Source organism: Mobula hypostoma, chromosome 16 (genome assembly GCF_963921235.1).
Source record: "Mobula hypostoma chromosome 16, sMobHyp1.1, whole genome shotgun sequence".
In the NCBI taxonomy this organism is placed as follows: Eukaryota; Metazoa; Chordata; class Chondrichthyes; order Myliobatiformes; family Myliobatidae; genus Mobula; species Mobula hypostoma.
In genome coordinates, this window is record NC_086112.1 from 4,107,967 (window position 1) to 4,180,055 (window position 72,089).

Sequence of the window (72,089 nt, forward strand, 5' to 3'; positions counted from 1 at the left end):
ACATTGCTGCTACGCAGTCCGAAGATGGGAATATAAATGAGGACCAAATCTCTAATAACATTTTAAATAAAATTGCAAGCAACTCTTTTGTTCAAGTCAGGCCTTCCTGTCTCACATTGAAAGTTACCTCAGCAAAGACAATTTGCATTTCACAAGACAGCAATGAGATATGTCAATTCACATCAGATCTAAGTATAATGCTTAATGAGAAAATGATACAGTATTTAATTATATGTTGTACCAATGTCAATATTACCAGCAGATTTGAGTTTGTTCTGTGAAAATGTGTTTCATTATGTCTCCAGCAACAACAATTATGGACTAAGAAACAAAAACATACAAAGGTGAGGTGTACAAGATTCAAGATTGTTTAATGTCATTTTGGCACACAAGTATAAAGAAGAACAAAAACATTGTTACTCCAGATCCGATGCAGGAAAAATATAATACGATATAGAACACAATAATAATAAAACAGCATAAATATAAATGGATAAGTTAGCTTATATAAGATAGCCTATAAATAATAGAAAAAATTCAAGTAGGTTTTAGAGAATACCACAGCATGGAGACAAGCCCTAAACAAAATTTTCAGTGACCTCAGGCTTAGCACCAATGCCAACAGAGTTTCAGTTCTAATGCTCCTAGATCTTCGACACAATTGACCACAACATTTTCCTAGGTTGCCTTGAGAACTGGCTTGGCCTCTCTGGTAGTGCCCTTAATTGGTTATTAATTAATGAATTATCTTGGAGAGGAATTTTTTGTCTGCAATAGACACTGATTTTCTAGAGATGCAATGTACCTTTTGGTGTTGCCTGGGGAAGCTGGCTTGGTTCCCTGCTCTTCTTGTTATACATACTCCCCTTAGGAGACATCATTAGAGAGCATAAACTCCATTTCCATCGTTATGCAGATGACACACAGTTGTACATCTCGGTTGAGCCTGATGATGATAACACCCTATCTTCTCTGACTTCTAGTCTGGTTGCAATAAACAAAGTGAGCAATAATTTCCTAAAAGTAATTAGGGGAGGGGGTAACATCGACCTAGACCATGAGAGGCCTGCATCGGGCATTTTCATGCCTTACAAGGCGCAGATTAGAAGCCTGTGTGGGGCGTCACTCCTTGCACAGACCTAGAGCAATGTGTGGTTAAGTGCCTTGCTCAAGGACACAAACATGCTGCTACAGCTGAGGCTTGAACTAGCGACCTTCAGATCACTAGACGGACACCTTAACCACTTGCCCAACACTAAAAGTAATTAAAGATAAAACAAGTATTTTTGTTGGTCCCAAAACCAAAAGAGATAAACTTTTTGTTAAACTTGGGTACTTGTCTACATTTGTAAATTCAGAAGTAACAAGTCTGATGATATCATTGATTCAGATTTGAATTTTAAATTCTACATAAAGAAAGTCACTAGAGCAGCATTTCTACACGAGAAATATTGAAGAGGTATGTCCATTTCTGTCACGTAATGATGCTGAAAAACTAATTCACACCTTTATATCAAATAGACTCAATTACTACAATGTACATTTTACTGGCCTTCCAAAGCAATCTAGTGACAAACTTCAACTCATTCAGAACACCACACTAGACTTTTAACTAAAATCAGGATGAGGAAACATTCCACTTCTGTAGCACCTCCTCTACATTGGTTTCCTGTATCTTTTAGAATTGATTTTAAAATCCTCTTGTTTTTAAAGTTCTCTATGGTCTGGGACCAGAGTACATTATAGAATCATTTTTGTTTTATAATCCTGCTCAAGCTCTCAGGACTTCTTCCGCCAGTCTCTGAAATTTAAACAATCTCCCTCAAAAGATAATTTGGTCAGCTTTTTTAAAATACACTCCAAAACTGTGGAATTCAATACCTAAAACTATAAGGGATTCAGACTCAGTTGACACTTTTAAACACCAACTCAAAACCTGTTTATTTAAACTCGCTTTTAACTAACATTTTTTTGCCTTTTATTTTCATGTTTAATTTTATTTCTTCTTTTAAATTTTATTTTCATGTTTGCATTTTTCCCAGTGCAAAGCACTTTGAATGACATCATCTGTATGACAAGTGCTCTCTAAGTTAAGATATTATTATTATTTTGATTGATGATAGGTACATAGAGCGACGCTCTGTACAGGAGTGTCTGTATATGAGATGACTCCGACAAGAAATGATAAAGTAGTGGTGGTTAGGAATGTGGAAGGGTCATTTAGGAGGTGGAGGTGTTGATCAGTCTTGCTGCTTGGGTAAAGTACCTGTTTTTGAGTCTGATGGTCCTGGTGTGGATGCTATGTAGCCTCGTCTATGGTGGGAGTGGACAAGCAGTCCATGAGGAGGGCAGGTGGGATTCTTCATGATGTTACTGGCCCTTTACCGGCACATTTTTGAATTTATGTCCTTGATGGCGGACAGGCTGGTGCTGCTGATGCGTTGAGCAGTTTTCACTACCCAGTGTGGAGTCTTTCTGTCTGCCACAGTGCAATTTCTGTACCATGCTATGATGCAGCATGTTAGGATGTTCTCTACAGTGCATCCATAGAATGATGTGAGTATGGATGTGCAAATTCCAGCTCTCTTCAGCCTCCTCAGAAAGTAGAGGCATTGGTGAGCTTTCCTGATTGTGTTGGGTGTTTTCTGAGACCATGTGAGCTTGTACACGGTGTGCACTCTCAGGAGTTTGAAACTGCTCAGTTTCCACTGCTGTGCCACCGATGTAAAGAGGGGTGTGAGCGGTGTGAGTTCTCCTGAAGTCAATAACCATCTCCTTTGTCATGTTGACATTGAGGAAAAGCTTACTTGCCTGGCACCAGACCTGGAGTAGTAGGATATTCCTCATCCTGCTGCATGTTTTTCTTGAAGCTAGATATTCTCTGCTTGGGATGTGCTGCAAATCAACTTTCAGAATATTTCCCAACAAAGTTTTCTCTCAGAACCAAAATACATTTGAACTCCACAACGCCAAATGTTCAAAGTAAAAGTATTATCAAACTAGGCTTATGTCACCATTTGCAGCCCTGAGAATCATTGTCTTGTGGGCATTCACAGTAAATACAAAAAACACAGTAGGATCAATGAAAGACTGCACCCAATAGGACAGACAAACAAGCAATGGGCAAAAGATAACAATTGCACAAATAGAAAAAGAATTAATTAATAACTTAAAATAAATAAACAATAAGTAGCAAGAATGTAAGATGAAGAATTCTTGAAAAAGAGTCTAGTTCATAGTTGGGATGAGTGAAGTTATTCTCTCTGTTTCATGAGCCTGATAATTCAGTGGTAATAACTGTTACTGAACCTCATGGTGTGGGTCATGAGGCTCCTATGCCATCTTCCTGATGGCAGCAGTGAGAAGAGATCATGGCCTGATGTATTATACAAGAAAATAAAATAACAGACAGGTAAATGACGTAGAATGGCTTGAATTCTGTTTCAATGAAACAATTTCTGTCAATTAGCAGATTTGAAATTAAGGTATTTTAATAGTTGGAGCAGACAGAGGTAAAACAGATGCCTACCTATGGTCAAATGGAATCAGGCCGCCATCTTGTTATTGCCAGAAAGAGATTTGATGACCACTATAAAGCAGAAAAAGACATCAACTGAGTTGTCATGTGAAATTCTCAAGCTACATTGGATAAGCCTCTTAAAATTGGACTATACATCCAGTGGCCACTTTATTAGATACACCTCTACACCTGCTCTTTAATGCAAATATCAAATTGGATAATCATGTGGCAGCAACTCAATGCATAGAAGCATGCCGACATGGTCAAGAGGTTCAGTTATTGTTTAGATAAAATATCAGAATGGGGAAGACCTGTGATCTAAGTGACTTTGACTGCGGAATGATTGTTGGTGCCAGGCGGGGTGGTTTGAGGATTTCAGAAATTGCTGATCTCCTGGGATTTTCATGCACAACAATCTCTAGCATTTACAAGGAATAGAGCATCCAATGAGCAGCATTCTATGCATGAAAACATCTTGTTAAAGAGAGAGGTGAGAGAAAGGCCAGACTAGTTTAAGCTGACAGGAAGATGACAGTAACTCAGATAGCCACACATTACAACAGTGGTGTGCGGAAGAGCATCTCTGAACACACAACACATTGAACCTTGAAGTGGATGGGCTACGTGGCAGAAGGTCACGAACATATACTCGATGGCCACTTTATTCGGTACCTAATAAATTGGCTGCTGAGTGCATTAATTCATGTTGATGGGAAACATAATCATTGTACCGAAGATGGATGGAAAGATTTTTTTTATCTGCTTAGAGCAGAATTTGTGACTCTGTGCAAGCAGGACAGAAACCAGATAAGCATTTATGTTCTGCTCTCTACCTCATTCAATCCTGTGACAAACTCTCTCTCACCCACACTCATCCACAGGGAAAATACTGCTTTTTCTCATCCATCCCCAGTGCTCAGTTTTCATGCACTTCACCCTTTGAGCTGCCTCTACGGATGCCATACTTTCATAGGATCTGAGTGATCATGTCATCTTCAATCAATTACTTCTAATACTCCATCTACACTCAATGGGCACTTTATTATGTTCGTGGTCTTCTCCTGCTGTAGCCTATCTACTTCAAGGTTTGTCATGTTGTGCATTCAGAGATGCTCTTCTTCATTGTAATGTGTGGTTATTTGAGTTACTGTCACCTTCCTGTCAGCTTGAACCAGTTCGGCCATTCTCCTCTGACCTCTCTCATTAACGAGGTGTTTTCACCCACAGAAAACTCTAGAGACAGTTGTGCATGACAATCCCAGGAGGTCAACAGTTTCTGAGATACTCAAACCACCCTGTCTGGCACCAACAATTATTCCACAGTCAAAATCACTTAGGTCACATTTCTTTCCCATTCTAAACAACAACTGAACCTCCTGACCATGTCTGCATGTTTTTATGCATTCAGTTGTTGTCACATGATTGGCTGATTAGACATTTGCATTAAAGAGCAGGTGTACAGGCGTACCTAATAAAGTGGCCACTGAGTGTTGATGAAGGTAGATTGATTATTGTAATTCTGTTCTGTTGATATCCATTGCAAGTCTGACCCCACTGTGATGCTGTACAACTGATTGTAGTGTTCAAAGTATGTATACATTTATTATTGACGTATGAATACTATATACAACATTGCATTCCTGCCTGTGGCCATCAAACTTTACAACTCCTCCCTTGGAGGGTCAGACACCCTGAGCCAATAGGCTGGTCCTGGACTTATTTCATAATTTACTGGCATAATTTACATATTACTATTTAACTAATTATGGTTTTATTACTATTTATTATTTATGGTGCAACTGTAACGAAAACCAGTTTCCCCCGGGATCAATAAAGTATGACTATGACTATGACTATGACTATTGAGATCTCTCTTCATGTAGGCAGCCACAAAACAAAGAAACAAAGAAACACAATAGAACCCATTAAAGAAAACCCACATAACAAAGACCGTCAAACACCCAACGTGTGAAAAGAGAAATTAAACTGTGCAAACGATAAAAAAACGTAAATAACACACAGAACATGAACCACAAAAGTGAGTCCACAGCCTTGGAGCCGGTTCAGTGCTGAGGCGAGTAAAACCACTCCAGGAGTCCGATGGCTACAGTCCACAGTCATAGAGCTAGATGATTGCAGAATCAGTTCGAATAAACCTTATGGAGTAGTGAGCTGAACACTGGTTCGTCCTTCACCCTTAGTCTTGATACTTTTATATTTTTAATCCAGCTCAGCACTTAAATTGGACAAACCAGTTTGATTTCGCTCTTGGGTCTAGGCTCTGCCACTTTGTTCCAGCCCTAATTCCACTCCAACAATGGGCAAGCAAATCAAAGAAGCAAGACTTTTCAAAGAGCAAACCCTCTTAACCATATGATAGTTAGAATGAAACAGCTTTTCTTATCAATGTGGAAGAACAGGTGTCCACATCTATAGATCCCTCAAAGTTGCCGTGCAAATTGATAGGGTGGTTAAGAAGGTGTATGGTGTGCTGGCCTTCATTAGTCAGGAGAATGAGTACAACAACCGTGAGGTAATATTGCAACTCTATAAAACCCTTTTTAGACCACACTATGTTCAGTTCTAGGAAGGATGTAGAAGCTTTAGTGATAGTGCAGGATGCTACCTGCATTAGAGAGCATGTCTTGTCAGGGTAGATTGAATCAGCTGGGGCTTTTCTCTCTAGAGTGAAAGAGGATGAGAGGTGATTTTATAGAGGTGTACAAGATGATAAAAGGCAGAAATCCAATGGACAACAACAGATTATTTCCTACAGTGGAAATGACTAATGCAGAGGCTGTATATTTAAGGTGATTGGAGGAAAGTATAGTGGGGATGTCAGAAGTAAGTTTTTTTACAGAGAGCCATGAATGTGTGGAATTCCTTGCTGGGGCAGTGACAGAAGCATATAAATTGGGGGCATTTAAAAAACTTTGAAATAGGCCATGGATGATTGAAAAATTTAGGGCTACAGTAGGTGTGATGGAAGTGTTAGATTGATCTTAGAGCAAGTTAACATGTCAGCACAACATTGTGACTGAAGGGACGAGACTACGCTGTATTGTTTTCTACGTTCTCTGAAGCACACTGCACAAGATTTATCTCCGAATTACACCATTAAGTTACTGATTTTTCTAGTTTAAATCACCTAAAACTGGTAAACACGATTTTGACATTAAAAACTTCGAAGTACATTTATTATCAAGGTACGTATGCAGTGTACAACCCTGAGATCTTCCTACAGACAGTCAGAGAACAAAGAAAAACCATGCAATAAGCTGGCCAAGCAAAATGTCAAACATTAAAATGTGAAAATATAGAATATAAAATAGATGTGATCCAGGAAGGAACAATCGTTTCTGAATCAATTGATTTGTACTGTTTAGGAATAAGTTGACGTCTGAATAAGTGATTGCAATGTTTTATAAATCTTGATGTTGGCTACAGGAATTTGATCATACCTCATGACCAGAGATGTTTCAAATTGCCACTCTTTCATGTATACCATAGATGGACAGTGGAGAGCATTCTAACTGGTTACATCACCATCTGGTATGGAGAGGCCTCTGCACAGGATCGGAAAACTCAGTCAGCTCCATCATGGGCACCAGCCTCCCCAGCATCCAGGACATCTACAGAAAGCGATGTCTCAGAAAAGCGGCATCCACAATTAAGAACTCCCATCACCCCAGGTATGCCCTCTTGTCTTGCCACCATCAAGGAAGAGATACAGGAGCCTGTAAACACATGGTCAACATTTCAGAACAACTTGTTCCCCACTGCCATCAGATTTCTGAATAGACATCGAACCCATGAACACTACCTCACTATTTTTTCCTCTCTTTTTGCACTATCTATTTATTGTAATTTGCAGTTTTTATTATTATGTACAGCAATGTACTGCTGCCACATAACAACAAATTTCACAACATATCCCAGTGACACTAACACTGAGTCTGATTGTGAAGGTTCAGATTTTGGAGTACTATGTCTGGCAGGTAAGATGAAGGCCATTGTGCCATTTTTCTTGGCCCCAGACGATGTTTCCTCACTACCATGACATCACGACAGAAGGAGAAAACATCTCCCTTTTGTGCCAGGCTAATTTAATTTGTACCTTCCACCCAGGGGTAAATATGTTTGACTGCCCATCGAAGCTCACTTTCCCCACTTCTGTTCTCACGGGAAACCCAGCTGATAAAAGTCAAACGGGCAGGATATTACTTAGTGCATCTCTTAACTTTATTTAAAAGTAATTTAATTTCGAGCAACTCACACCCAGTCTAATTTGAACAAACCATACACAAAATCCCCTGGGATGAAACTAATGATCTTTGCATGTCTGCTGTACATCAGGATGTTGGTTGCTATGGAGTTACTTGCTTTCTACTGTAAATATTTCCAGATATTATTTAACATTTCCTCTTTGGCAACTCAAAGATGAAAAATACATGATCCAACTTTGTCTAAACCTATTTGTTTCTTTTGTAAATCTAGAATTTTCATTATTATTTCACAACTGACAGGGGTGAACAATGACCTACGACCTTTAACACACAGTGTTGGAAGCCATTGACCTCTACTCCCACAGATCTGGTTTGCCTATTTATGGTTTGACCTTGTTTTGTCTGGAAACTTGGTCATGAGATACAGAACAAACAACCAACACACAGGCAACCCCTTAAGTGGGAATTAAAGTGAAATATGATGCAAACTCTGTATTCTTCAGAAAATCTACATCTGTCACGTCTGCATTTCCCCATTAAATTTGCCCACTTATTAAATTGATTATATTGTTATTTTCCATCACTTAATTCAAAGGACAAAACATATGGATTACGTATTTAACTTAAAAGAGAAGAAAAAAGGCACTAATTTGTTCAGTCTGAGCACTTTAATTCTCAAGCACACATCTCCTTACCAAAAGCTTCAATGAACGGACATATTTGAATACTTAGCACCAAAGATGTAATTAGATACACATTTTAAAAAGAGAGGAATAGTAAATGCATATAAATTAAGCTGGAATATGGGGTTTGAGCACAGCTGGCCTATGTGAAGAAAGTAATGATATAAATTTGATTAACTAAAAAAAAAAACTCTCTGCAAAAACATAGCATGAAATGTGGGTCGTTTTATTGTAAACAAGGTTATGGATTAAATTGCCACTAAGGTGCAAAGAGCCTTCGTTCAGACTGAAAGCAGGAAAAAAAAGAAACATTAGCTTTATCTGTCAAATGTACATCAAAACATACAGTGAAATGCGTTGTTTGTGTTAAATCAAATCAGTGAGGATTGTACTGGGGCAGCCTGCAAGTGTTGCCACAATTCCAGCACCAGCATCGAATGCCCACAACTCACTAACCCTAAGCCATTTGTCTTTGGAGTGTGGGAGGAAAATGAAACATGCAAAGGGTACCCACGTGATTATGGACAGAATGTAGAAACTCCTTACAAACAGTGGTGGAATTGCACCCCAGTCTGTGGTCGATGGCACTGTGAAGCAGTGTGCTAACAATGCAGCCCTGTAACTGAATGTTTTCTGTAATAGGCAGCTGACCTACAAAGCCAATCCGATGTTCAGTGTGAGAATCAGAATCAGGTTGAATATCACTGACGTGAAATTTGTGGTTTTGTGGCAACAGTACATTGCAATACATAATAATAAAATCTATAAAAACTTATAAGCTACAATAAGGAATATATATATACAAAATTAACTTAAATAAACACTGCCAAAAGAGAGGGAAAATAGTGAGGTAGCATTCACAGGTTCATTGCCCATTCAGAAATCTGATGCCAGAGGGGAAGAAGCTGTTCCTGAAAAGTTGAGTGTGTGTTTTCAGGCTCCTGTACCTCCTCCCTGATGGTAACAATGAGAAGAGGGCACGTCCTGGGTGATGGGGGTCCTTAATTATTGGTGCCACCTTCTTGACATAGCACAAAGTTTTTTCAGGCTCCAAATTAAAAATCTGCTTCCATGTTCTTGCCCGACTTTCACTTCTGTGGTGTCCCTGTGTCAGTCTCCATAAGTAGCACAGTGATCTGATGTTTTTCCACAGCTCATGCTGATGGATGCTGTGGAGGGAAATGAGCATTGCTTCAAATTACACGAATGTCAATTCTTCCTCTGCAGAGTCACACTTTGGGAACTCACTAAATAAAAACCCAGAACCTACTGTTTTGAATGCCAAGCCTTGTACTGCATGACAACTCTATCCAAATCATTGTATGATGTTACTGAAACAGAAATATCCTTTGGTTTCTAAAAAAATCTTAATGCATTGTTTTTACGTGACAGAAATAAAAATCTTCTTCTTAAAAATGAATGCTCAATCTAGATTATTGCCCATAAACTTATGCTCCTTTGTTTACCGGCAAATTTATATTGCTTCCTCGCTCTCAATGATACTTGCCAGTAACAATGTGGTGAATTAAATTTCAGACACACTTTATTATCTTTTCAGCAAATTACATGGTTTGAAGAAACAACATCATGAGAAATATTTAAGGAATATTTAAATATTTATTCAAGTATTAAATAGAGATCATTTGGAACGTGTTATTTCAAGGCTCTTGTTAAAGTTAATCTTCAAGAAGAACTGCCTGAAAAGGGCAGTGTCCATCATTAAGGACCCCCACCACTCAGGACATGCCCTCTTCTCATTATCACCGTCAGGAAGGAGGTACAGAAGCCTGAAGGCACACACTCAGTGATTCAAGAACAGTTTCTTCCCCTCTGCCATCAGATATCTGAATGGACGTTGAACACATGAACACTACCTCACAAAACTTTTTAATTTCTGATTTTGCACTACTTATTTAATTTAACTATTTAATATATATACACTTATTGTAATTCAGTTTTTCCCTATGTTATCATGTACTGCATTGTACTGCTGCCACAAATTTAACAAATTTCTCAATATACCATCGTCGGTGATAGTGAACCTGTTTCTGATTCTGAGTTAAGAAGTTTTAGCTTGTAACTTACCATTTCACATTCCAGAAGAATTTCCTCAATTCCAACAGGCAAAGGAATTCCATTTAAACTTCCAGGCAGCCTCTGTTAGTTCTGGGGAGCCACGGTAATCATGGGCGTAGATGATTTTAGCCAACCTGGCATTTTCAAGAACTAACAATCATCCCTCAACACGATGATTGTTTTTTGGACCGTTCTCTAATGTAGCTGTTTACTGTAGTGACTCTTCAGGAGTTATCCTGTCAACAGAATGGATCACAGCAGGGTAGGAAAACGCCAGCGAAAACCTGTCAGCCTAAAGCTGTATTGATCATACTCTGCCATTTGAAAGTCTGAAAATTATCAAGATGACATAATCTTTTTTTCAACATGTTAGCTGCTCTGCAGAGCAACAGAACAACTTGCTTTCTGAAAGCATTGAGAAGTCTTTTTTTAAATATCATTTTGAAACAAGTTTTGACAAAATTTGATCTATCTTCTTGTAAAAAGTAATGAACATTACCATGGATTTTAATTGATACCCACAAATAAAAAGGGGGTTGGTAGAATAGTGGTTAGCACAGAGCTTTACAGTACCAGCAACCCTGGTTCAAATCCCGCTGCTGCCTGTAAGGAGTTTGTATGATCTTCCCGTGACAATGTGGGTTTCCTCCGGGTGCTCTGGTTTTCTCACACAGTCCAAAGACGTCCCAGTTGGTAGGTTAATTGGTCATTGTAAATTGTCCTGTGATTAGGCTAGGGGTAAACCAGGGGACTGCCACATGGCACGGCTTGAAAGGCTGGGAGGGCCTATTCCGTGCTGTATCTCAGTAAGTAAGGAAATAAATAAATGATCTATCTTCTTGTAAAAATAACTAATATTACCATGGATTTTAATTGATATCCACAAGTAAAGCTCTATCATGATAGCACTGCACTTTACTGAATAACAAATTGCTGTTTTAGTCTGACCTTCAAGATTTGCTTTATTTCATGCAACCATTACGTTTTCTAAAATATCAATCTAATTATCATTTGGTGTGAAGCTCTTTGAAGAAAGGGAAACTGGGCCACCATTTGTCTGTGATAAGTAATAACATTTCTGAACCCACAGACAAACCAATAAGCAGACACAAGAGGGCTGTTTGTTACACCACTTAGTATGGATCATGGCTGCTGAAAGATGCTGATTTAGGAGATGGGCGACTGTTCCTATTGCTCAAATTATAAACAGCGAACAAGAACAAGGAGGCAGGTCAAACCTTTTAGATGTATTGATTGAGAAGAACACACTGGGGTGAGGCCCTTCTAGACAGCCAACTGAAAAGCATTGAATGTTATGGCATTAAATTTATTAAAAGTCAAAAATCTCTATCAGCCGTCATTTAAAAATCACCATAATTTCAGAAAAAACTGTTCAGCTTTTGACAGGATTCCCATTCATAATGGCAATAGCAGGGAGAAAAAGTCTGGAAATGTATGGCATTCCCAGGAAATGTGCAGATATCGGGGATGATAAAGGAATCTTGTAAAAGCCTGCGAAGCCAGAGAAGAAATTCTCATTACATTATGGCCCATAAAGTGGTCACTAATGCTTACCTGTCAGTAGATTATTATCTGTGGGGTTATAAAAAAGGCATTTCAGCCACATTCATGGATTTGTGTAAATAAAGTCCACCCCTAGTCCATTAGATTCTAAGCTCTTAAGGCCTACATGGACAGAGGCCTAGATTGTTTATATAACAACAACATCTGCTTACACTCAGTCTTGTTGTCAGAGAGACTACTCAACTGAAAGCCTTGGAATCTTTTTTTTCATCCACTTCATGCTGTATTGTGTTTCATGAGGGAATTTTTTTCCCTTGTCTCAAAGACCAGACCAAACCTTTAATCCACAAGAACTTGTACGCTTAGCTGCTCTGATGAGAATGAATGCTTCACTTGTTGATCACTCTGACAGGCTAGAACAAAGACCAGCTAACTAATTAATCAAAATTACAGACACTCAACACTTTTTGACACGCTACTTTAGGTTGCCTTTTAAACTGCAAACTGGCATAATTGAAAATACTAGAAAGCACTTTAAGCACTGAGTAATGTTTTAGTTCAATTAAACTTTACCAATTTAAAATGTGTTGAGCTATTTATTATTAATGTCAAATGAATATGTGTCCAGTAAAAATCTCTAAACTGTGGATTTCCTAGGCTATATCTTATGATTTTTTTCCCCAGTAAAACTGACACATGATATCCTTCCATTATTACTCCTTTAGAAGGCAGTGGGCAGCCTGTGAATTACAGAGCAGCTACAATACCCTTGGGTAAGAAATACTGTACATGGATGGTATTCACTGAAAACAAAAGAAAAACAATATGCCACCCAGTGGTCTCTTACTCTGTACCTCTTGTACCTAATAAAGTGGCCACTGAGTGTAGGTTTGTGGCCTTCTGCTGCTCTAGCCCATCCACATGAAGGTTCAAAGTGTTGTTGTGCATTCAGAGATGTTCTTTTGCACAGCACTGGTGTAACACGTGGTTATCTGAGTTACTTTTGCCCTCCTGTCAGCTTGAACCAGTCTGGCCATTCTCCTCTGACCTCTCTCATTAACAAGGTGCTTTTGCCACAAGGCATGATGGGTTCCAGGGAGAAGGCAGCAGACTGGGGCTGAGAGGGAATTGGATCAGCCATGATGAAATGGTGGAGCAGACTCAATGCGCCAAATAGCCTAATCCTGCTCCTATATCTTATGGTCTTATGGTCCAACTGACACTCACTGGATGTTTTTTGTTTCTTGCACCATTCTCTGTAAGCTCTAGAGACTGTTGTGTGTGGAAATCCCAGGAGATCAGCAGTTTCTGAGATACTTAAGCTACCCCGTCTGGCACCAACAATCATTGCACAATCAAAGTCACTTAGATCACATTTCTTCCCCATTCTGATGTTTGACCTGAACAACAACTAAACCTCTGGACCATATGCTTTTATGCTTTGAATTGCTGCCACATGATTGGCTGATTAGATATTTGTATTAACAATCAGGTGTCCAGGTGTACCCATATGATACAGAGAAGAGAGGAACTGGCTAGTAATAGAGTCCCCAGTGTCCATAAACTCTGCGTTATAAACATTTGGGACAAAGTGCTGAGAACACATGGCAAGTGCAGAATGCGTTCTGTGGATGTGGATTGTGTGTGGAGACTGGTTATTAGGTAAGGAGGATTAGTGTTTAAGCAAAAGGTGGTGAATCTGTGGAATGCTCTGCGTCAGACTGTGGTGGAGGCAACTCCGTGGGTTTATTTAAGGCGGAAGTTGATAGTTTTCTGATCAGTCAGAGCATCAAAGGATATGGTGAGAAGGCAGGTGTATGGGATTGAGTGGGATCCGGGATCAGCCATGACAGAATAGTGGAACGGACTCAGTGGGCTGAATGGCCTAATTCTTCGCCAATGTCTTATGGTCTTATACCGAGAAAAAAATCTGATTTGCTTTATTTAGTAGGTAAACCGGCATATGGAGCAGTCTGTTTAATCATTATACAGTTCAAAATCCAATTTAAATTTATTAGCAAAGTACATATATGTCACTATATATACAACTCTGAGATTCATCTTCTTGCAGGCATTCATTGTAGATTCAAGAAACACAACGGAAATGAAAGACCACACCCAATAGAATGGACAAACAAGCAGTGTGCAAAAGACAACAAACTGTGCAAGTAGAAAAAGAAAGAAAAATGAAATAATAATAGTAATGAATTGATAACCAATGAATATCGAGAAGATGAGACGAGGAGTCCTTGAAAGTGAGTCCATAGGCTGTGGGAACGTTTCAGTGATGGGGGCCAAGTGAAGTTGATTGAAGTTATCCTCTCAAGAGCACGATGTTTGAGGGATAATAACTGTTCCTGAACCTGGAGGTGTGAGTCTTGAGGGTCCTGTATCCACTATGTTTTGTAGGTGGTGTTTCCATACCAGACCATGATGCAACCAGTCAACATAGTTGGCATAGTTACCAATAATATGCCCGCTTGATCCATTCAGCACTTACAGTAGAGTTTTCTGCAAATTCACATTGTACTCTGACCTTTTCTTAAAACCATTTATATGCTCGGTCCACTTCAATTTTTTTTCAGTTTTATTTCTTCGGTTTTACTGCAAGATTCTCCACTTTCAAGACCATAAGACCTTAGGAGCAGAATTAGGCCACTTGGCCGATTAAGACTGCTCTGCCATTCCATCATGGCTGATTTATTATCCCTTTCAATCCTATTCTCCTGCCTTCTCCCCAGCTAAAGAAATTCCACCTTATCTCTGATCTGTTGGGTTGTCCCCCTGTCTGTGAGGGTTCTGAGGCTGTGCCCTCTGGTCCTAGACTCTCCCATTATAGGAAACATCCACTCCACATCCATTCTATCAAAGCCTATCAATATTCGATAAGTTTCAAGGAGATCCCCCTCATCCCATAGGATCACCCACAACGTTGATGGTTATGGTGCATCACTGTCAGGACTTACAGGGATCCTTCTTCCACAGGCAAGAGCAGTTTTTCAGAAAATAACCAATCAAAATGGTAAAGAGGAATTTGCAGCAGAATTACATTGTAAGCTCTTAGTTCCACCCAACATTCAGTGCTGTTTTTCAGGCAGGGGTCATAAAGCCAGTGAAACCATGGTAATTAATAACACTAAACAAAGGTAAAGGTTATGTTGTCACTAACACAAAAGTATGTTCCATAATAATGAAACCCGAAGCTTCAAATGATAATTTCAGAATGCTTTAGGAAATTGAGTAGCAGACATCACAATTATTAAGGTAAACATGACAATTATATTGCAGCTCCTAGTGCATTAATATCTGTACGTAGTACACCAGAGATCCTATAATGTTAGAAACCGAAGGAGATGTAGGCTATCCAATCCCATAAAGCTTTCAACAAGGTCATAGCTGAGCCTTTATAGTGCATGTTTCCTCCCAGTCTGATTCCTTCGGTTCTACCATTCACAGCTTTGAATACACTTAGTGACTGAGAAGCCACATGGTTTGATGTCGAAGTTACAAGAAAAGTTCAAAGCAAATTTATTATCAAAGTACATATATGTCACTATATGCTACCCCGAGATTCATTTTCCTCCAGGCATGCACAATAGAACAAGGAAATACAAAAGAATCAGTGAAAAACTACACACATAGACGGACAAGCAAGCAATGGGCAGAAGACAAACAACAAATACAAAAAAAGCCAATAACAAATACTGTAATTAAATGAATAAATAAACAAATAAACAAACAAGTAAATAATACTGAGAACATGAGTTCTAGAGGCCTTGAAAGTGAGTCTATAGGTTATGGAATCAGTTCAGTGTTGAGGTGATTGATGATATCCACACTGGTTCAGGAGCCTGATGCTTGAAGGGTAATAACTGCTCCTGGACCTGGTGGTGTGGGATGTATGGCTCCTGGGCAAAGCCAGTTTGGACAAGGTTGGTAATGTGATGAAGTGTGCAGGATGGTCTCCTGATCCCACCTTTCACATAGTCTGCAGTTTCTTCCATTGCAATGCAGTTGGAAGTCAGGTGAAAGATAATGTGTGGTAAGACAAAACAGAATTAGCAATGTTCCTGTAGCAACAGGTACGAAATGGCTGAATATGTTGACAAGTCTGCTGACTCAAATTTTAGGCTCTAGTTAGATAGATAGGCCTGTCTGGGAGGGATTTATAGGAACCCATGTGGTAGTTTACAGTAAATCGCATATCAGGGGCGTTGCCTTATATGGAGTTGCTCTTCACTTCCTGGGGAGATGAGGGAGATCACAAACGGTATAACAGTAAGGTTGTCTAAAGGGATTTTTGAAGCTTCTCCATAGGCCGGATCACAACTAATGCCTGGAGATCATGATGTCCCTTTATATCTCATCAAAGTGTTGAGGCTTCCCAGAGGCTAAAGACTGAGGAGTTCTGAATACAGAAGCAATGCTACTAATTGTTAATTGCTGATCAGTATTACTATGAACTGCATGCAACCTTGAGCTCAATTTATTAGTGGAAATTCAAGTAAAGAAATTTGAGTTTTGTTCTTTTAGTTAAATTAGATTTGATTTGTAGCTGTAGTTAACAGTGAAATGATATTACTTGATTCTTTGTTCCTTTAGATAAGTTGTTACTTAATAAATTATACTCAGTGGCCACTTCTTAGGTACACCTGATTGTTAATGCAGATATCTAATGAGCCAATCACATGGCAGGAACTCAATACTTAAAAGCATGCAGACATGGTTAAGAGGTTCAGAATGGGGAAGAAATGTAAACTAAGTGATTTGATCGTGGAACAATTGTTGGTGCCAGATGGGATGGTTTGAGTATCTCAGAAACAGCTGATCTCCTGGGATTTTCATGTACAACAAAGTTTTTGAGTGAAGAACAATAAAAAAATCTAGTGAGTGGCATTTCTGTGAGTAAAACTGCCTTGTTAATGACAGAGCTCAAAGGAGACTGGCTATACTGGTTCAAGCTGACGGGAAGCTGACAGGAACTCAGATAGCCATGGGTTACAACAGTGGTATGCAGAAGAGCATCTCTGAATGCACAGCACAACAAACCTTGAAGTGGATGGGCTAGAGGAACAGAAAACCACAAACATACACTCATTGGCCGCTTTTTTAAACTCACGGAATCCATGTGGACTCCTTACAGAGGATATCAGGATTGAATATAGTGCCTAATATAGTGGTCACTGAGTATATCTGTGAAGTTGTTTTTCATTGCTGACTTGGTCATTAGTTAGAGCTAAGTCTAAAGAAACTTGAGCTATGTTCTGAGACAGGATGGAAGACGAGTATTAGGGATGTGGAAGCACGATTCAATGACTTCTGTGTGACACAGAAAATGAACGAATTACTAAATTAGTTTGAAACTTGCAGACAAGCAAAGGAAGGTGAGGTTTGGAAACTTTAGTGAATGGGGAATTTGAAATCTGATCACTAGCACCTTCGAGGTTAGCCTGGGTCAGCGAGTTGTCAGTGAGTCCCAGAATTTGAATTTCATGTGGGCAGGAGCGATGCAGGCCAGTGACAACTAAGGCCATTGTTGGGTTCCGTCGTCGCTGACGGTAGCACAGCTCTTAGCACCACACTATTACAGCTTGAGGTGCCGGAGATTGGAATTCAATCCTGATACCCTCTGTAAGGAGTCCACATGGATTCTGTGAGTTTTCTCAGGGTTTTCTCCCACAGTCTAAAGACATTCCGGTTAGGAGATCAATTGGTCATTGTAAATTGTCCTGTGATGAGATCAGGGTTAAATCAGGGGGTTGCTGGGTAGCATAGCTTGAAGGGCCAGAAGGGCCTATTCTGTACCATGTCTGTAAATAAAATAAATGAAGTCTGGCGTTTGAGGCCTGGAGTTTGGGTCCTTATCCGGAGTCCTCATTCATTATTATCAGCGAGTCCAGGATTGACACTGAAGATTGAAGCCCAAAGGTTGGTTGGAAATCCAAAACTTGAACCCCATGGCTGAAGCTCCAAGTTTGCAAATTCCTGAGAGTCTGCTGGGGAAGGCAAAGGCCCAATGTGCCTGGCTCTGAGAGTCTGCTGGGGAAGGCAAAGGCCCAATGTGCCTGGCTCTGAGAGTCTGCTGGGGAAGGCAAAGGCCCAATGTGCCTGGCTCTGAGAGTCTGCTGGGGAAGGCAAAGGCCCAATGTGCCTGGCTCTGAGAGTCTGCTGGGGAAGGCAAAGGCCCAATGGCCTGGCTCTGAGAGTCTGCTGGGGAAGGCAAAGGCCCAATGTGCCTGGCTCTGTGAGTCTGCTGGGGAAGGCAAAGGCCCAATGGCCTGGCTCTGAGTCCACTCGAGGCTGGAGGCTGAGAGGATGGTGTTCTGTGTTGTTCTGCTGAGTACTGTGGACATGCTCTACTGGCACAGGATGTAAATTACAAATGTCACCCCACTCTTCAAGAAGAGAAAGAGGCAGAAGAAAGGAAAGTTCAGTTCAGATGTTCTGACCTCAATGGCTGGGAAGATGTTGGCTTCGATCGTTATGGATGTGGTTTTGGGGTACTTGGAGACACATGATAAAATAGGGCAATGTTAGCTAAGGGGAAATCTTAACTGACAAATCTGTTGGAACTCTTTGAGGAAATAACAAGTAGGATAGACAAAGGAGAATCGGTGGATGTTGTGTACTTGGATTTTCAGAAGGCCTTTGACAAGGTGCTACACATGAGGGTGCTTAGCAAGATAAGAGCCTATGGTATTACAGGAAAGATACTATCATGAATAGACCAATGGCTGATTGGCAGGAGACAGACTGGGAGTAAATGCAGTATTTTTGGTTGGCTTATGGTGACCAGTGGTGTTCCATAAAGGTCTGTGTTGGGACCGCTTCTTTTTACATTATATGTCAATGATTTTGATGATGGAATTGATGGCTTTGTGCCCAGGTTTATGGACAATACAAAGAGAGATGGAGGGGCAGGTAGTATTGAGGAAGCAGAAAGGCTGCAGAAGGACTCAAACAGATTAGGAGAATTTGCAAAGAAGTGGCAGATGGAATACGATGTCATGACATGTATGGTCATGCACTTTGGTAGAAAGATATATGTAACAAGCTTAGCCCTTTCTGATCCTTCGGTCACAATCACAATTAGAATCACCTTACTGTCAGTGTGTGAAATATATCAGAGTTGACAGTGGTTCAGTGCCAAGCATGATACATAGGACAATACCATAACAGACAACACAATAGCAAACAACAGCTTACAAGACGATAATGAAAACAGCCATGAGCAATCAGCAATTCGCAGAATGGACACGTGTGAACTGTCAATAATCAAACTGAAATAAAATAAGATAACATAAATAAATGTGAACATCTGAACACTCTCTGCTCCTCAGTAGGTTATCATTCATGATGCTGTACTGGCGTGAGAACATAATTATTCTTCCTCTGGAATACATGTTTGCCAAAAGATGAGCTAGTCTGTGTTAATCTACATCCTAAACCGGGAAAAGGGCCAGTAACATCGTGAAGGATCCCACCCACCCTGCTCATGGATTGTTGTCCCACTCCCATCAGGAAAGAGATAATGTAGCATCCACTCCAATATCACCAGACTCAAAAACATTCACTTTCCCCAAACAGTGAGGCTGATCCACACCTCCACCCACTAACCCACCACTACTTTATTATTTCCTGTCAGCCTCCTTACGTACAGTCTAGTGTCACTTTATAGACATAAAATCAATATTTATAATTAATCCACTTTATGTATTTATGTTTATTGTGTCCTGTCTTTTATTATTGTATCTTTTGTGCTTTCTTTCTGTGTAGTACCTTGCAAAGTAGCTTACCAGAGGCCAGCTTCAGACAAACATGACTGTCACAGGAAGGTTGTTAACTGAACAAATGATGCCACTTGTCTGATCCATGTTATACCCCTCAGAATAATTGCTCAAGGAACATCCTAAAAAGGAAATTACACTCATGTCCGTTGAGTGGGAGGGCACAGGAAAAATGAGTTACTGCGTGGTTGCAAATTTTAGTCTTGTTTTTAAAAAGAAACAATTCTCATTCCCGTCCTACCTTTCCTTTCCTCCTCCCACATTAAAACCACTCTCCTCTTTCCTCCTCCCACACTGGTGGCCAGTGCGATCATGTTTGCTGTTGTGTGCTGGGGCAGCAGGCTGAGGGTAGCAGACACCAACAGAATCAACAAACTCATTCGTAAGGCCAGTGATGTTGTGGGGATGGAACTGGACTCTCTGACGGTGGTGTCTGAAAAGAGGATGCTGTCCAAGTTGCATGCCATCTTGGACAATGTCTCCCATCCACTACATAATGTACTGGGTGGGCACAGGAGTACATTCAGCCAGAGACTCATTCCACCGAGATGCAACACAGAGCGTCATAGGAAGTCATTCCTGCCTGTGGCCTTCAAACTTTACAACTCCTCCCTTGGAGGGTCAGACACCCTGAGCCAATAGGCTGGTCCTGGACTTAGTTCCTGGCATAATTTACATATTACTATTTAATTATTTATGGTTTTTTACTATTTAATTATTTATGGTGCAACTGTAACGAAAACCAATTTCCCTTGGGATCAATAAAGTATGACTTTACTCCTCCCACAATAAAGCTATACTGTTCTTTTACTCTGAGCTTTTATATGGCATTGGTCAGATCGCATTTCAGCAGTTTGGACTCGTTATCTGAGAAGAGTTGTGCTGACATTAGAGGGGTCCAGAGGATGTTCATGGGAAAGGTGCTGGGAATGAAAGGGTTAACTTATGAGTGGTGTTTGACGGCTCTGGGCCTGTACTCGCTTGTGTTTAGAAGAATGAGTGTGTTGCGGCGGGAGGGAGGGTCTCATTGAAACCCATGGAATATTGAAAGGCCTAGTTAGAGTGGATGTGAAGACAATGATTCCTAGAGTGGAGAGTCTAGCACCAGAAGCCACAGCTTCAAAATAGAAGAACATTGCTTTTGATTAGGGACGTCCTAAAGTTCTAAGGTTTAGAACAAAGATGAGGAATTTCTTTTGCCAGAGGATGGTGAATCTGTGAAATTCATTGCCACAGACACTGTGGAGGGCAAGTCATTGGGTATATTTAAAGTGGAGGTTGATAGGTACTTGGTAAGGGTATCAAATGTTACGGGGAGAAGTTTCTTTAGCCAGAGGGTGGTGAATCTGCGGAATTCTTTGCCATAGATGGCTATGGAGAGCAAGTCATTTGGGTATATTTAAAGCAGAGAGTGATAGTTTCTTGATTAGTCAGCATGCCAAAGGTTACAGGGAGAAGACAGGAGAATGGAGTTGAGAGGGATAATAAATCAGCCATGATGGAATGGTGAAGCAAACTCGATGGTCCAAGTAGCCTAATTCTGTTCCTATGTCTTATCGTGTTATGGTCTTATTAACTAGACATCATCTTGACCATAAGACCATCTTGGCCTTGTCTTTGCCACAGTTCCCCTTGATTTCTAACCCCACTCCCCTTCCAAATGTGATTATTACTCCAACTCTGTTGTCTTTGTTCAACATTAAAAGTCAGAATCAGAATCAGGTTTTATCAGCAGCATGGGATATGAACAACCCCTTCCTACCATTGTGTGTAGCTAATCCTTCCCACAACATCAAATGTAACTTCAACCCTCTTGACAATCACCCACTGCCCCTCCATTAACGTTAAAGTATTGGAGCTGAACAAGGAAAGCCCCTTTTTGGCTTGGGCCTTGTAACAGAATTTGAATGTGCATGAAAAATATTTGGTTGTCCGTGCACTAATGATTTAACATGTTCTTTGAGCTGTGGAGCTGGCTATCTCTAGGTCACAGTTTATATAAAGTTACTTTGTGACATACTTGCTTTGATGTTGTTGTTAATGGTCTTTATGAGCACACTGTTGACAGGTACTGTAATATAAAAAGCAGGTGATAATATGCCATTGAAAGTGTTTGTATTCCCTTTTGGGTTAGTTGTCTCTGGAAACTTCAAACGCCTTTCACATTTCCTTCCACGGAAGAGGTCTCTGGAGCACAGTCTGACATTTTACCTTTAGTTACCTGACCATGCAGAGCAATTCTGATTGAATCCAGACGTTTTTCACCACTTCACTATTTTGCAAATTACGTTCTCTAGACGACTTCTTTTAACTCAGACACAAGAACATGTGCAAGTGCTCTTAGCTTCTCGTTCTCTTCCCTCCGATGGGAATTATATCCATAATCAACCACTGCTTGCTAAGCTTCCTTAAAAATCAAGAATTCACCATATCAACATCATAGATCAGATTGTATACATATTGCACCTTCTGAGTAAATAATCAGTGAAAGCTTATTTTTATCTTTGTTTATTTAGAGATCAGTATGGAATAGGCCCTTCTGGACATTCTGGTCCTTTGAACTGTGCTGCCTACCAATACCCGACAACCCCGTTCTAATCACGGGACAATTCACAGTGACCAGTTAGCATACTAACTGGTATGTCTTCGGACTGTGGGAGGAAACCAGAGCACATGAAGAAAACCCACAAATTCCACGGGGAGGACATACAAACTCTTTACAGAGAATGCCGGGATTGAAATCCAAACTCCAGCACAACCAGCTGTAATAACCACTCACTCCACTACCATGGCGGTGCTTAAAATAATTAACACATTTTACAGAATACATTTATTATGGTATGAGTGCTTGATCTGAGAAGTAGATTTTAACTAAATATTACAAGTACCTGCAGTGTAAAGAGCAGGTCAGTATAACATTTGTTCGGGATGTATAACAAAAACGTAAATACATCGGTCTTCTCTTCCACTTCAGTATCATGGAAATTACATGCCAGGAATGTGTTGGGTTAGGATGTAGAATTGTTATTTTTCTTGTAGCTTAGCTTTCAATGCCTGCTTGTACTTTTATAGGTGGCAGCGTGACGCAGCGCGCGCAGCTCTCCGGTGAAATGATATTATATCTGTTAAATAGGGGCCGTGGACAATTCTGATTTGATGGAAACAGAGGTGAAAGCACAGAGGAACATCTGGAGAAATTTCTGAAATGCCAGTTCGCTGCTGCTGCTACTGTGCGATCGAGAATCTCCGGAGGGAAGGCCCCAAAATCCCCAGCTTTGCCTGCTGCTGGCGACCGAGGTTGAAGTCGAAGTGTTCGGATAGAGATGGTGCTCGGTACTCAGTGTTGGAGGGCTGATCAGAGCTCGAAGTTTTCGGACGACTCAGAGTCGGACTGTGGTTGGGCATGGCAGGGAGAGTTTTCTTCCTTCTCCCGTCTGCGTGAGATCTGGGACTTTCGAGAGACTTTGAACTTTTTTACTGTGCCCATGGCCTGTTCTTCATCAAGTTATGGTATTGTTGCACTGTTGTAACTATATGTTATATTTATGTGGTTTTTGTTAGTTTTTCTGACTTGGTCTGTCCTGTGTTTCTGTGATGTCACACCGGAGGAATATTGTATCATTTCTTAATGCATGCATTACTAAATGACAATAAAAGAGGACTGCGTGTCCTCATAATCTCATCTAATCTAATATAATCACCTACATACAAAGTTAAAGTTTAAAGTGCATTTATTATCAAAGTATTTATACGGTACACAGCCTTGAGATTTGTCTTCTTGCAGGCAGTCACAAAACAAAGAAACACAATAGAACATGTTTAAAAAACACCCCACTCAACAAAACCATCAAACGTCCCATGTAAGAAAAAGAACAAATCACACAAACAATAAAAACTAAATAAATAACACACAGGACATCGACCGTTGATTATTGTGCAATTGTTCTGTGAATTTTTCAGTAATTAGGGAACAGTTGTTCCTTTATTTTTCGAGAAGCTTCTTAGTTTTTCAGCAGCCAGTGTCACACCCCTTCAATCAGGCTAGTTTATTAGTTAATTGTTATCACTAGGATTTTTCTTTACCTCTGGTATGAGAGGACAACAACTACTTTTTCCTTTGTCTTTTCTCTCAGCTTTCGTTTTCTTTGTTCTTCATTCTTGTAACATTTAATAAAATGGCCATTAGTTACAAATTTTGTGCCTCATTCTTGACTTCCAAAGATCTCTTGGGTTACAAAAGCTTCAGGATGCAACAGTTGTGCAACAAACTGTTGACTGACCAATACAAGAGTTTTGATCTCAGTGTAATTGTAATCAAACTGCAAGATTTATCTAAGCAAGGCACATAGCAATTTTTATGTGTGTTGCTTGAAATTCCAGCATCTGCAGATTTCCTCGTGTTTGCAGATTTATCTAAGCACTGTTTATGATTGTGTTGTTTATCTTTGACAATGATGTTACTGATTACCTTCATTTCAAATCAAATCAAGTTTAATTATCATTCAAACCATACATGGATACAACTGAACCAGACAGTGTTCCTCTGGGGCCAAGGTGTAAAACATTCAAAACAACAGGCAAGCATTCAAAATAGTGAGTAACATAATTCAAAATAGCAAGCATAGAAGCATATTCATTCAAAAGAAACATAAATATTCTCAAAGACTCTGAGCGACAATATCCGGCAATTGATGATATAGTCTCCCAGTAGTGTGCTGAGAGTATTTGCACAATCTCATTTCATTTTGGATATCCTTTTCACATTTTGTACCGCAGAGCCTCATTTTATAAGTGACACAAATATGCATCAAAATCAGCACAAAGAATCATTGCAGGCACTACTCACTCAACAAACTGCCTTTTCCAAAAGCTCCCTTCTGGATAGCGCTATAAGGCTATTCAAACAAAAACATAACACCGTCTTAAACAGTTCTTCTCCCAGTCAGCGTATCTGATCAACCAACCATTCTAGTTTTCATCCACATTCACCTCTATCTATTACCTCAGTAAGCACTTCAGACCACTTTTCATAATATTGTTTACCTTGTAAATACGTGTTGGTATTTATGGACATGCATATCCTACTCCATATCTGTGCTTCTAACTTTGTTTTTATATAATTCTTTATTCTGTATTATAGTTGAATGTTGTCTATTGGTGCATGTCATGCCCTGACAAAACACACCACAGCAAATTCCAGATGAATGTGAATGTATATGGTGAATTAAGTTGATCCTTGATCCTTTATAACAGTGGCACAAATATGCATCAAAATCCAATTTGGAACAGGTCCGACGTTTGTCGAGCACGTCTGCTTCATCTCCAAAAATGGAATTTCCCAGTGGCCAACCATTTAAATTCCTGTCCTGCTTCCCAATCCGATACATTGGTCCATGGCCTCCTATTTTGCCGGCATACCTGTCTGGTTAGCCTCCAAACTGATGTCATGGACATTGATGTCTCCTTCTGATAATTTTTTGCCTGTCCCTTCCATATTCTTCTATTCCGCACTCTGGCCTCTCACCTGTTGTCCTCACCTGCCTATCACCTCCCCCAGTGCCCCTCCTCCTTCTCTTTCTCCCATGATCCACTCTCCTTTCCTATCAGATTCCCATCCACCTTGCTTCACCCATCACCTTGCTTGCCTTCCACTCCCCCTCCCCACCTTGTTAGTCTGGCATCTTCCCCCTTCCTTTCCAGTCATGAAGAAGTGTCTTGGCCCAAAATGATGCAGTCTGACCTGCTGCGTTCCTCCAGCATTTTGTTCAAGTTCAAGTTTATTGTCATCTGACTGTTGATATATGCAATCAAACCAAACATTTGTCCTCCTGATCACAGTGCACTGGCAAAACAGATATCAAACACAGCACATAAAACAAAATATTACCACAAATAAGTTAATAAAATAGGCTTCAGCTATCACCTTCTAACTCATGCCCCTTTCCCTCCACCACATTTTTATTCTAGTCCTGAAGAAGGGTCTCGGCCTGAAATTTCAATTGCTTATTTAATTCCGTAGATGCTACATGTTACAGCGGGGTTGCTGGTTGTTATAGCCGGGGCTGGTATTGGGGGTAAGCTTCCACTACCTATGAAATGCTCCCAATGGCGTGTGTCTCAAATAGCCTCTGACAACCAAGTCCAGCTCCTGGCCTTCATGTCTGGCTTAGCGACCAAGCCTGGCTGTGCCATTTCTACTGATAGGAGAAGGAGCAAAGGCAGGTTACTGGCAGCTTAAAACCAGTTGCTTTGGGCATATGGAACACATCAGCCATGGTTAGCAGCTTATCCAGGAGAAGGAAATCTTGGATCTCAAACCTCCGCTGCCTTGCAGCTATAGCCACTCATGGGGATAGCTTCGGGAGTAAACGCTGAGGAAAAATCCAGTGTTGCAGTCCCTAAGGCAGTCCTGCGTTGAGTTCAAAACTGACTGGCAATTTCTGCGATGTTGCTGGTACCAAACTGTATGGGTCTCTGCCATTCCTTTGTATTCATCAGCTTCACGGAGAGGGAAGCCTGCAGCATGGACGACAGCTTGCTCTCCACATCATACAGCCCTGACTTGAGTATCCCATAGACTGCAGAGATATAACGTCCACGGTCGACCTTGATCAACAGGTCAAGATGCTGCCTGACCTGTTGAGTTTGTCTGTGGCTCTGAATTTCCAGCATCTGCAGAATCTCCTCTGTTTCTGATTTTAAGAGTTGCCGGTATTTTGCTTCAGCATCTGTCACTCTGAATAACTCAGCGTGAAGAGTATTTAAACAGATATTGATAACCTTTTACAGTTATTGTCACTCAGCTGAAGCCATTGACAAAACCTAACTCATTTTAAAGAGTATTTTACCAGGTATTGACATTCAACCTTATCTACTCCAATATATTTGTAAAGCTCCTGGCAGTTTGCAATTGATGACTATTTACACTTTATGTTAATTGACACCTATTTTATTCAGTATCTGTTCTGAAGTCTATGATAGAACTAAGCAATAAATACAATAAACACAAGAGATTCAGCAGATACTGGAAATCCAGTGCAACACACAAGAAATACTGGAGGATCTCAGCAGGCGAGGCAGCATCTATAGAAATTAATAAACAATCAACGTTTTGGGCCAAGACTCTTTGTCAGGACAATAACTTAGAATTGATGGATTACTGTTATATTATTTCACAATTTTTAATGCCAGTCAATGGACTTGAAAACAGGTAGGCTGAGGACTAACAAAGGCCATAAGACCATAAGATATAGGAGCAGAATTTGGCTATTTGGCCCATTGTGTGTGCTCCGACATTTCATCATGGCTGATCCATTTTCCCCTCAGCCCCAGTCTCCTGCCTTCTCCCTACATCTCTTCATGCCCTGACTAATCAAGAGTCTATCAACCTCTCCTTTAAAGATACCCAATGACTTGGCCTCCACAGACACCTGTGGTGATGAATTCCACAGATTCATCACTCTCTGGCTAAGAAATTCCTCCTTATCTCCATTCTAAAAGGACGTTGCTCTGTTTTGAGACTGTGTCCTCTGGTCTAAGACTTCCCCACCATAGGAAACATCCTCTCCATATCCACTCTATAAATCCTTCTCAACATCCGATAGGTTTCAATGAGATCCCTCCTCATTCTTCTGAATTCTAGTGAATAGAGGCCCAGAGCCAGCAAACACTCCTCATATGATAAGCCTTTGAATGCCGGCATTATTTAAGTGACACTATAAATGATATCCTCATTTATTTCCCTTACATTGAAATACAAGTCTAATCCATAGATCATAAGACATAGGAGCAGAATTAGGCCATCTGGCCCATCGATACAATGTCTGATATGTATGTATGTGGCTACCCTATTCGGCACACCTGTACATCTAGTGCAAATATCAAATCAGCCAATCATGTGGCTGCAACTCAATGTATCAAAGTATGCAGGTATGGTCAATGGTTCAGTTGATGTCCAGACCAAACATCAGAATGGAAAAGAAATTTAATCTAAGTGACTTTGACTGTGGAATGGTTGTTGGTGCCAAACATGGTGGTTTGAGTATCTCAGACACTGCTGACCGCCTGGGATTTTCATGCACTGTAGTCTCTAGAGTTTATAGAGAATGGTGCAAAAAACCCCCCCAAAAAAAAATCCAGCGGGCGGCAGTTCTGTAGGCAAAAACACCTTGGTCATAGGAGAATGGCTATAATAGTTCAAGCTGACAGGATGGTGACAGTAACTCAAATAACCATGCATTACCACAGTGGTGTGCAGGACAGCATCTCTGAATACACAACATGTCACACCCTGCACAGCAAAAGACCACGAATATACATTGAATGGCCACTGAAGAGATTCTGCAGATGCTGAAAATCTACAGCAACACACACAAAAGGCTGGAGGAATTCCACAAGTCAGGCAGCATCTTTGGAAATAAATAGATAGTCTGCATTTCAGGCCAAGACCCTTCTTCAAGACTGGAAATGAAGGGGAAAGAAACCAGAATAAAAAGGTGGGAGGAGGGGAAGGAGGCTAGCTGGAAGGAGATTGGTGAAGCTAGGTGAGTGGGAAAGATAAAGGGCTGGAGAAACAGGAGACTGATAGGAGAGGAGAGAGCACCACAGGAGAAAGGAAATCCAGGGGGATGTAATAGCCAGATGAAGAGAAATAAGAGGTCAGAGTGGGAAATAGAGCAAAGGGGAATTTGTTGACCGAAAGGAGAAATCAATATTCATGCCATCAGATAGAATATAAGGTGTTGTTCCTCCACCCAGACGGTTGCCTCATCTTGGCACAAGACCAACAGATTGGAATGGGAATGGGGATAGGAATTAAAATGTTTGGCCACGGAGAAGTCCTGCTTGTGGCGAATGGTGCAGAGGAGCTCAATGAAGCTGTCTCCCAGTTTGCAATGGGTCTCATTAATGTAGAGGAGGCCATATCGGGAGCACTGGATACACTAGATGACCGCAGCAGATTCACAGGTGAACTGTTGCTGAATGTATGTTTTAACTTTACAATGGGAATCCCATTTTGCAGCCTTGTATGTGTGCACAGAGGATTGAGGGTTCCCATCCCATTGAACACCTAGTTTCAGATGATGCTTTAGCGTTACATGGATAAGAATGGTGACTCTTAATGATGTTTTGAGGTCATCTTGCAAGCCTGTGTGAGCTACAAAGAATTGCCAGTGCAAGTCCTTGTGAACTATTCTGATGATTTATTGCAGCTGTTTACTTGGATTTTCACCATACGCTTTCTGTGCCATAATGGAAGATTTTCACAGCCCAGTTCTAACACTTCTTCTACACGTCAGCAGAGAGTCTTGGGCCTGAGATGTAACTGAATGCTAGAAAATATGAGCCTTGGCTTCTGTGATGCTCTGTCTTAATCAAGTATTTCGTGGATCTCTTGTAAGGAATGTGCTCGCTGGTGAAAATACTGGAAAATCCATTCAAATCTTTAAAAAAATTTACAGTCTTGGGAAGTTAATGAAATAGCATGAGCTCCCATATATCCGATAAAAAATGTCAAGCCTAATTTGAAAGCTAATTATTGTCATTGTTTTTGTTTCATGTGCTGCTAATTGTCAGATGTTGACATAGAGTCCCTCGTGGTCTGACGTTCGTTGACATTGTATGCAGTACTCTCCGGCATGAAGAATACATGGCATTAATTGGCTAATCCAGACTCCAGATCCTAACTGTCTATATTGGAATATTGGATGATAATATAAGCAAAACAAAAGATGTGAGCCTTAATTTTTGTTGCTATGCATTATTGTTCTCTTCTCGCTACCACCATCAGGAAGAAGGTAGAGGAACCTCGGGTCCCACATCTCCAGGTTCAGGCACAGTTACTACCCTCAACCATCAGGCTCTTGAACCAGAGGGAGTAAGTTCATTTGTCCCATCACTGAACTGTTCCCACAAACTATGGACTCACTTTCTAGGATTCCTCATTTCATGTTCTCAACACTTACTGACTATTTAATTATTATTATTATTTTCCTCTTTTGTATTGAAGTTTGATGCCTTTTGCAGATTGGCTGGTTTGTCCACCTTGTTGGGTACAGTCTTTCACTGATTCTGTTGTGTTTCTTGTATTTACTGTGAATGTCTGCAAGAATGTGAATCTTAGGGTTGTATATGGTTGTACTGTATATCATCTAATACATTTGATAATCAAGTTATTTTGAACTTCGAGTGTTATCAATGGCTTCTTGGATAAGAGGAAAAAGCAGTAGCACCTCATAAACACAGGAGATTCTGCAGATTCTGGAAATCCAGAGCAGCATACACAAAATGCTGGAGGAACTCAGCAGATTAGGCAGCATCTGTGGAAATAAATAAACAGTTGGCACTTTGGGCTGAGACCCTTCTTCAGGACTTCATATAGTATTTTAGTCAGCACTGCTAAATATTTACTTTTTGCATGGTGGCAAATCCAAGTTAGATCCAGAAACTATGAATGAATGTGAATGAGAGTGGGAAATTAAGAAGTTAGTGTAGACAATCCAACAAATTTGACATCTTAATTGTTAGTCTGTAATCCCAAAGTATGAAATAAGTATTCCATTTTAATAGATGTTCCAATTTAGAGCTCTATAATATAGGACAGCAAGAACAGAATTTTTCGGATGTTTCAAGGGGACCTGAGGGAAAACTGCTTCACTCGGAGAGTGTGAAATGAGCTGCCAGCACAAGTTGTGGATGCAGGTTTGATTCAGGATTCAAAATTCAAGTTTCTTTGTCTTGTGCACATCAGCACATACAGTGAGAGGGTATCAAGGCAGCAGGGCCCAGTTCCGACAGTGAGGAGTGACCCAATGTGTAAATACAACAGACAACAAACAGTGGAAATACATAAAGAAAGAAAAGAGAATTAATGATAATAATAATAATAATGACTAAATAAGTAATAAATATTGAAAACATGAGATGAAAAGCCCTTGAAAGTGAGTCCATAGGTTGTGGAAACAGCTCAATGATGGGTTAAGTGAAGTTATCCCCTCTGGTTCAGGAACTTGATGGTTGAGGGGTAATAACAGTTCCTGAACGTGGTGATGAGGTCCTGAGGCTCTGGTACCTCCTTCCTGAGGGTAGCAGTGAGAAGAGACCATGGACTGGATGGTGGGGGTCCTTAATAATGGATGCTGCTTTCCTGTCACAGGAATCTGTCGATATGCTCAATGATTTACCTGTGGTGGAATGGGCCATATCCACTACCTTAGCTCAGTATTCTGTTAGTTTTTAAAGCCTCCCAATCCACTAAATTTTTGCTTAATTATTTGCCTGCTCTTTTGCTGTTATGTTGTCTTTGACTTCCCTTGTCACCCACGGTTGCTTTATCCTTCCCCTTAGAATATTTCATCTTTGGGATGTATCTTTCCTGCACCTTCCAAATTGATCCCGGATATGCCATCCATTGCTATTCTGCCAATATCTCTGCCAGCCTCCCTTGCCAATTAACTTTGGCTAGCTCCTCTCTCCTGCTTCTGTTATTCCCTTTACTCCACTGTAATAATGTTACATCTGACTTTATCTTCTCCCTCTCAAACTGCAGGGTGAATTCCATCATTTGAAACAAACTACTATTCTCCTTACTTGCATAATTTTAAGACTGCCTCATAGGTAGATAGAGTCATAAAGAAAGCTTTTGGCACATTGAGCTTCATAAATCATTGTATAGAGTACAGGAGTTGGGATGTTATATTGAAATTGTATAAGATACTGGTGAGGCCTAATTAGTCCAGTTTTGGTCACCTGCCTATGGTAAAGATGTAAATAAGATTGAAAAAGTGCAGGGAAAATATACAAAGATATTACTGAGACTTGATGACCTGAGATATGGGGAAAGATTGAACAAGTTAGGACTTTATTCCCTAGAACGAAGAAGATTACACAAAATTATGAGGAATATAGAGTGGGTAAATGCAGGCAGGCTTCTTCCACAGAGATTGGGTGGACTATAATTAGAGGTCATGGGTTAAGGGTGAAATGTGAAAGGTTTAAAGGGAATTTCTTCACTCAGAGAGTGTATAATGAGCTTCTAGTGCGAGTGGTGGATGCAAGGTTGATTCCAACATTTAAAAGAAATTTGGGTAGGTACACGGATGGGAGGTGTATGGAAGGATATGGTCTGGGTGCAGTTTGATGGGACTAAGCAGATTAATGGTTGAACATGGACTAGATGTGCTGAAGGGACTGTTTCTGTGGTATGACTCTATGTTTCGAAGATCTAAAGTTTTCACTTTTAAACTGGACAGTCTGATTAAAATCAATTTGGCTTAACTTCCATAAGGGATCATGAAGCGTACAACTAAAAATGTAAAACAAGTTTAAAAGGGCAATTTAAAATTAAGCATACATTTATGACAGATCCACTTTCCACGGCCAGTGAGCAATAGCCCGTGGGTGTCGTCCTCTGATTGGCACATATTTCCTTTCCGTTAGTCAGCCAATGAGTAACATAAATGATGAAGTGTGTTACCTAACCAGCACTGACAAGTGATCCCTTCAATGAATCAACCTATTTATATCAATTGTTTCTTGAAAGCTTCAATGAGATCCAGAAATGAAACAAATGCTCTTTCCTGCAGATTATCCATTTACTTGAGAAAGAGGCTGTAGTTTGCAAATTCACTTTAAAAAGGGGAAATGATGATTTTTATAATGGATTCTAAAATCTGCCTTCTACTTACCAGAATCAGAATCAGAATCAGATTTAGTATCACCAGCATATGTTGTGAAATCTATTTAGTGACAGCAGTACATTGTAATACATAGTAATAAAAACGTTATAAGTTGCAATATGTAAAAGAACTGTGTGAATGTCCAAGGCATATATACATAGCTGGGGTGTCTAAGACTTTTGCTCAGTATTGTATAGATAAGAAAATTAAATTAGTCGTGCAAAAAGAGTGAAAACATCGTGAGGTAATACTCATGGGTTCACTGTCCACTCATAACTTGATGGCAAAGGTGAAGAAGCTGATCCTAAGATATTGAGTGTGTGTCCTCATGCTCCTGTGCCTCCTCCTTGATGGTAGCAATGAGAAGAGGGCATGTCCTGGGTGATGGGAAGGCCAGTGCCCATGATGGTGGTGGCTGGGTTTACAACTTTCTGCAGCTTTTTCTGATCCTGTGGTGTGGTCCCTCCATACCAGATAGTGATGCAACCAGCTAGAATGCTCTCCACTGTACAGCTGTAGAAATTTGCAAATGTTTTGATGACATACCAAATCTCCTCAAACTCCTCATGAAATATAACTGCAGTCATGCCTTCTTTGTAATTACATCAATATGTTCAGCCCAGGATAGATCCTCAGAGATGTTGACACCCAAATGTTGGCTGAGCAGTGGATGACAATGTGCCAGCACACACCCGTGTTACATCACTGAGCTGCCTGCAATACTTCAGCAGAGTGTTGGGCAACAACCTGAGGACACAGACCCAATTTTGTGGTAGATCTTGGTTGACTCTAAACAATGGTCATAGAAATGGACTATATGGAAGACACAAGAGATTCTGCAGTTGCTGGAAATCTTAAGCAACATACACAAAATGTGAGAGGAACTCAGCAGATCAGGCAGTGTCTATGGAGCAGAATAGACAGTTAATTTATTTTATTCATTTAGAGATATAGGCCATTCCAGCCCTTTGAGCCGTGCTGCCCAGCAGTCGCTGACAACCCTGATTTAACCCTAGCCTAATCACAAGACAATTTATAATGGCCAGTTAACCTATTAACCAGGGCATACATTCAATGGGAAAACCCACACATTCAACGAGAGCACATACAGATTCCTTTCAGAGAAGCCGGGATTGAACTCTGAACTCTGGTGCTCCGAGCTGTAATTGCGTTGCACTAACTGTTATGCTACTGTGGTGCCTCATTTGACATCACCTGTCCAGCTCGCGGCTCTATCCCTCCCCCTCCTGTCTTCTCCTATCATTTTGCATCTCCCCCTCCCCCTCCAGCTTTCAAATCCCTTACTCACTCTTCCTTCAGTTAGTCCTGACGAAGGGTCTCGGCCTGAAACGTCGACTGCGCCTCTTCCTATAGATGCTGCTTGGCCTGCTGCGTTCACCAGCAACTTTGATGTATGTTGCTTGAATTTCCAGCATCTGCAGAATTCCTGTTGTCTGTATGATAAGGTGAAATGTAAAGTTAAACCATAGGCAACAGCTGCTATGTGACTTCAAGTTCAAGTACAGGGTTAAATGATATTCAAACATATGCATGAATACAGTCAAGCAAAACAGCTTTCCACTGGGGTCAAGGTGCAAAACACAATACCAACAGTCACACACAACACAAGGCACATATAGCACATAGAATTATGACAGCAGAAAACATACAGTCACAAAAAAATATATAACCCATCCCTGAGTGTCATGGCTTGTAGATTGATGGTATATTGATGTTGCCCTGAAGCCATGTTTCAACAAGACGCAGCCCATAGCAGTGTCTCATCATGCGGTACCATAGATGCAGTTGCAATCCAGCTTGTCTTGAGTGAGCGGTAGCTGAAGTTATTGAAACATTTTGAAGAACAAATTTTGGACATGGTTGGACTCGCTATGTGAAGTTTAATATATCACAGAATTCGCTGGTTTTGCAGAATATTGTCAAGGCATGGTTGTGATGGCAACCTGTAGGGAAGGAAAACTTGTTTGCACAATAGGTGAGGTATTACTTCCTCCTAGAAGTATAAGTGGAAGGAAACACAACCAGTCTACAGCTATGGAGGGGTTTCAATACCAGACCGTGTCACGAGCGGGGTCAGGGACAGAAGAGGGATCTAAGGCGCTCTATGGTAGACTTGGGTATTTCTTTAGGTAAGTATTGTATTTTTTAGGTTCTGTCGAGTACTTAGTAAGTTGATTAGTGCTTTAAAGTTATTGTACATCCTCTCATTTCTCTCACCTTTAGATCCCGAATTGAGCAGAAGCCAAACTCTGGAGGGTGAACAGTACATGTGGCAGGTGATAGGTGAGACCAGGTGAGGGGGAAGGTGGGTGGGTGGTGGAGAGGGGATGAAGTGAGAAGCTGGGTGGGTGGTGGAGAGGGGCTGAACTGAGAAGCTGGGTGGCGATAGGTGGAAGAGGTAAAAGCAGAAGAAAAAGTATGTTGTTAGGAGAGGAGAGTAGATTATGTATTAAATGGAAGGAGGTAGGAAGCTGAGGAGTGATGGCCAGGTTGAGAGGGCTGATGAGGAGAGGAGAAGAGTCAACAGGGTAACCAGAATGGAGAATAAACATTCTAAAATGACCTTAGCAAAATTCTAGATGGTCCATAACTATTTTCAGGGCATAACAAGATTATCTTTTGTAACAATGTGATTATATAACAACCTTTCAGTGATGTAGCTAACTGTGAAATCTGCCTAGTGCTTAATTGACATTGTAATTCAAAAGGAAATACTGTAAATATCTTCATTGAGTGCAATCTATTTTACAGCAAATTTATCTACAGAAGTTTGCATGGATGTTTGGAAAGGCTTTGTGCTGGTATCCCATGGGTAATTAGATTAATCTAAAATCATTTGGAAATCAGTAGCTGATTCTTCTTAGTGCTTAAAATGATATATATTTCATTTGTAAAACTGTAGAGGCAATAATATATGGTAGTTTGGGAAAAAAAATGCCTTTTGACTTGGCTTTTATTCTGTCTTCTCAACCATGTGATGCCTGTCAAATCACCTGCCTGTGAGGAGCTGTTCATTTTGATTAAAAGCTTAAAGTCTGCTTAATGTTTCATGACTGCTGGCAGTACCATAGATTGCTGTCTTTCTGTGACCCAGAAGCTTTGTCACAATTAGTAAAGTCAGGTGAAGTAAAGAGTAGAATAATTTAAAGAATTAGATAGTACGGTTTTAGCATGGCTTCTTAAAATGATGCCATTTATACATGAAGACACACAATGTGTATATAATGAACTATAAAGTGAAGCACACTGCATTAATTTTAAATCATATATCTTCAATCTTATGCAAAATGATATTAGTCACCAAAGAAATTATTTATCTATTCACAATTAAAACTATCTTGATCTCTTTTTACCCCACTTCATATAAGCTATAGAAAGCATTTTGTATTTTTATGAATGTGTGCCAGAATTGCATGGGTGAAATTTTCATTCACATTCAATTGTTTATGAATGGGCATTTAAATTAAAATATGAAGCTTCGATATGTAGATGCACCAACACTGATTATGATCATTTGATTTCCATAGAGTGAATAGATGAAACTATTTGAAGTCAACTAATGATTAAAAATATTCTTGACATTACAATAATCATTATTTCAACTACTTAAATCCTTAATGGAATGATCCAGTCTTTTTCAATCTGTTGGTAACATTGCCAGTCACAGACGCCAATCTGCAGTGAATTTGATTCACTTGAGAAAATAGTGTAGGCACAGTGGACTCAATAAGCATAACAGGCTGTGACACCAAAACTACAGTGTGGAAAGCTACACTCGGTGGCCACGTTATTAGGTGCATCCATACAACAGCTTGTTAATGCAAATATCTAATCAACCAATCACGTGGCAGCAGCTCAGTGCATAAAAGCATGCGGACATGGTCGGGAGATTCAGTTGTTGTTCAGACCAAACATCAGAAATGTGATTTAAGTGACTTTCACCGTGGAATGATAGTTGGTAACAGACAGGGCGGTTTGAGTGTTTCAGAAACTGCTGATCTCCTGGGATTTCCACGCAGAGCAGTCTCTAGAGTTTATAGAGAATGGTGTGTAAAACAAAATCAGGAAACATTCAGTGTGTGGCAGTTCTGTGGGTGAAAATGTCGTGTTAATGAGAGAGCTCAGACGAGAATAGCCAGACTGGTTCAAGCTGACAGAAAGGCAACAGTAGCTCAAATAACCACTTGTTACAACAGTGGTGTGCAGGAGAGCACCTCTGAATGCACAACATATCGAAACTTGAAGTGAGTGGGCTACAACATACACTCCGTGAATACTTTGTTATGCACAGGAGATACCTGTACGCTATAAAGTGGCCACTGAGCTACAAATAGCTTGAACTAAACTGTCTAAGAACAGCAATAACATCTGCATTCACCCAAAAATATGCCACCCACGCTGGAATATCCAAGGAGTTACCATGCAGTTCCAGTAACCTAGGTTCACGGGGGTCATTCAAGAGTGAGCCTTCAAAGCTTTGGACATGGCATCAAAGGTTATGAGGAGAAGGCTGGGGAATGGGGTTGGGGTGGGGGGGAAATGGTCAGCCATGATTGAATGGCAGAGCAGACTTGATGGGCCAAATGGCCTAATCCTGCTCCTATGTCTTATGGTACTTTAGGTCACAGTCAGAGTACTCAGAAACTATTCCCATAATGAACTTTAACAACTTCCACATAAAGTAGAAATTCATCTCAAATTGAAATGCCCTGGTCCTCAGAAAAATATGTTTTGTACAACATCCAAATATTGGTATTGGTTTATTAATGTCAGATGTACAAAGATGCAGTGAAGCTCGTTGACACAACGGTCATGTTGCCACAATTCATTCCTTCATTACAGCTGTTGTAGGGTGAATTATACAGAGGGTTTAACATGAGTAACTAGTGATGTGGATTATCAGGGAACCACAGACAAAAGTAAAGACATGTCATACAGCAACCCAAGTTTCAGGAGCTTCACAAATTTCATTACAGAGTGCTCCAGTTGTTGCAATAGAAAATTGGATTTGCTGTTAGACCTGTGGATAATCACTTTACTCTGTAAACAGGACCTAATGAAGTCTTCTGCAGTCACCATTCTGTTATCAAACTGTAGTTTTACTGGTAGCCTGGTCAACTGAGAATGTAAAAACTGTACCAAATTCTGCTCAGGTCAAACACCTTTGACTGGTCTCCTGGTGCACACCAGTTTTTAACAAATCACCCATTCTTTCAAACAACTCGTTTGTGCTTACAGTTTGCTCCTACAGAGTATTTACCATTTGCAATAACTTTATTAAATTGGAACGGAGGGGTGATGTAATCAAAATAATCCTCAAATTATAATCTCACTGGAATAAATATTTGGAACACCACAAGGATGTCTTTGAGTGTCTGGAAGCAAAGCATGGTTATTGCTGTTACATGGATAAATATAGCAGCCAGTTTAGACAGGGCAAGATGCCAAAAGCAGAAAGGAATTGGATAATCAGTTAATTCAGTTTCATTGAGCGATATTGAGAAAGGTAAAAAAAGGCTCCATGTGGTCTGTACCCAGATACACTGAGATGCTTTGCTCCCAATTGATGGGAGGTCAGCAGGCCCTTGCCGGGCAGTGGAAACACTTCAAAGATCACATTAAAATCAGTTTGAAGAAATTCAACAATGCATCTAAAAACTCAGAAGACCTTGCACTCAGTAGATACCCGAGAAAGAGTTGGGCTGCACGAGAGCGACTTCCTCTGTGCCACAGAGAACAAGCAACAGCTGCGAAAGGGGAGGCTGGACAACCAAAAGATCTGACCACTAACCCCGGCCACCCCTTACTCGTGTCCACACTGCATCAGAACACTGTATGTGGATCCCGGTTTGGCCTCTACAGCCACTTAAGGACCCATCAACAAACAACCCCATAGGAGAACATCAAACTCCACTCAAATTCAAAGTTCAAAGTAAACTTACACTTGGACAACAAAGATTTTGCTTCCTGAATGCTCTTGTGTGTATCTAAGAAAACATAAAACATAAGAAAATGAAAGAAATAGGAGCAGGAGTCGGCCATCTGGCCCGTCGAGTTTGCTCTGCCATTCAATAGGGTCATGGCTGATCTGGCCATGGACTCATCTCCACCTGCCTGCTTTTTTCCCATAATCCTTAATTCTCCTACTATGCAAAAATCTATCCAACCTTGTCTTAAATATATTTTCTGAGGTAGCCTCCATTGCTTCATTGGGCAGAGACTTCCACAGATTCACCACTCTCTGGGAAAAGCAGTTCTTCCTCATCTCCGTCCTAAATCTACTCCCCTCAATCTTGAGGCTATGTCCCCTATCTAGTGGATTTTAGGCTGCTAATCATGAAACTCACCATGAAATTTTCTTATACTGCACCATTTTTTTTGAAATTGCCTGTATTTGTTATTTCAAATCATAATTCAAGTCAATTAAAATGTTGCCCATAATGTAAGCTGAGAAGCTTTCTATCTTGTCAAGGCATACCTGGGCATGCTTAGGTAGGGCAGATGCTGCATGGCAGGACCAATTGTAGAATGGGTATAAATTTCTGTGAAGGATTTAATATTTGAGACAGATACTTCCCAGAATAACTTATGCCAATATTAAGGAATTTTTGTTGGCCCACAAATCAAACAAATAAACCAGGTCATCAAAGACAGGCAATTTCTAGCGGGAGCAAAGAAAATCTCATCAAGGCATTCAAGGATGTTGTTGAACAGTTTTTTGGCAACTACAGAACAAACTCGATAGCGTTTAATGTGGAGAGAACATCCTCTCCACATCTACATTATTAAGGCCTTTTAACATTCGATAGGTTTCAATGACATCCCCCTCCCCTCATTCTTATGAATTCCAGTGAATATAGGCCCAGAATCATCAAAAGCTCCTCATATAATATGTTCAGTCTGGAATCATTTTCATACACCTTCTTTGAATCCTCTCCAATGTCAGAACAGATAAGGGGCCTAAAACTGCTCATAATACTTCAAGTGAAGCCCAACCAGTGCATTCTAAAGCCTCAATATTATATCCTTGCTTTTCTACTCTAGTCCTCTTGAAACGAACGCTAACATTGCATTTGCCTTCCTCATCACTGACTCAACTTGAAAGTGAACCTTTAGGGGATCCTGCATGAGGACTTTCAAATCCCTTTGCACCTCAGAATTTTGAATTTTCTTCCCATTTAGAAAATTGTCATGCCTTTTATTTCTTCCACCAAAGTAGAATATATATATTTCTTATTGTAATTTATAGCTTTTTTTTTTAACATATTGCAACCTACTGCTGCCGTAAAACAAGATATTTCACATGATATACTGTCTGCCAGTGATACTAAACCTGATCCTGGTTTGATTCCTTGCATTGGCCCTGACCATTCCTGAGAGATGACAGAAGATGTTATAGCATGGCATCTAAATCCTCATTGCTCAACAACTGAGATGGACTTCCACAGACATCCAGCCCCATTGCTTTTCAACCCTTAGTCTTCATGTATCATTAGAATCATAGAACACTGCAGCATAGAAACAATCCATTTAGCCTACGTAATCCATGCTGAGTGACTGATCTGCCTAGTGCCATCAGCCTGTACCATACCTGTATTATAGTCCTCCAAACCCTTCCCATCCATGTACCTGTTCAAATTCCTCTTAAATATTGAAATTGAACCTGCATCCACCACTACCACTGGCAGCACATTCCACACTCTCATCATTCTCTGAGTGAAGAGGTTCCCCCTCAGGTTGCCCTTAAATATTTCACCTTCCACTCTTAACCCATACTTCTAGTCTCATCGAACTTCAGTAGAAATAAGCCTGCTTGCATTTACACTATCTATGCCCCTCATAGTTTTGAATACCTCATTCTCCTGTGCTCTGGGGTATAAAGCTCTAACCGATTCAACTTTTCCTTATTACTCAAGTCCCAGCAACATCCTTGTAATTTTCTCTACACTCCTTCAAGTATCTAGTCTGTGGGTAGGATACCATGACTGTACACAATACTCTAGATTAGGCCTCACCAATATTTTATACAACTTCATCATAACATCCCAACTCCTGTACTTAAGACTTTGATTTATAAAGACCAATATGCCAAAAGCTTTCTTTACGACCTTACCATTGCTTGCTGTTTCTTGGGTTTGCTACAGTTCCTCCATTAATGGAGATATCTACTTGCTCTAGTCAAAATGCTTCTCCGCTTCTCGAAGTACAGTGGATTCAAGTTAATTGGGCCATCGATTCATCAGGGCAGATATTTATTTGGGATAACTCTTTAGGAACAAAAATAAATCATGAAAGTAGTAGAATTCCCTTCATTTATTTGGGATTCCATGCCACTTAATTGGGACAGGAGACTGTTGAAGAGTTTCTAACTAGTGTTGGTCACGTCCACTTGTGTGGCTGTTAGACACTACACTGGATTTAAAGAGAGCAATTTTTAAATAGCATCAGTAGCATGTGTTTGTGTTCAAAAACAATGAGTACTGTCACAGACAGTTGGCACGAAATAAGCAGTAAGACAATTCAGAACTGTTTTATACCCCTTGCCCATCCTCTGGGTTTTCCCACCCCTCCCCCTTTTCTTTCTTCCCGGACCTCCTGTCCCATGATCCTCTCATATCCCTTTTGCCAATCACCTGTCCAGCTCTTGGCTCCATCCCTCCCCCTCCTGTCTTCTCCTATCATTTTGGATCTCCCCCTCCCCCTCCAACTTTCAAATCCCTTACTTACTCCTTCAGTTAGTCCTGACGAAGGATCTCGGCCCAAAATGTCGACTGCACCTCTTCCTAGAGATGCTGCCTGGCCTGCTGCGTTCACCAGCAACTTTTATGTGTGTTGCTTGAATTTCCAGCATCTGCAGAATTCCTCGTGTTTACTGTTTTACTCACTGCCATTTTAAGCATTCGGGCTTGGAGATGTCAAAAAAGGCCGGAGTGAAAATGAAACAATTTCACAACTTCAACAAGTTAGGTACTATGAAGAATTTGAAGTATTGATGATCATCTTGAATGTTAGAATGGAAATGAAGATTTTGCAGATGCAATCATCAGAAAGATTGTATGAAGGCAGCCCATTATCCACATTAGGTGTTTGCACTAATTTTGTTCATTTACAGTCAATCAACAGAGCTTGGCAGTGTACACTGGATGAATTCCTCCATCGATGACTAGTAGGAACTAACGCACAATTTTATAGTACATTAGTAGTATTGATAGTATTCTAATTTGTTCTTTATTTCATTTAAATCCATAGTTTGTTACTCAGTTTATCTCTTTTTTACCTTTGTAACTATTTCCATGAAACTTTGGCTAATTGGTCCAAAATATACTGGTCCCAATGAATCACAATTAACCAGAATCCATTGTAATTTATGTAACAAAGGCCTTCTTTAACTGGCAGTGGCGAGCTATGATAAATCATTGGAATCTTGTCTTCTCAGTAGCACATAAGAAATGTTCAGCAGTTATCAGGCACTGTCTTGCCTTATGCAATTTCTCATTCATCCATTTCAAGCTACTGATTGATCAACTTAATTCTCCTGCCACGTAATGTCAATGGAAGGACTTGCTGTAGCAATACAGTTGCACCTAATCTCTTTGGTTCAATACTTATGAAGTAGGCATTCAGGAAGCATTTTTGTGAGGTAGAACAATATTCTTCCTAGATCTCCAGAAAGTAATGCTGTGTTTCAATGTTATCACCAACCCATTGTGTTTATTGAAAAGCTCTTATGATGACAGTTATGTTAGGAGTTTGATTGCGTACTTCATTTGTAAATGTCATATATATGCAGCATTTCATTTTGCAGTTAAAAGGAGGGTAACTGACATGCAGGCTGATATATCGTCTGTACAGTACAGAAGGTACTTGGATGGAACTAGAGTATATGTCTGAATGGTGAAAGGTTAACATTTTTGCAAGGTATAACTTATTCTCACTAAAACTTTATAGAAATTCACCATCAACAATAAATCTTTTATGAAACTGCAGAAGTAAGACAAAAGCTTTTATTTTTAACTTTGGCATTATTCTTCTCGATACAAAGGCATAAATTTCAGCTATGAAGAAAGCTGGCAAAATATCCTCAGCTCTGTGGCCAAATTAGATACATAAAAATTGTGGGGAATGTTTATCCATAGTTTCAGTGCAACTTCAGTACCCATTTGCCTGTTCAGATATGGATCTGTTTCCTCGGGGTTCACTCAGCTCTATAACCCATAAACATATATAGAGAATGGTGCCGGAAAAGGGCCAATAACGTCATGAAGGATCCCACACACCCTGCTCATCAATTGTTTATCCCACTCACATCAGGGAGGAGGCTACATAGCATCCACACTAGGACTATCAGACTCAAAAACAGTTATTTTCCCCAAGCAGTGAGGCTGATCAACATCTCCACCCACTAACTCCACCACTACTTTATTATTTCCTGTCAGTCACGTGATGTACAGCTTAATGTCACTTTATGGACAGACAATCAATCTATGTATAAAAGATACCGTATGTATTTATATTATTGTGTGCTTCATTGTTATTGTGTTCTTCATCTGTTGTGGTGTTTTGGTGCTGCATCAGGTCCAGAGTAACAATTAGTTTATTCTCCTTTACACTGGTGTTCAAGAAATGACATTAAACAATCTTGAATCTGAATCTTGACTCTTAAATCTTGAATAATTTTATTGATTGATCGATTGACTGATTGATTGATTTTTATTGAGATACAGGACGGAATAAGCCTTTCCAGCCCTTCGAACCACGCTGCCCAGCAATCCCTCGATTTAATCCTAGCCTAATCACTAGGCAATTTACAATGACAAATTAACCTACCAACCTATCAAGTAGGTAAGCTACTTATCCAGGCCAGAAACATCTAGTAGAACCCGTCGACAGGGATTCAGTAGAAACAAGCTCTGATGCATGGACTGGCAGATTTTTAAACAATACTGATTGTTCACGTGCTATCATCATGCATGTTTGTTTCTACCAGAAATTGTCAGGCTGCATGGGAGTTTCACTTGTCTTCTTCATCTTTGGCATTTAAATTTGACCGCAAAAGAATCAGGCATAACCGAGAACCCACAGATGTTTTTATGGTTATCAGAAAAATTACCAACACAGCATCTGATGCCCTGTGAGGAAATAAAAAAAGATTTTGTTTTCTGTAACTATTTCTAAACATAAAATTATTGGAACATAATTCTTTATTGTCAGTAAAGTATACACTGTATTTGCTTCAATGACTTACAGAGGAGACAAATAGTCCGTGAGATCATATGACATAGGAGCATCAGCATTCCCACCATCCAGGTTATGCTTTCTTCTTGCTGCTACCATCAGGAAGGAGATACAGAAGCCTTGGGTCCCACACCGCCAGGTTCCGGAATAGGTATTACCCTACAACCATCAGGCTCCTGAACCAGAGAGGATAAATTCACTCACTTCAACACTGAACTGATCGCTTTCAAGGTCTCTACAACTCATGTTCTCAGTCTTCTTTTTTCTTTATTATTAATACTTGCCTCTTTTTGTACTTGCACATTTTTTCAGTCTTTGTGTGTAATATTTCATTGATTTTATTGCATTGTTTTGTTCTACAATGAACGCCTGCAAGAAAATGAATCCCCTTGTTGTATTTGCTGACATACATATACTTTGATTAAAAAAAAGTTTGAACATTGAACTTTGAAATTTGAGCAGAAGTTGGCCATTTTCTCATCGAGTCAGCTCTACCATTCCATCATGGTTGATTTATTATCTCTCTCAACCCTATTGTCCTGCCATCTCCCTGTAACCTTTGACGCCCTGACTAATCAAGAACCAGGGTTGAAACGTCTAATACCAGAGAGCACGCATTTAAGGTGAGAGGGGGTAGGTTCAAAGAGGAAACGAGGGGTAAGTTTTTTACTCAGAGAGTGGTGGATGCTTGGAATGTGCTGCCTGGTATAGTGGTAGAGGCAAATACGTTAGAAGATTTAAGAGATGTTGGGATTGATACGGACGTGGTGTAAGTAGGAGGGATTAATGTTTGGCTGTTTTTGATTTGCTTTTTAGCTGGTTCGACACAACGCTGTGGGCCAATTAGCCCATTCCTGTGCTGTATTGTTCTATGTTCTATATAAGCAAGCAAGCTCCACTTCAAACCTCTCTCTGCTAGATTATGTATTGCATTGAACTGCTGCTGCTAAGTTAACAAACTGGGCAGTAACTCTCTGTCATTCAGAAACACGAGTCATGATCACATTGAAGTACACAATATTTATGTTGGGCTTGACAGGATAGATAAAGTTTTTGATGTTTCTTTTCAGCTTGGGGTGTATATGGCAAGGGCTGTAGATTCAAAATAAAGGTCTGGCCATGCAGGATAGAAAGCAACAGAAATTTCTTCATCAAAAGAAAGCAAATCCTTGGAATTCACTATTCAAGCGTGAAGACTCAGTTGCTGATAAGTTCAATAAAGAGAGAAATAGATTTTCCAATATTGGCCATCATAGGGTCATAGTGGGACTTGTCCATGCTGAGCAAAATGCTCAATTAAACCATGTTTGGACAATTATGCCTCTAAACCAGGGGTTCCCAAACTTTTTTATGGCATGGACCAATACCATTAAGGAGGGAATCCGTGGACACCAGGATAGAAACCTCTGATCTAAAGCTTTCCGTTTGAAGTATCTGTCTAGCTGTCTTTTAGTTCAAGTCTGCTCTGCCATTCCATCATGGTTGATTATTATCCCTCTCAACCCCGTTCCTGTGCATTCTCCCTGTAACTTTTGATGCACTGACTAATGTATAACCTATTAACCTTTGTTTTAAATACACTCAATGGCTTGTTCCCATAGCAATTTGGGGCAATGAATTCTGCAGATTCACTACCCTTTGGCTAAAGCAGTTCCTCCTCATCTCTGTTCCAAATGGACATCCTTCTCTTCTGAGTCTGTGCTCTCTGGTCCTAGACTCCCCCACGATGGGAAACATCCTCTCCATGTCTCCATGTCCACTCTGTCAATGTCTTTCAATGTTTGATAGGTTTCGATGAGATCTCCCCTCATTCTTCTAAACTCCCACAAGTAGAGGCCCAGAGCCATTAAACACTCCTCATATGTTAACTCTTTCATTCCCATAATCATTCTCATCACCTCCTCTGGACCATCTCCAATGCAAGTACATATTTTCTTTGATATGTGGCCAAAAATTGCTCACCATACTTCAAGTGCAGTCCAACCAATGCCTTATGAAGCCTCAACATTACCTCCTTATTCATATATTCTTGTCCCTTTACACCTTTGATTTTTGAATTTTTCTCCACATTTAAAAATTAGTGTACACCTTTGTTCCTTCTACCAAAGTGCATAACCGTACACTTTTCTACACTATATTCCCTCTACAACCTCTTTTCCGAATCTCCAATCTATTAAGTTCATCCACCATTTCCTTGTTTTCCATTACTACTTCTCTCCAGCAGTCCGATGCTATAATATCTAATCTACTCTAATCTCTGTTTTACACTTTATATATCTGGAAAAAAAACATTTGGTATCCTCTTTTATATTATTGGCTAGCTTACCTTTATATTTGCTGGTGAACGCAGCAGGCCAGGCAGCATCTCTAGGAAGAGGTACAGTCGACGTTTCAGGCGGCCTGAAACGTCGACTGTACCTCTTCCTAGAGATGCTGCCTGGCCTGCTGCGTTCACCAGCAACTTTGATGTGTGTTACTTAAATTTCCAGCATCTGCAGAATTCCTGTTGTTTACCTTTATATTTCATCTTTTCTCTCCTAATTTTTTTTTAAAGTTGCCGTCTTTTTAAGTTGCCCGACGCAGGCCTCTCATGGTCTGAGTCGACATCCCCCTCCCCCCCACCTTCTGTTAGTTTTTAATAGCTTCACTATCTTCGAACTTCCCATTCATTTTTGCTATATTATATGCCCTCTCTTTGCTGTCTTGGACTTCCCTTGTCAGCCACAGTTGCCTCATCTTCCCTTTAGAATACTTTTTCATGATTGGGATGTATCAATCTCGTGACTTCGGAACTGCCCCCAGGAACGTCAGCCATTGCTGTTCTGCTCTCATCCCTGCTCATGTCTGGCTAGCTCCTCTTTCTGATTCTGCAAGTCCCTTCACTCTGCTGTAATACTGATACATCTGACTTTATCTTCTTCCTCATAAACCATAGGGTGAGTTCCATCTTATTATAGAAACATAGAAACATAGAAAATAGGTGCAGGAGTAGGCCATTCGGCCCTTTGAGCCTGCACCGCCATTTATTATGATCATGGCTGATCATCCAACTCAGAACCCAGCCTTCCCTCCATACCCCGTGACCCCTGTAGCCACAAGGGCCATATCTAACTTCCTTTTAAACATAGCTAATGAACTGGCCTCAACAGTTTGCTGTGGCAGAGAATTCCACAGATTCACCACTCTCTGTGTGAAGAAGTTTTTCCTAACCTCGGTCCTAAAAGGCTTCCCCTCTATCCTCAAACTGTGACCCCTCGTTCTAGACCTCCCCAACATCGGGAACAATCTTCCCGCATCTAGCCTGTCCAATCCCTTTAGGATCTTATACGTTTCAATCAGATCCCCCCTCAATCTTCTAAATTCCAACGAGTACAAGCCCAGTTCATCCAGTCTTTCTTCATATGAAAGACCTGCCATCCCAGGAATCAATCTGGTGAACCTTCTTTGTACTCCCTCTATGGCAAGGATGTCTTTCCTCAGATTAGGGGACCAAAACTGCACACAATACTCCAGGTGTGGTCTCACCAAGGCCTTGTACAACTGCAGTAGTACCTCCCTGCTCCTGTACTCGAATCCTCTCGCTATAAATGCCAGCATACCGTTCGCCTTTTTCACCGCCTGCTGTACCTGCATGCCCACTTTCAATGACTGGTGTATAATGACACCCAGGTCTCGTTGCACCTCCCCTTTTCCTAATCGGCCACCATTCAGATAATAATCTGTTTTCCTATTTTTGCCACCAAAGTGGATAACTTCACATTTATCCACATTAAATTGCATCTGCCATGAGTTTGCCCACTCACCCAACCTATCCAAGTCACCCTGCATCCTCTTAGCATCCTCCTCACTGCTAACACTGCCACCCAGCTTCGTGTCATCCGCAAACTTGGAGATGCTGCATTTAATTCCCTCATCCAAGTCATTAATATATATTGTAAACAACTGGGGTCCCAGCACTGAGCCTTGCGGTACCCCACTAGTCACCGCCTGCCATTCTGAAAAGGTCCCGTTTATTCCCACTCTTTGCTTCCTGTCTGCTAACCAATTCTCCACCCACACCAATACCTTACCCCCAATACCATGTGCTTTAAGTTTGCACACTAATCTCCTGTGTGGGACCTTGTCAAAAGCCTTTTGAAAATCCAAATATACCACATCCACTGGTTCTCCCCTATCCACTCTACTAGTTACATCCTCAAAAAATTCTATGAGATTCGTCAGACATGATTTTCCTTTCACAAATCCATGCTGACTTTGTCCGATCATTTCACCGCTTTCCAAATGTGCTGTTATCACATCCTTGATAACTGACTCCAGCAGTTTCCCCACCACCGACGTTAGGCTAACCGGCCTATAATTCCCCGGTTTCTCTCTCCCTCCTTTTTTAAAAAGTGGGGTTACATTAGCCACCTTCCAATCCTCAGGAACTAGTCCAGAATCTAACGAGTTTTGAAAAATTATCACTAATGCATCCACTATTTCTTGGGCCACTTCCTTAAGCACTCTGGGATGCAGACCATCTGGCCCTGGGGATTTATCTGCCTTCAATCCCTTCAATTTACCTAACACCACTTCCCTACTAACATGTATTTCGCTCAGTTCCTCCATCTCACTGGACCCTCTGTCCCTTACTATTTCTGGAAGATTATTTATGTCCTCCTTAGTGAAGACAGAACCAAAGTAATTATTCAATTGGTCTGCCATGTCCTTGCTCCCCATAATCAATTCACCTGTTTCTGTTTGCAGGGGACCTACATTTGTCTTTATCAGTCTTTTCCTTTTTACATATCTATAAAAGCTTTTACAGTCCGTTTTTATGTTCTCTGCCAGTTTTCTCTCATAATCTTTTTTCCCCTTCCTAATTAAGCCCTTTGTCCTCCTCTGCTGAACTCTGAATTTCTCCCAGTCCTCAGGTGAGCCACTTTCTCTGGCTAATTTGTATGCTACTTCTTTGGAATTGATACTATCCCTAATTTCTCTTGTCAGCCACGGGTGCACTACCTTCCTTGATTTATTCTTTTGCCAAACTGGGATGAACAATTGTTGTAGTTCATCCATGCAACCTTTAAATGCCTGCCATTGCATATCCACCGTCAATCCTTGAAGTGTCATTTGCCAGTCTATCTTAGCTAATTCATGTCTCATACCTTCAAAGTTACCCCTCTTTAAGTTCAGAACCATTGTTTCTGAATTAACTACGTCACTCTCCATGTTAATGAAGAATTCCACCATATTATGGTCACTCTTACCCAAGGGGCCTCTCACGACAAGATCGCTAATTAACCCTTCCTCATTGCTCAAAACCCAGTCCAGAATAGCCTGCTCTCTAGTCGGTTCCTCGACATGTTGGTTCAAAAAACCATCCCGCATACATTCCAAGAAATCCTCTTCCTCAGCACCTTTACCAATTTGGTTCACCCAGTCTACATGTAGATTGAAGTCACCCATTATAACTGCTGTTCCTTTATTGCACACATTTCTAATTTCCTGTTTAATACCATCTCCGACCTCACTACTACTGTTAGGTGGCCTGTACACAACTCCCAGCAGCGTCTTCTGCCCCTTAGTGTTACGCAGCTCTACCCATATCGATTCCACATCTTCCCGGCTTATGTCCTTCCTTTCTATTGCGTTAATCTCTTTTTTAACCAGCAACGCCACCCCACCTCCCCTTCCTTCGTGTCTATCCCTCCTGAATATTGAATATCCCTGAACGTTGAGCTCCCATCCCTGGTCACCCTGGAGCCATGTCTCTGTGATCCCAACTATATCATAATCATTAATAACAATCTGCACTTTCAATTCATCCACCTTATTACGAATGCTCCTTGCATTGACACATAAAGCCTTCAGGCGCTCTTTTACAACTCTCTTAGCCCTTTTTAATGCTTGCCCTGGATTTGTCGGCCTGCCACTTTTACTTTTCCCCTTTGTACTTTTTGCTTCTACGCTCACTTTACACTCCTCTGTCTCTCTGCACTGGTTCCCATCCCTCTGTTGTGAACTAACCTCCTCACACCTAGCCGCTTTAATTTGATTCCCACCCCCCAACCATTCTAGTTTAAAGTCACCTCAGTAGCCCCCGCTAATCTCCCTGCCAGGATATTGGTCCCCCTAGGATTTAAGTGTAACCCGTCCTTTTTGTACAGGTCACACCTACGCCAAAAGAGGTCCCAATGATCCAAAAACTTGAATCCCTGCCCCCTGCTCCAATCCCTCAGCCACGCATTTATCCTCCACCTCATCGCATTCCTACTCTCACTGTCGCGTGGCACAGGCAGTAATCCCGAGATTACTACCTTTGCGGTCCTTTTTCTCAACTCCCTTCCTAGCTCCTTATATTCTTCTTTCAGGACCTCATCCCTTTTCCTACCTATGTCATTGGTACCTATATGTACCAGGACCTCTGGCTCTTCACCCTCCCACTTCAGGATATCTTGGACACGATCAGAAATATCCCGGACCCTGGCACCAGGGAGGCAAACTACCATCCGAGTCTCTGGACTGCGTCCACAGAATCGCCTATCTGACCCCCTTACTATCGAGTCCCCTATCACAACTGCCCTCCTCTTATGATCACTGTCTCCCAAGGGTTCCTTTATCTTAAGCTCCCTAATCAAATCTAGTGCATCTACACAACATCCAATCCAAAACTGTCTTTGCTCTCATGGGCAGCCACGAGCTGCTCTAAAAAGCTATCTTGTAGGCATTCCACAAATACTCTCCCTTGGGATCCAGCACCAACCTAATTTTCCCAATCTACCTATATATTGAAATCTCCCATGACTATCATAAAATTACCTTTATTACATGCCTTTTCTAAGTCCCATTGAAATTTATATCACACATCCTGGTTACTGTTTGGGTGGTTGTATATAGCTCCCATCAGCGTCTTTTTTGCCCTTGCAGTTTCTTAACTCAATCCACAAGGATCCTACATTTTCTTATCCTCTGTCAACACTTTCTAAGAATTTGATTTCATATTCTCTACCAGCCCCTCTTCCTACCCACCTGTCCTTTCAATAAAATATGTATCCTTGGATGTTAAGATCCCAACTATGATCTTCTTTCAGTGATGCCCGCAAAGTCATACCTGTAAATCTCTAACTGTGCTACAAGACCATTTACCTTATTCCACATACTGTGTGCATTTAGTTTAGTCATATATTCATCACCCTTTTCGATTTTGACCTTTTGTTACACTTCATCTCATATAACTGACTGCAATTTTGCCCTTTCATCTGTTTGTCAATCCTCTCAGTCTTACTTAACCCTGGCCTAATCACAATTAATCTACTAACTGGTCTATCTTTGGACTGTAGGAGGAAACTGGAGGACATGAGGAAACCAATGCACTCCACGGTGAGGATGTACAAACTCCTTACAGACAGTGCTGGAATTGAACTTCAAACCCCAACACTCTGAGCTGTAATAGTGTTGTGCTAACCTCTACACCTGCTGTTGCATCTGCATCAATCACTTCCTCTGGCACTTTGTTCCATACACGTGTCACCCTCGGCGCTGTGAAAGCATCTGAGGGAGTCAGGGGAGATGAGATTAAGTTAGATGCTGAGATCAAAGATCAGAATAAGAATCAAGTTTCAAGATTCAGGGTTGTCATTTCCTGTATACAAGTGTAAGGACAGCAAAGTAATTGCTACCCCAAATCTGATGTAGCACGGAAAAAAAACACAAAAGATAAAGAAAACAATAATAATAAATCAGCAGAATAAACATAAGTAAATAAGATAGCTTATTTTCTTATAAGATAGCTTATTTATAAGACAGAGATTGATTGTTTGTCCATAAAGTGACACTAGGCTGTATGTAAGGTGACTGACAGGAAATAATAAAGTAGTGGTGGAGTTAGTGGGTGGAGGTGTTGATCAGCCTTACTGCTTGGGGAAGGTAACTGTTTTTGAGTCTGGTGGTCCTGTCTTGGATGCTATGTAGCCTCCTCCCTGATGGGAGTGAGACGAGCAGTCTATAAGCAGGGTTGGTGGGATCATTCATGAAGTTACTGGGTCGACCATGGTTTTCGATCGGGCGCCGGACGCTCGGAGAGATTCGGCGGGGGGGATGTGGGCGCCTGGCGCTCGGCCGGGGGCCATAGTCGAGTGGTCAGCGACCTGGGCCAGCTCCCCCACTGGACTTAGTCTGGTGAGGAGCGTGTGACACGCAGCAGGACTAAAATAGACAAGACCTGACAAAGGGTGGATGAGCTCCTTGTGAGCCAACGGCCATCTTCTGTGGAAGAGATTAAAGCCTCACCACGTATCTACGAATCATGTGCTATGCACCTAGGTAGAAGAGACATGATGAACTTGAGCTCTGCACCGTGTGCCTGGACCTGCCCAAGGCCTCCGCCTAAGGAAGGGCCAAGCTTGAAGAAGCAGCCACGGCCGGAGGCCGACACGGCCTCGGGCTCGAGTTCGGCAGGGCGGCGGCGGATGGTGCCAAGACGACCAGCAAGAACAAACTGGAGGAGAGGCTGTACTCGGTGCTGTCGCAAGATCGAAGAAGATGGAGGTGCATAGCCGCCAATCCTGGATTCGGGACGGCACCCACTGACTGACTGACTGACTGGCCCTTTCCTGGCACCTTTCTGTACACATGTCCTAGATGGTGGGTAGGTTGATGCCAATGATGCATTGGTTAGTTTTGACTACCCATTGGTGAGCCTTCCTGTCTGCCACGGTGCAGGTTCCATACCAAGCACTGATGCAGCTTGTCAGGAAGATCTCTACTGTGCATCTGTAGAACAACACGCATATAGACGTACAAAGTCCAGCTCTCTTCAGCTTCCTCTGAAAGTAGAGGCTTTGGTGAGCTTTCCTATGTGTGTGGGATGTGTGCTGGCATCATGAGAGTTTGTGTGTGATGTGCAGTCCCCGGTGTTTGAAACTGCTCTCAGTTTCCACTGCTGTTCCTCTGATTTAAAGTGGGTGTGAGCAATGCAAGATTTATTGTCACTGATCTAAGGCATAAATTGCAAACAGGAGAAAGAAAACGGATGCTGGCAATCCAAAGCAACACACACAAACTGCTGGAGGAACTCAGCATTTGAGAATAAACAACCATTCAATATTTTGGGCCGAGACCCTTTATCAGGTCTGGAAAGGAAGGGGGAAGGTGCCAGAATAAAAATGGGGAGGAGGACAGCTGGAAGGTGATAGGTGAAGCCAGGTGGATGGGAAAGGTAAAGGATTGGAGAGGAATGAATGATAAGAAAGGAGAGTGGACCACGGGAGGAAGGGAAGGAGGAGGGGACCCGGGCAAGATGATTGAGAAGAGGGAAGAAGCCAGAGTGGGGAACAGAGGAAGAGAAGAGGAGGAGGAAAAGTATTTTCACTGGAGGGAGAAATTGATATTCATGCCATCAGGTTGGAGGCTACCCAGAAGGAATATAAGCTGCTGCTCCTTTATCCTGAGAGTGGCCTCGTCGCTGCAGAACAGGAGGCCATGGACCGACATGTTGGAATAGGAATGTGGATGGGAATTGGAATTAAAATGTTTGGCCATCAGGAAGTTCCACGTTTGGCGGATGGAGCAGAGGTGCTCAACGAAGCGGTTCCCCCGAATTTACGACAGTCTCACTTATGTAGATAAAGCGGTACTGGGAGCACCGGATACAATAGACGACACAGTGGTATGAATTATGTTGTTTTGTGACAGCAGTACAGTGCAAAGACATTGTTCTCAATTTCAAAAATAAGTTAATAGTGCAAAATAAAGGAATACAAAGGTAGTGTACGTTGGTTCATGGACAGTTCAGAAATCTGATGGAAGAGGGAAGAAGCTGTTTTTGAATTGCTAAGTGTGGCTAAGAACATCCAAGATCTTACTGACTGACGGAGCAGAAACAAAGCTGTTTTCTCTCTCCTTGTCTGATACCCTTTTCCAACAAGAAATGGAAAGTCAAAAGTATACAGGAGTCCACCTCCCATAGGGTGGTGCACAGATGCCTGAAATTTTCATGTACAAATTTTCAGGCATTTTCTTTTGATTATGCCTATAAATCTGAACCAGAGCTTCGGCCTTCTAACACTGGTTCTCTGCAAGTGGATTGACTAAGAAACCAACTGGATAACAATTGAGAGGAAATGTTAAATTTTAATCTCTCTGAAGTTCAAATCTGTTCAGTATATTTGTGACTAGGTTTCTCTGCTCATTAATATTTAACAAAATCTTAGGCATATTTACTCAGGGATGGTTAACAGCTACAATAATACAAGAAATCTCCCTTCACTCTTTCATTATATGATTCATATAACTATCTTTTTTCCACATAACTCTCAGTAAATATAAAGAACTGAATTCACTTCCAAAATTATTACCTATCAATTGCACAGACAATTCTAGTCATTATTCTTAACCCTGATCCAAAGATACTTTTGGCACACGGTAACGAAGCACTGAGAGCGATGCTGTTACAGCTCGGGGTGGCAGAGTTGGAGGTTCAATCCCAGCCCCCTCTGTACATCCTCCCTGTGGATTGCGTGAGTCTCCTCAGGGTGCTCCAGTTTCCTCCCGTGGTCCAGCGATTACTGGTTAGTAGGTTAATTCGTCATTGTCAATTGTCCTGTAGTTAGGTTAGGGTTAAATCGGGGATTGCTGAGGTGGCTCGGCTCAAAGCACCAGAAGGACCTATTCTGTGCTGTACCTCAATAAATAAATAAATTAAGGGGAAAAAAAGAGAAAATAAAGCAGGCAACCAGGATCCAAGTTTGAGAACATTGATTGGTATCGCCTGCTGGAAAGTACATGTGTCGATATCAGGTGAAAGCAGAGCTCTGCTCAGCTGTCATCCCTCTCCCCTTGCCAAATAGTTTGCTGACACTCATTGTCCAGGCCCACACATGAAGAATAGCCACTTGGGGAAAGGTGCTGGAAGATTGCCACCAAGCAAGGATCATAACCCAGCATGGGTTACAGCCTGCAGAAGAGTAAAGGAAAATTGTGCAGTCTAGAATGTTTTCAAGCATTTGATGAACACAGATTTCACCTTCAATAAACAATAGAGTTCATTTAACAGAAAGATATTAAAGACATTTCATTATGTGATACTCCACATCTCATAGAAGCAAATTGACATTGTGATAAAGGAAATTCATTTGCAGATTTAGGTCTATAGTGCAAATATTATTCATTTGACTAAATAACAGTTGTCGGAGTGAAGTTAATTTAGCTAACATGCATGGAAATGCCACGCAGAGAATAGCTATTGAAGGCCCCAGAAGGTTTGTAATATTTGCAGGATAAACTATAAAAGTCTAACCTTGTGAAAATTAGTTGCTGAGAAGGAAATGATTTCAACACAAGTGGGTGAAAAGCCAATTTAAAAACGGTTATCAAATTGTTGGCTTTTAAAATTTTGTATCTGTATAACTTTAGCATATGTGATCTTAACAGCAGAGGCATAATATTTATTAAAAAGCGAACTTGGCAAAAGAAAATTGAAGGTTTTATCAGCAGTCAAAAGCGAGTTAATGTAGTTACGTCTGCTTTCTATTCTTGAGCAGAGGGGGAAGGTCATTTTGCCTTGGTTTTAGACAAGCTGGTCACCGCATCAGATGTAACAGAAATTCAATCATCTTAATGAAAGTGGTATTTCAATGACATTCTGCACACTGGAGCATCCCAGTGGTGCACCATCATGTATTGTAACCGGGGAAGATTTTACAAATAAATACATAGTAGAGCATGACTTTGTGCATGACCTTCATACCCTGGTGCTGTTGTGGTGGTCACCTGGGTAATGTGATGGCTAAATTTGCCAGCCCCTAACTCTTTCACGAATTACCGACCTTCCTGGAGGCCACACAGTTCAGCGAGTACTCATTTCCACAGATGGCGCACCCATTAGTCCAGGCCTTCTTAATATCCTAACAAAACCAGGATTAAAGAAGAGCATTAATCTCATTAGATTAAAAAGAAGCCAAGTTTTAAAGTGGCTAAGAGCCAAAATTTAAAGAGTGCAAATTAAATTCTTTGATTTGTACACTAATTTAAGTGTTTTGGTCAATATTAAGTAGATACAAGGAGTTTCCTTTTAAAAGTCTAATGCACCGGGTGCTCTCCACAGACTCAAGATTACCAGAAAACAATAGCCTGGACGAAGACAAGCAATAACTGGACATTACTCTCAAAGGGGCATAAGTACAAAGTACTTGTTTTGATCTTATAATAGGTTTAGGATTTTAATACATCATATGAGTGGCAAAATAAAAGCAGATAATATTTAATTTGCATTTTTACTCGTCTTTCAAGAAAATTGGATTTACTTATTAGCAGTCACAGATACACGATTAAAGATGGTAGGCTAATGGAGGATCAAGGATCAACTCTATTTGCCATATACATTTACATGAATTAGGAATTTACTGTGGTGTGTTGGTGTAGCAAACAACAGAAATCAGATTCAGACTTAATATCACCCGTATTGTGAAATTTGTTGTTTTGTGGCAGTAGTATAATGCAATACATCATAATGAAAAAACTATAAATTACAATAAATGTTATATTAAATGACATTAAAAAGTAGTGCAAAAGTAAAGAAGAAACAGTGAGGTTCTGTTGGTGGGTTCACTGCCATTCAGAAACCTGAGAGCAGAGGGAAGGAGGCTGTTCCCGTATCATTGAGTAGTTGTCTTCAGGCTGCCGCTTGATGGTGGCAATGAGAGGAGGGCATGTCCTGGGTGATGAGGGTCCTTAGTGATGGATGCTGCCCTTTTGAAGCATCGCCTTTGGAGATGTCCTCGATACTGCAGAGCCTCGTGTCCATGATGGAGCTGGCAGAGTTTACAACTTTTTGCAGCTTGTCAACAGCAACATTCAACAATTATAAGAATGAAGAACTATATAAAACATGAACTAACATAAAATGTGTTTGAATATATAAATACCAGCATGTATTTTCAATGTGAACAGCATTACAAAAAGTGGCTTCAGGTGTTTATAGTGCAATGCAGTTTCTGAGGTAATCGATAGAGGGTGGTATGTTGGCTCTGTAGAATGGTCATTATTTTTATTTTTTATTTATTTTATTTTTAGATAAAGCGTAGAACAGGCCATTCTGGCCTAATAAACCTCCCTGCCCAGGAACCCACCAATTTAACACTAGCTTAACCATGGTACAATTGACAATGACCAGTTAACCTATTAATCGTTACGTCTTTCGATTGTAGGAGGAAACTGGAGCACCTGAGGAAACCCATGTGCAAACAAAGAGGCCTTACAATCTTGCTTACAGAGGACACTGGAAATGAACTCCAAACTCCAATGCCCCAAGTTGTAATAGTGTCTTGCTAACCACTGCACTACCATGGTGCCACAAATCTAATCTTATACATGGCAACACACACAAAATGCTGACAGAACTCAGCAGGTTAGGCAGCATCTATGGAAATGAATAAACAGTCAATGTTTCGACCCCAGACCCTTCTTCAGATCTGAAAAGGAAGGGGGAAGACTGTGGAATAAAAAGGTGGGAGTGAGGGGAAGGAGTCGTCTGTATATGGCTTGTTTTCCTCATTTGCTTCTGGTAATTTTCAAGCCATATAAAGAAATTGAGAATAATAGTAATATTTTCATGTATTTAAAAATACAGATTTTGAAATGATCAGATTAATCAAGAATGACCTTGAAGCCCTTTCCATTGAAGAGATTTATTTTAACATTCCTATACAAACACTTTAGTTCAGAGTCAGGATTTAGCTTGAGAGTTGTGAGTTGTTAGTTAGCAACAAAGTCTAAGAATTTCAGTACCATATTGAAGTATTGCCATGTCGAGCAGAGAAATAAGCCCATCAGATCCAGGCAAATGTCTTTGCCTGTCCACACCAATCCCATTTGCTCACACCTGCCCATACTTCTATTGATTATTGTGTCCAACTGAGTGTCTCTTAAACAAGGTTTAAGCACCATCACCCTGTCCGTCACAAAAGGCAGGTGCTCCCGATGGTCCCCCATTTCAATTCAGCTTCCTATTTCCACCACGACAGGTCTGTCCATGGCATCTTCTACTACCATAATGAGGCTGGAGGGGAAACACTTCATATTCTGTCTGGTAGCCTCCAACCCAATGCCATGAACACTGAGTTCTTTAAATTTTGATCATTTATCCCCCCCCCCCCGCTTTCTCTTCTCTCTTTTTTCCATTCCCCATTCTGGCTTCCCTTTTTATCACCTGCCCATCAAATCCCCCTGGTGCTCCTCCTACTTCCCTTTCTCCTATGGTCCACCTCTATCAAATCTCCCCTCAATTCTTTACGTTCTAAAGAATACAGTCCAAACCTATTCAATCTTTCCATATAACTCTGGTCCGCCAGACCCAGAAACATCCTTGTAAATTTTCTCTGTACTCTCTTAACCTTGATTACATCTTTGCTGTAGGTAGGTGACCAAAACTGCACACAATACTCCAAATTAGACCTCACCAACGTCTAATACAACTTCAACATAACATCCCACCTACAGTACTCAATACATTGATTTATGAAGGCCAATGTACCAAAAGCTATTTTTATGACCCTATTTACCTGCGGTGCCACTTCCAATGAACTATAGACCTGTATTTCCAGATCCCTTTGTTCTACCACACCCTTTGGTGCTCTACAGCTCAGTGTGTAAGACCTACCCTGACTGGTTCTATCGAAGTGCAGCATCTCACACTTGTCTGCATTAAGTTCCATCTACCAATTTTCAGCCTGTTTTTCCAGCTGGTCTAGATCCTACTGTACTTAGGGAGGTCCAACCTGGGTAGGTCTTATGGGATGTTATGTTGAAGTTGTGTAAGACATTGTTGAGATCTAATTTGGACTATTGTGTGTAGTTTTGGTCACCTACCTACAGGAATGATGTAAGTAAGGTTGAAAGAGGACAGAGAAAATTTACAAGGATGTTGCTGGGGCTAGAGGACCTGAGTTATAAGGAAAAATTAAATGGATTAGGACTTTATTCCTTGGAATGTAGAAGACTGAGAGGAGATTTGACAGAGGCATACAAAATTATAAGGAGTATACATAGGGTAAATGCAAGCAGGCTTTTTCCGCTGAGGTTGAGTGGGACTACAACCAGAGGTTGTGACTTATGGATGAAAGGTAAAAAGTTTAAGGGGAACATGAGGGGAAGCATCTTCACTCACAGGGTGGTGAGAATGTGGAATGAGCTGCCAGCACAAGTGGTGCATGTGAGCTTGATTTCAATATTTAAGCAAAGTTTGGATAGGGGTACATGGATGGGAGCAGAGGGTTATGGTCTGGGTACAGATCAAAGGATGTAGGAAATTTAAATAGTTTGGCACAGACTAGATGGGCCGAAGGGCCTGTTTCTGTGCTTACTTTTCTGTGACTCTTCTTTCCCACTCTGATGTTCGGTCTAAATAACAACTAAACATCTTGGCCATGTCTGTATGCTGTTATGCATTGAGTTGCTGCCAAATGATTGGCAGATTAGGTATTTGCATTAACGAGCAGGTATACATAATCAAGTGGCCACTGAGTATAATTGTTGTGCTGGCTCCTGTTCTCTTTTTACTCACAAGTTGCTACCTGCCCAGCAGATGGAGGATTAGCCAAATCTGCCCTCCAGGAGGGTGTGTCAACAATCTGCATTACACCAATATCCATGTAATAATGATCACCCACTGCCACCAACTAAGTGTGATTAGAGGGATGTCCAATTGGAACAGAGATGAGGAGGAATTTCTTTAGCCAGAGGATGATGAATGGCTGTGGAGACCAAGTCATTGGTTATATTTAAAGCAGAGGTTGATAGGTTCTTGATTAGTCAGGGCATCAAAGGTTAGAGGGAGAAGGCAGGAGAATGAGCCTGAGAGGGATGTTTAATCAGCCATGATGGAATCATGGAACAGAATCAATGGGTCAAATGGCCTCACCTGCTCCTATGTGTTTTGGTCTTAAGGTCATATTACATTCAGAACCTAGGGTATTTTTCAGCGAATTGGCTTTTGATATGATTACTGTTAGGCATTTTCTACTTAATGCAAGATAACTCCAGGTTATTCCCAGGGATGTACACGGAGACAGACATACAGTGTTGCTGGCAGATCACCAACTTGGTGAAAGACCCCCTTAATCAGCCAGAAATTTTCTGGTCTGCCAGCACATTGAGATGTCCATGGAGGAATGCTGCCGACTGGCACAGACCAGACTGCAGGAATATGTGCTGTGAGCTGCTGTGAAGCCACCATGGGGTTCGTTGGGGAGTGACCACAGTGTGAGGCCACTGGAAAGGAAGGAGCCAGGCTGGGTAAGGAAAGCACTCAATTGATGTACAACCTGAGGGGGCCACGGGAGAGGCAGCAATGCTGTTGGTGTGTAGGAATGTAACACAACAGTACTGACAGCATTGACTATGAATGTAAGAATTTCAATTGAAATGTGCACTTTCAAGTTCTTGGGTGTCAACACCTCTGAGGACCTATCCGGGGCCCAACATAGTGATGCCGCTACACAGAAGGCACAACCGTGTCTATATTTCATTAGGAGTTCGAAGAGAGTTAGAACCACAAGGTGATGGGTGAAACTGTAGGGGTGAGGAAGGGTGAAGTAAAGAGCTGGGAAGTTGATTGGTGAAAAGGAAACAGGTCAGGAGAAGGGGTATCATAGGAAAGGACAAAAACCCACTGAAGGAAGACAAGGGGAAGAAGCACCAGAGGGAGGTGATTGGCAGGTAAGGAGATAAGGTGAGAGAGGAAAATGGGAATGGGGAATGGTGAAGGGGGTGGCACTACTGGAAGTTTGAGAAATCGATGTTCAGGCCATCAGATTGAAGGCTACCCAGACTGAACATAAGGTGCTGTTTCTCCAACCTGGGTATGGCCCTATCGCAACATTAGAGGAGGCCATGGACTGACATATTGGAATGGGAATGGGTGGCTATTGGGAGATCCTACCTTTTCTGACGGACAGAGCATAGGTGTTTGTCGAAGCGGACTCCCAATCTGCATCATGTCTCACTGATATACAGGGGGCCACACTGGAGCACCGGATACAATAGGTGATCCTAACAGATTCATTTGTGAAATGTTGCCTCATCTGAAAGGACTGTTTGGGGCCCTGTATGGTAGTGAGGGAGGAGGTGTAGGGGCAGGTGTGGCACTTGTTCTGCTTGCAAGAGTAAGTGCCAAGAGGGAGATCAGTGGGGAAGGATGAACATTCAAGGGAGTTGCGTAGGGAGCGGTTCCTGAGGAAAGCAAGAAGTGGTAGGGAGGGAAAGGCAGTGGTGGTATCCCGCTGCGGATGATGGCAGTTACAGAGAATTATGTGCTGGACAAGGAGGCTGGTGGGGTGGAGGATGAGGACAAGAGGAACCCTCTCCCTGGTTGGGTGGCGGGAGGATGGGGTGAGGGCAGATGTGCGCGAAATGGAAGATACGCGGTTGAGGGCAGCATTGATGGTGGAAGAAGGGAAGCCCCTTTCTTTGATGAAGCAGAACATCTCCTTAGTTCTAGAATGAAACGCCTCATCCTGAGAGCAAGTGTGGCAGAGATGGAGGAACTGAGAGAAGGGGATGTATTTTTACAATAACAATGTGGGAAGAGGTATAGTCCTGGTAGCTGTGAGAGTCAGTAGGTTTATAATTGACATCAGTAGATAAGCTGCCTCCAGAGATAGAGACAGAGAGATTGAGAAAGGGGAGGGAGGTGTTGGAAATGGACCAGGTAAATTTGAGGGCAGGGTGGAAGTTGGAGGCAAAGGTCAAATGTTTAGAGAGAGAAAAGAAAACTGGCATTAGAAGTGGACAACTCGCTGTTCCCGAAGACTACAAGCTTTACTTTCCGTTTTAAGTAAATGAACTTGCTGGTAGGTTAGGAGTCTCCTTCAAGTAGTCAGTCCCTCAGACCCAGTTCCCTTGGTCACCTCATCAATCAAATCTGACCATCAGGGCCAGCATAAGGGAGACAACAACACCAGGCGCAATTGTCTTGGAAATGTAAAATAAACAGTTTTTCTACATATGCAAATTTTTTGTTTATTGACCCCTTACAGAGTAATGGTGTAATTAGGGTCATTTATGAAGCACAAGCCCCTCCAATTTTGCATATTCAGGGTAATATGCTTCCCATTCCCATTCAGATATGTCCATACATGGCCTCCTCTACTGCCATGATGAGGCTAAACTCAGGTTGGAGGAACAACACCTCATATACAGTCTAGGTAGTCTCCAGCCCCTTGGTATGAACATAGAATTCTCCAACTTCCGGTAATTCCCTCCCCCTCCCTTCCTCTATCCCTATTTCACATTACCTCCCTCATAGTTCTGCCTCCTTCTACTACTGCACGTTGTTCTCCTGCCAATCACCTCCCTGCTTCCCCTCCCCCACCCCTTTGTCTTTCAAATTACTGTTTCTTTCAACTACCAGCATTCTTCAAACCCTCCCCAAAGTTCTTCCTTCAGTCCTGATGAAGGGTTTCGGCCCAAAATGTCGACTAATCTTTTCAACTGATGCTGACTGACCTGCTGAGTTCCTCCAGCACATTGTGAGTGTTCCAGGGTAATATGCTGCTGGGCTTTCTGTCTTTCTCAAATGCACACACGGCTGCTTTCCAGAGAATGAATGTAAAGCAGGATCTTTGATGGACTTTATCAACTATTTCTCAGGCTGCTTTGGAAACATTGAGAAAATAAAGTAGGCTTATGGTTTATAGACCAAGGAGTTGGGGGAGGGCTGTGGCATGGTGGGGAGGTGGAAATATCTCTCATTGGCTGATCATAGGCACAGGCAAGCTCCCCGCCATCCAGGACATCTTCAAAAGGTGATGTGTCAGAAAGGTGGCATCTGTTATTAAGGACCCTCACCTCCCAGAACATGTTCTCTTCTCATCAAGGAGGAGGTACAGGAGTCTGAAGACACACACTCAACATTTCAGCAACAGTTTCTTCCCCTCTGTCATCAGATTTCTGAATGGACAATGAATCCATATACACCATCTCAGTATTTTTGCTCTTTTTGCTCTACTTAATTAAATTGAATTTTATTACACGCGGACATATAACAAGAAGTGAAGAGAGGTGGTTGGAGCAGTGCAGATGCTGGTAGACCATGACTCTGTAGATGCTTTGCTCTGTTATGTGATGAACTGAGGCTGAGCCTGGTTGCTCCGGGTTTCGTCTCTACGGACCCACTTTCATTCTGAATGCTGTCCCTTGCTTTTATTGTTGGCATGATCTATGTTTCTGCACATTGGGTGTTTGTTGGTCTTTCCTTAATGGGTTCTTTATGGGTTTCTTGTTTTGTGGCTGCCTGTAAGGAGATGAATTTCCAGGTTGTATAATGTAATAAGAAATATACTTTGAACTTTGAGTTCTACCACCCAATGGAAAAACAAAATTGCAGATTTTCAACATAGTAATGTCAAAATTTTAACTACGTATACAGGCTTTAGAAGAAATGTTTCTGTAAGATATGTTAGGAATGTTCTACTTGTTGTAAAGCTAATGTCTATAGAATGGAAATATTAATCCAATCCATGCTTTGGACTTGAACTTTCAATTTTTAGTGTTGAGATTGTTGAAGGTCATTACTTCAGGCAACAAAGATAATTCCAAATGTAAACCATTTGCCTTTGCCACCTGGAGAACTCTGTGCTTTGACAGACAGGTTTGACTGTTAAATGCATTCTAAGGAAGTACAGTATTTGAGAGTTTTTTCAGGCCTATTGCACTGTTAATCCAAGATTAATTGTGGGCCTGCTCTCTGCTTGCCTCTGCCAACTGTTCCTCCCCTGAAGACCATAAGATACAGGAACAGAATTAGGCCATTTGGCCCATTGAGTCTGCTTCGTCATTCAATCATGGCTGATTTACCTTCCCTCTCGACCCCACTCCCCTACCATCTCCCCATAGCCTTTAATACCCTTACTAATCAAGAACCTATCAAACTCTGCTTTAAATAAACCCAAGAAAAATGGGTGGTTATGTGGGAGGGAAGGGTTAGGCTGATCTCTGAGTAAATTAAAAGGCTGGCATGCCACTGTGGGCTGAATGGCCTGTACTGTACTGCACTGTTCTATATTCTATGTTCAATATACCTCTTCTCAGACCATTTATTGATCAATCAGGACCTTGACCCCGCTATGTCCCTCGTCTTAAACAGCTAGGCCCCAGTTACATTACAGCTCCCAAGGTGACTGATGGGAACAAACACAAGGAAATCCTGGGCTTTAAGAAAGGTAGATCTAGCTTCACAAGGAGAAAAAAATACATCAATCACACTGCCCAGGTGTCTCAATTAACCCTTCATTAATCTGGAACCTCCTGGAGAAACTGAAAGACATCTCAGGGAATGGGAGATGCTATCTGCCACAAAGATTACCATTCTTGACGTGGATCAAAGACAATTCCACATTTTACCCTGGCGATTAGTTGTAATTAAATAAAAGAAGTCTGTTTAAACTTCATTAGCAGACAAACATTTGTTACAGTAGACTGAGCTCAAATCAAGCATTCTAATTCAAAGATAATCCATGTGATCTACAGAAACCTGGTTCCAAAATATTTCATTTTGCCCCAAGAGGTTTTTCACTTCAGGAACTGGAGTGAATCCTCTGATTCTGAGATTTCAGGAAAGCTTAAGAATATCTCCTTTGTCTTCCATTTACCACTGAGTGCTGAATATAGTTGTAACATCCATTTTAAATACAATTATCCACATGGTTGAAAACAACACCAGCAAAGTCTAATTTAAATCCTGCAGCGGGTAAATCTTAGTGAGGGTTCAGTCATGGAGAGGGTCAATGAATATGTATGAACTGAATCTGATATGACTGTGAGGATATCAATATTCCTGCCAGTAGAGTTTCAAACTTTACTGGATGGTTAGAATAGTGGAAAGCAATAGTTTTTGTAATACGGTACACAAAGCAATTACTCAATTATGTAATTAGAATTTCAAATGATGCTTAACTGTCTAATCTTGTATTTAATGGTATAAGGTCAAAGCAAGCATTGTTTGCACATGCAGGAATGACTTGACCTTGAGGGTATGAGCAGGGATGCTCGCAAAGGCTGAGGCCAGTGTAGCAAAGCTATGACTTCTCATCATTTTTTGCATTCCTTTGTCCCTGACTGATCTGGTCTGAGGCCTGACATCGCACAGCCCAATAACCTCAAGCAGACATGGTTGAAGCCGCAACAAATTCCTCCTTCGCAAACATGCATGAAGATAGGGCGAGATAAAAGCACCTGAAACAGTGGTGATGACAAGGCAGCAATTTAACTCTGTTATAAGAGTGGATATCTCGCTTTAAGACATTTTAGGCTTTACTAATAAAAACTTGATGGGAAGCTGAAGATAGCAACTTAAATACAGCTTAAATAACATCATTGTGGTCCACTGCCTTTAACTCTTTGATTACTCAAAAGCCTTTTTTATTTGGTAGTTTGTATAGAATTTGGGTGGCTGCAAATTAAACAGTAAAAATAACAATAATTCTTCGTTTACTTGGATTGCAGTATACACACAGCGACAACTTTACTATTTACCTTCTGTCTCTCCTGTACCTAATGGAGTGGTTGCCGAGTGCATATTTGTAGCCTCTGCTGCTGCAGCCCATCCACGTCGAGGTCTGATGTGTTGTGTGTTCAGCAGTGCTCTTCTACACACCACCATCCACCGTTGTAACGCATCTTCCTGTCAGCTTGAATCAGTCTGGCCATTCTCCTCTGACGTCTCTCATTAACAAAGCGTTTTTCACCTACAGAACTGCCCGTCACTGCTTTTTTTTGTATTTTGCTCAACTCTAGAGACTATGGTGCATGAAAATCCAAGGAGATCACCGGTTTCTGAGCTACTCAAACCACCCTGTCTGGCACCAACAATTGTTCCGCAGTCAAAGCCATTTAGATCACATTTCTTCTGCATTCTGACATTTGGTCTGAACAACAATTGAACCGCTGGACCATGTCTCCATGTGTTTATCCATTAACTTGCTGCCACATGATTGACTGAAGAAATATTCGCATTAACGACAGATATGCATGTGTTTCTAATAAAGTAGCCACTGAGCGTGAAGTACATGTAGTAAGAGCAGGCAAAGAGCATTCCATGGTGTGCTTTTAGCTGAAGCAATGACTACATCGTACGCGTTCCACTGTAGGCTGAGAATGAAAGGGTTAATGTATGAGAAGTGTTTGATGGCTCTGAGTCTGTACTCATTGGAGTTTAGAAGAATGAAGGCAGGACCTCATCAAAATCTATCAAACATTGAAAGGCTGAGATAGGGGGGAATATGGAGAAGATGTTTCCTATAGTGGGGAAGTCTAGGACCAGAGGGTACAGCTTCAGAATAGAGGGATGTCCATTTAGAACAGGGATGACTAGGAACTTCTTTTACCAGAGACTGGTGAATCTGAGGAATTCATTGCCACAGACGGCTGTGGAGGCCAAGTCAGTGAGTATATTTAAAACAGGTTGATAATTTCTGGATTAGTAAGGGTTTGAAAGGTTATAGGGAGAAGGCAGGAGAATGGGGTTGAGAGGGATAGTAAGTCAGCCATGATGGAATGGCGAAGCAGACCCAATGAGCTGAATGGCCTAATTCTGCTCCTATGTCTTTTGGTCTCTTGGGAGGTTATTGCCCAGCATATTCTGTTGAATAAAATGTCCAACAAGCAGTAAAAAAGAATAGTAAATTGATTTTTCATCTCATAAACAAGACATCATAATGGGTTTTGTGTGAATCATGACATTTTTCCCACTTTTGGAATGAGAAAACTGAAACATATTGAAACCAGATACATTGAAAGTTTTGAGTCAAATACAAACAGACCAAGCACATTAAAATTCAAGTACCAGCTCACAGTAAATGAAACTCAAAAAGCTAATCTAATTTTTAAAAATTCTCTTTGAAAATAATGTTTACAGGCTTGACTGAGCATAGTGTAAGGGCATTTTCCTTGTATAAAACACTAGAATGTTGTTTGCCTAATTTCAGTGCTAGGAGTATGAAATTTGATTAGGAGTGTGTGGAAAATGTGATTATTTATTTTTTTTGTATTTATTTAGAGATTGAGTGCGGAGATTTGTGCAACCAATCAACAAGGAGGAAGTGTGTAAAAAGAGCTACCTTTTCAACCATGTCCACGATCAAAATTTTAAATTCAGAGCTTCATGGCAGTTTCTCAGAGTTTGGGGATACCCAATAAAAAAAAGAGGGATTCATTAGAGAGGGCCAATAAAAATAAGGCAAATGCAAGTGGAGTGGCCATTCTTTTGAGTCCGCCAGTTTTTGGAATGGCTTTGGCTCATTGGGCTTAGCTGAAGTAAAGTATCTGGTGACTTTCCCTTTTTGTTCTTATTTGTTCATTCCTCATCTGTTAGGGCATAGTAGCGTGGTGGGAATGGCTCCAGGGATACCGTTTTGTACTCTGAGTGGGATGTGGGAAGTCTCTCAGATAAACACATCTTCACCAGCTGCACTGAGTTGCATCTTCTGAGAGAACATGTTAAGGAACTGGAGCTGCAGCTCGATTACCTTTGGCTTATACGGGAGAATGAGGAGAGGATAGAAAGGAGCTACAGGGAGGTAGTCACCCCTAGCTTGCAGGAGTCGGGTAACTGGGTGACCATCAGGAGAAGGAGGGGATATGTGCAGCCAGTGCAGAGTACACCTGTGGCCATTCCCCTCTATGATAAGTATACAACTTTAGATACTATACCAGCTCTCGGGCACTGAGTCTGGTGCGGTGGCTCCGAAGGGCAGAGAGGTGAAGAGGACTGCAGTGTTGATGGGAGATTCTATTGTCAGACGAACAGAGACGACGTTCTGTGGTGAGGTAGAGACATCCGGATGGTACGTTGTTCCTGGTGCCAGGGTCAGGGATGTCTTGGATCATATCCATGGCATCCTCAAGGGCAAGTGTGAGCAGCCAGAAATCTTGGTGCGTATTGGCACCAATGACATACGTACGTAGTCAAAATGAGGAGGTCCGGAAGAGGGATTTCAGGGAGCTGGGTAGAGAGCTGCAAAACAGGACCTCCAGGGTAGTAATCTCTGGATTGCTGCCTGTGTCATGTGCTAATGAGGGTAAGAATAGAATGACGGGGCAGGTGAATGTGTGACGGAGGAACTGGTGCAGGGTGCAGGGGGCAGGGGTTCAGATTTATGGATCATTGGGATCTCTTCTGGGGAACGTATGACCTGTACAAAAGGGACAGGTTACACCTGAACTCGAGGGGGATCCAATATCCTTGTGGGCAGGCTTGCGAGAATTGTTTGGGAGGGTTTAAACTAATTTGGCAGGGGGGTGGGAACTGGGTGATAGGGCTGAGGATAAGGTGGTTCGTTTACAAACAAAGGCAATCTGCAGTGAGACTCTGAGCAAGGATAGACTGATGATAAGGGAAAATTACAGTCAACAGGATGAATTGCAATGTAAAAGGTGGACTACATCAAAACATGTGAATACAGGACTGTATGTGTCATATTTGACTGTGCGCAGCTTACGGAATAAGGTAGATGAACTTGTAGCACAGTTACAGAATGGTAAGTATCATGTTGTAAGCATCACTGAATCATGGCTGAAAGATTATAGCTGGGTGCCCAAGGATACACGTTGTATCGAAAGGACAGGCAGGTAGGCAGAGGGAGTGGCATGGCTCTGTTGGTAAACAAATAAATCTAATCTTTAAAAAGAAGTGACAAGGGTCGGAAGGTGTTAAATCATTGTGGGTGGAGCGAAGGAACTGCAAGTGCAAAAAGACCCTGGTGGGAGTGGTCTGTCCAAACAGTAGTAAGATGTGATTTACAAATTACAATAGGAGATAGAAAAGCATACCAAGAGGGTAATGCTACAATCGTCACAGGGGATTTCAATATGCAGTTAGATTGGAAAAATCAGGCTGGTGCTGGATCCACAGTGAGGGGTAGTTTCTAGAATGCCCACGAGATGGTTTTGTAGAGCAGCTCGTGGTTGAACCCACCAGGGAATCAGCTATCCTGGATTGGGTGTTGTACAATGAACCAGAATTGATTAGAGAGTTTAAGGTAAAGAACCCTTAGGGGAAAGTGATCATAATATGACCGAATTCACCCTGAAATTTAAGAAGCTAAAGTCAGATGTATCAGTATTACAGTGGAGTAAGGAGAATTACAGAGGCATGAGAGAGGAGTTGGCAGAGTTGGTTGGAAAGGAACACTGCCAGAGATCATGGCACGGCAGCAACGACTGGAATTTCGGGAAGCAATTTGGAAGGCACAAGATATGTACAGGGGCATGCAAAAGTTTGGGCACCCCTGGTCAAAATTTCTCTGAATAGCTAAACGAGTAAAAGATGAACTGATCTCCAAAAGTCATAAAGTTAAAGATGAAACATTCTTTTCAACATTTTAAGCAAGATTGGTGTATTATTTTTGTTTTGTACAATTTTAGAGTGGAAAAAAAGGAAAGGAGCACCATGCAAAAGTTTGGGCACCGCAAGAGCTTTGAGCTCTCAGATAACTTTTACCAAGGTCTCAGACCTTAATTAGCTTGTTAGGGCTATGGCTTGTTCACAGTCATGCAAATTTCAAGGCTTTATAAATATTCTGACTCCCCAAACCTTGTCCCAACAATCAGCAGCCATGGACTCCTCTAAGCAGCGCCTAGCGCTCTGAAAATTAAAATAAATGATGCCCACAAAGCAGGAGAAGGCTATAAGAAGATAGCAAAGCTTTTTCAGGTAGCCATTTCCTCAGTTCGTAATGTAATTAAGGAATGACAGTTAACAGGAACGGTGGAGTCAAGTTGAGGTCTGGAAGACAGGAACATTTTCCAAGAGAACTGCTAGAAAGGCAAATCAAAACCCTCGTTTGACTGCAAAAGACCTTCAGGAAGATTTAGCAGACTCTGGAGTGGTGGTGCACTGTTCTACTGTGCAGCGACACCTGTACAAATATGACCTTCGTGGAAGAATCATCAGAAAAAAACCTTTCCTGCGTTCTCACCACAAAATTCAGCTTCAGAAATTTGCAAAGCAACATGCATTACTAAATGATAATAAAAGGGGACTACGTGTCTTCATAATCTAATTAGGGGTTGTTGGTGGTTGCTGCCTGTATGTCTTGAAGGGTGGGAATGGCCTATTCCATAACACTATAAGATATAAAAGCAGAATTAGGTCATTTGGCCCATCGAGTCTGCACCGCCATTTCATCGTGACTGATCCATTTTTCCTCTAAGCCCCAATCTCCTGCCTTCACCCCAAATACCTTCATGTTATGATCAATCAGGAATCTACAAACTCTGCTTTAAATATTCGTAAAGACTTGGTCTCCACAGCTGCATGTGACAAAGAATTCCACAGATTCACCATCACTGCAAAGAAATTCCTCCTCACCTCCATTCTAAAAGGACACCCCTCTATTCTGCAGCTGTGGCCTCTGGTTCTGGACTCTCCCACCATAGGAAACATCCTCTACACATCCACTCTATCAAGACCTTTCATGAGTCGATAGGTTTCAATGAGGTCACACCTTATTCATCTGAATCCCAGTGAATACAGTCCTGAGCCGTCAAACACTCTTCATCTGACAAGCCCTTCAATCCTGGAACCATTCTCATGAGCCTCCTTCGAACCCTCTTCAGTGTCAGCGCCTTTCTAAGATAAGGGGCCGAAAGCTGCTCACAATTCTCCAGGTGAGGTCTCATCCAGTACTTTATAAAACCTCAACATTACATCCTTGCATTTCTATTCTAGCCCTCTTGAAATGAATGCTAACACCATATTTGCCCTCCTGGCCATAGATTCAATCTGCAAATTCATCTTTAGGGAATCCTACACAATGGCTCCCAAGACCCTTTATGCCTCAGATTTTCAAATTTTCTCTTCGTTTAGAAAATAGTCTACCATTTTATTTCGTATACCAAAGTGCAAGACCATCCCTTTCCCGACACTGTATTCCATCTGCCACTTCTTTGCTCATCCTCCTAATTTGTTTAAGTCCTTCTGTAGTTTCCCTGCTTCCTCAGCACTTCCTGCCCCTCCACCTATCGTTGTATCATCTGCAAACTTTGCAACAAAGCCATCAATTCCATCATCCAAGTCATTAACATATGATGTATAAAGAATTGGTTGCAACAATGACCCCTGTGGAACAACTCTAGTCACTGACAGCCAACCAGAAAAGGCTCCCACTATTTGCATCCTGCCAATCAGCCCTAGTATCTTTCCTGTAACACCAGGGGCTCCTATCTTGTTAAGCAGCCTCATGTGCGACACCTTGTCAAAGGCTTCAGAAGATCCATGTACACAACATCAACCAATTCTCCTTTACCTATTCCGCGTTATTTCTTCAAAGAATTCCAACAAATTTTTCAGGCTAGATTTTCCCATGAAGAAACCATGCTGACTAAGGCCAGTTTTATCATGTGCCTACATGTACCCCAAAACCATATCCTTCACAATCTACTCCAACATCTACTCAGCCACTGAGTTCAGACTAACTGGCCATAATTTCCTTTTCTCTGCCTCTGTGACAAGGAAGAAATATGTTCAACTTAGTTATAAATAATTGTTCAAATAATTTTTAAAAAGAGTTCTTTTGGTTTTTAAAAGCTTCCAAAGCCTCTAACTTCCCATTAATTTTTGCTATACTGTATGCCCTCTCTGGTTTGATGTTGGCCTTGGCTTCCCTTGTTCGCCACAGTTGTGTCATCTTGCCTGTAGAATACTTCTTTCTTTTTGGGATATACAGAGGTATGCAAAAGTTTAGGCACCCCGGTCAAAAATTCTGTTACTGTGAATAGCTAAGTTGTAAAAGGTGACCTGATTTCTAAAAGGCATGAAGTTAAAGATGACACATTTCTTTGATATTTTAAGCAAGATTACATTTTTATTTCCATCTTTTATAGTTTCAAAATAACAAAAAAGGAAAAGGGCCCAAAGTAAAAGTTTGGGCACCCTGCATGGTCAGTATTTAGTAACACTCCCTTTGGCAAGTATCACAGCTTGTAAACGCTTTCTGTAGCCAGCTAAGAGTCTTTCAATTCTTGTTTGGGGGATTTTCGCCCATTCTTCCTTGCAAAAGGCTTCTAGTTCTGTGAGATTCTTGGGCCGTCTTGCATGCACTGCTCTTTTGAGATCTATCCACAGATTTTCGATGATGTCTAGGTCAGGGGACTGTGAGGGCCATGGCAAAACCTTCAGCTTGAGACTCTTGAGGTAGTCCATTGTGGATTTTGAGGTGTGTTTAGGATCATTATTATGCTGTAGAAGCCATCCTCTTTTCATCTTCGGCTTTTTTACAGGCAGTGTGATGTTTGCTTCCAGAATTTGCTGGTACTTAATTGAATTCATTCTTCCCTCTACCAGTGAAATGTTCCCTGTACCACTG